Here is a 72,089-nt window from a genome sequence, read left to right as displayed (position 1 = left end):
ATATGGTATTTGCAGTATTTGTTGATCATAATTGTCAGTATTTGCAGTATTTGTCGATCATCGTTTACAGTATTTGTAATATTTGTCCTGTTGCTGGTGGTAATGTTCCTCCTCACAAGTGTTTTCCTTCTCGTCTTTTTTGAGAGGAATTTGGGGCTTCCCACACAATGCTCCATTTCACAAAAGTCTTATTTTCCTCCCAGAATGCTCTATTGTTGGAGGCGTGGCAGGAGGGATCGGCTTTCAGCGGCGGTTGGACCACTTCCCCCCTCCTCTCCTCCTCTCCTCCTTTCCTCTCCCCTTCTGTCTTCCCTCTTTTTCCCCCCTCTCATTTCCTTGCTTCATCTACTTTCTCTCCTCCTCTCTTCCCTTTCTTCCTTTTCCTTTCATCCACTCCATTCCTGTCCTTTCATCTCCCCCCCACCTCAGTCATGTCTTCCCCTACTTACTCCTCCCTTCTCTTGCTTCCTTTCCTCTCCTCTATCCCCCTCCTCCTCTTGTCTCATGTCGTTTCCTCCTTTCCCCTCTCTTACTCCTCTCCCCTTTTCTCTCCTGGTCCTTAATTCTGCTCTAATCCCATCCTTCTCCTCCTCTGTCATCCCGCCCTTCCTCTCCTCTTCTCGTCCTCTCCTCCGTCCCCCTCCTCTTCGCTCTTACCTTCCCCTCCTCTCTCTCTCTCTCTCTCTCTCTCTTTCCCCTCATATCTGGTCAGCCACTAACTCAGTTATGTGCTCCTCTGTCCATTCCAGCTGCACCACAACAAAAGAGCCGCTCCGCTCGCTTTGGTAACAAAGTGCTTTGCGTGACGAGGGCTGGGCGGCGTCTCAGTATCTACAAAAGCACCGCTCTCTCATCCATCTGGTCCAGACACAACTTACATTTTCACATTTTAGCCATCTTTTCCACAGCGACTTATAAGAGCTTTGTTTTCATCCCGCTCTCAAGCTAATTTCGAGTGAACTTTTGAGATAAAAAGCGGTATTATGTGCGTTACCATCGGCTGGGTCGAAGGGAATAACGAGAATTCCTGAATGTTAACAAAAAAGGTTAAAAACAACTACAACTACAAATGAAGAGTATTTCAAGAAATTATAAGTATAGGGCAAGTTGTTGCTGTTCTTCAGTGTCAGCAAATGACGGCCATATTTCATGCTGTCCGGAGATAGAAACACAGAAATGCGCTTGGAAATATTCTAATGTGCCAAACAACAGCCGTACAAATCTGAATTCTGTGATGAAATTGAACCAAACTATTTACCAACGCTATTCACCGCATCATTTCTTTATCACCAAACACCTTTTTCTGCTTCAGGCAAGAGTCAGTACTTATTTTTTGATATTAAAGGACATTTTGTGGAAATTTGTTGTTTCCGTTCAGCCGTTCTAATCCAATCACATCACAGTTGGAACAAAAATACTCAGATGAAAACCCAGCTAATGAGTAGAGGAACAGCAGACTGAGTTTCAATTCCTCAATAGTAGTAAAAAGTAAGGAGGTCAAGAATCAAAGCCAGAGCACCTTAATAAGAGATCCAATAAAATATTCATGTGACCCAAAAATACTCATCAAAAGTCACCAGAATGCAGGAAATAAGGTCTGTGAACCCCCAGACCCCCCACTGTGCTTCTGAAAATCCCCCTATTTATGGATTCTCGCGGTCGGAAAGCATGCTTTTGTGGTATGAATCACTTTGTGAGTAGGTGTTACTGTTTTTATTTAAACTGCGGAGATCTGATTTTGGAGTAAAACTCTCTGCATGGACTCTGCAAAGCTGCAGCTGCTCAGTTTGTTCTGCGAGGCCAAACAACACGGCAAGATGAAGGCGGTTCTTAACAGTAACATTTTCCTGTCAGTGGGGAGAAATTCAGACGCAGTGGGGGGTGCTGCTCCTGCTGAAACACTGCAAGTGTAGACACACACACACACACACACTCAGCTGGTGGTTGACTGTGTTTATAGCGCACACACACACACACACACAGAGCGAGTGTTGCTTTTTGGGTGACTCATGGCAAAGTCAGTCAGGAGTGGGATCAGAGGAGAGGAGAGGAGAGGAGAGGAGAGGAAGAGAGGAGAGGAGAGGAGAGGAGAGGAGAGGAGAGGAGAGGAGAGGAGAGGAAAAGAGAGGAGAGGAGAGGAGGAGAGGAGAGGAGAGGAGAGGAGAGGAGAGGAGAGAGGAGAGGAAAAGAGAGGAGAGGAGAGGAGAGGAGAGGAGAGGAGAGGAGAGGAGAGGAGAGGAGAGGAGAGGAGAGGAAAAGAGAGGAGAGGAAAAGAGAGAAAAGAAAGAAAAGAACAGAGGATGATGAGTAAAACAGTTCACTGATGTGTGATTCTCTGACAGGAAAGAAGCAAAGACTTTGCTCTCTCTCCCTCTCTCTCTCTCTCTCTGCTCATCACAGCGTGCAGGCTCGATCGCCCCGCAGCTCCCTGCAGCCTCTTGTCCTGATGTGTTCGTCCAGCATCATCGCCGCTCTCAGGAATGACTCACACACACTCTCTCTCTCTCTCTCTCTCTCTCTCTCTCTCAGTATTGCCGACAAACTGAGCGAGCCGGGATGTAAAACCTGAGGCTGGAGGAGAGCGAGCCGCCCCAAACATTTACATATTACATTATAGTCATTATGTCGACGCTATTATCCAGAGTGACTTACAATGAGTGCAACAGGAAAAAAAGCTTCAAATCCTAGATCACCAGCATTACAAGCAAGGAGGGAAGTCAAGGGTCAGAGGTCACAGTGGCCTGACTGCTGCAACAGGGAAAATATGTTTTTTTTTACGAATGGATTCATAGCGTTTTGGAATGAAATCCCTGTGGCTTTTTGATTCAACAAGTCCAGATTTAGTACATGGTGCATTTGTAGTGATATATTGTATATTTGTGTGAACATCTGTAGCTAAAGCGTGATTCGTAAAGCTAAATTTCCACGGTAACAGAACGCTTTCTGTGTTTAATTATTTCGATACTGCTCTATAAAGAACAGACGTGATTTGTAGAAAATGATTTCCTGAAGTACTGTGAAGTGTGATGAGGTTTGATCGCGTCTCAACAGCCAAATATGATTTTTTAGAATAAAAAATAGGACCTCAGTTCGTCGCCAAAGTGGCTGATAGAGTAGACAAACTTAGCAGCTACGGCTTGAGATTTACAAGTGCTTGGCGGGAGGCTGGAGGTTATTTCCCAGTCTGGTCTGCAGCCACGGCTAGCCCGGCTTCAAAATCCACTCTGATCCCTCTAAAACCCGCCTTCCGTTCCCCTCCGATTCCCTCTCATTACTACAGACTCCAATAAAACTCACTTAAAGACAGCCAAGCCTCCTTCAGCAGAAAAACGCAGAGAGAAAGAGTGATAGGAAAAGAGAGAGGGATGCATTCAGCGGGATGACAGTAGCCAGTGAGCAGTTTATCTAAATGAGGGGTCAATGAGTCTTCACATCCCTGAAAGAGCTAAAACCACGCGTAATCCTACTGCTGCAGAGCCCACACACACACACACACACACACACACACACTATACAGCTTATACTGTATAGAGTAGATATACACTCGCGCTTTGGATAAAAGCTTCCACTAAACGATAGATGCTACATTTATGCTTATTAAATAATGTTTTCCTGTGCTTTTGAGCAACTTAGCATTAGCTCCAGGATTAGCATTAGGGTTTACATAATTATCATGTTTGCCTTTTGAAGCAGAGTCGTGTGTAAAATAGTATCTGCCAAGTAATTCTTGCTGCTCATTTCTGGCTGTCGGTTCGTACCAGACGGGTGGAGCCGACCGCACCGGGACAATTCAAGTAACCACAAGTTGTCACAGAATCACAGACAAATTATCTTAATTTAGGGTCATTTTAGTTTGCATAGTTTGCTCTGGAGACTACTTCTTATTCTGTTTGCAATTACGCATCAGCAAATTTACACCAAAATTCCCAGTGAAACATGATTCATCAACAAAAGTCATTGGGGAGTAGTCATTTCCTTCACTGGTCAGAAACTTGGTGAGGTCTCTCTTCTGGGGTAATCTCACCCATAACGCATAATTCGCTGTATGTTTGACTCATAATGTACAGTGCTTCCTGTAGCTGGGTGGATCATGTCTGCCCTCCAAACAAAGCACTGTGTTCTAATATGGACAAACAAATCAAACTGAAGGTTTGAAATAACTGCTCTAACCAAATTAGGTGTGAAAACGCCATAAACTGACTTGGAAATACTCTCCAGTGATTGTCCAAAGTTGTCCTTCATGGCAAAACCTAGGCTAACCCTAACTGTAACCTTCTAATACTCCATGCAGATTAAAAGAAATATTTATCTGCAAACACTATCGGCAAACCAGAGCCTCAAGCCATCGGCGGTGACAGAAAAGTTGCAAGACGTGGCTTTCTGTTGCAGGTATCTTATGTTAAAATTATCTAAAGCTTATTTAGACCAAGTTATAGCCAAGATGAAAGGTTTGGTAACAACCAGAGGTGAAATTGACATTTTCGAGTTATTTTTGCATAGTTTGTAACAGAACTACAGGAAGAGTGTGTGTGCATGAAGGTTAACGCCCACCTTTGCAGACTGGTACGTGTGCCAGTTCTGCACTATTGAGTGACTCATCTTGTGAAACACACAGGATCTTTGTGTTTGACCTAGGTCTGACTGGAGCGGAGCGAGGGCTGCGGGAGGCAGATGGTACCAAGCTACTGTATCCAGAGCCAACCCACTTCCACTGGGCTTAATTATCCTGTAGCCTGTCCACGAGCCATGGCAACCATCACACACACGCACACGCACACACACACACACACACACACACACACACACACACACACACACACACCTGAGGCTCAGGCTCTCCCACGAGTGTGTGAGTGAGAGAGATGAAAGAACACACACAAACAGAGACAGACAGGAGTGAGAGAGTGAGAGAGAGGCAGAAAGTGAAGTGTGTGTGTCTATATGTGAGAGAGGATGTCTACATCTGTGTCTGTGTTTCTGTGAGTGGATGTGAAAGGAAGGAAGAACGTGTGTGTGTGCGCGTGTGTGTGTGTGTGTGTGTGTGTGTGTGTGTGTGTGTGTGTGTGTGTGTGTGTGTGTGTGGTCTAAACAGCTTAAAACATGAATAGCATTGCTGTGCCAAGGTCCATGTCCGGCTGCCAAAAACCGGAGCCCTCCAATCCCTCGGGGGTCAGCGCTCCTCTCTAACTACAGCTGAGGCCGATTAATAATCCCTTACTTAATATGACGCGATTTATCTGGCCGGGCACTGGACATGTGTAGCCGCGGCACTGGCCACAGCGGACCAGAATGTGATACTCAACACAAATTTAAAAAAACATCCCAGGCAGATCTTGGCAGCTTCAAACGGGTACTGGAGAGTGCCGCAGTGTGGCTCCAGCAGGCTGCGTGGCTGATGATGTGACACTTCACTGATACAGGTAGGGCGGTGGTTCTCAACATGGGGTTCCGGGGACACCCAGGGGCCCCTCGAGGGGGTTCCAGAAGAGCCCCGACAAAATGAGGAATAGTTTAATTTCTCTATGATTTAAAGGTGCTAAGTGTAGCATTTTAACATCAATATCGCAATTAATTTGACGATATATTGATGTTTAAAAATACGACACATAGCACCTTTAATTCACTGGAAATTATCCTAATAAGACAAGTTTCAATCTCACCACTATTATCCCCTCTATTATAGCGTTGACAGTTCAATACAAAATCGATAAGAACAAAACTCTTCCCATATGGGGTCACCAGGACAAAATCATATCAAGTGGGGGTCCGTGGCTTATTATGTGTCAATTTGGGGGCCCATTACATGAAAACGTTTGAGAACCCCTTTCACAGGGAACACAATTAATCATGTGTAATTGTATAACATGATTTTAGTTTGTGCAATTCATAATGAAACAATACTGGCGCATCCGCAATAATGACGTAATGATGTGATTATTATTGATCCCTGTAGGGACATTTGCTTTTTGCTTGCCCCCTGACACAGGGAGGTCAGAGGTCAGAGGTCAGCTACAGAGTAGGGATTCAGTGTCTTGCTCAAGAACACTTCAGCAGGGTGGATGCTTGCCTTTATGGGGTTTTAACCTCCGGATGAAGGACGGCTGCCACCATGCTATACCATAGTTGTTACAGGACATTCAAATAAGAATAAAGGTGGGCAGGTTTGATCACAGCAACAGCCATGTCACCTGTTGATGTTTCCCTGAGCAAGAACCCCTATACTCAATGTGTCACTCCAGATAACAGCATCATTGAAAAAACATTAGCAGCTTTTATCAAGTCTTTGTACACCAGGAACTACATCCATTCTCCACAAGGCTCAGGAGTTATTCCACGTATTTCCATCCTACTCAGTACTGCTATCACATGCTATGTTGTTCCATTGCACTACTTGACTCTCATACACTGCTGCAATCTACTGCATGATACGCTGCATAGTGACATGCTGCTTTTTTCGTATATACACTACCAGTCAAAAGTTTGGACACACACATTTTCCTTTATTTTTTACTATTTTCCACATTTTAGAATAACAGTAAAGACATCAAACCTATGAAATAACACAAACTGAATTATGCAGTGACCAAAAAAGTGTTAAACAAATCAAAACTATCTTATATTTTAGATTCTTTAAAGTAGCTACCCTTTGCCTTGTTTGGAAAGAAATGCATACATAAAGGATCAACTTCACTATTTATATTTGTCTAAGAAACTCATTTCAAGCATTTAAGCAGAAGCCTTTAGATCAAAATGGCTTTAAGAGAATGAAAAACATAGTACATTCAATCAGGAGTGTCCAAACTTTTGACTGGTAGTGTATATAAGTAATATATTGTTTTGTATGTATTTCTGTATGTTCTGAAGTGTCACCATGCAGTAATGTGAGGCCCTTCCTCTTCACGTACAAAGAGGAACAGCAGATTCCAGTGCTTCTCCCAATCCAATTCAACAGATCACAAAACACCACCCGCGTCAAACTGCATCCAGCCGCGTGCTAATGTTAGTTAATGTTTACCAAAGCAATATGTGGGTCTTCTCCAACCAACCACGGTCAAATTGGGCTTCAGTCAAGCAGCAAAGCGGCGTTGGGTCATCCTCACAGAACAGACCTGGATCAGCAGTGCGAGGTGTAGCTGATGCATTCATTAGAGGGCTAAAAAAAAAAGGAGGACAGAGCTTTTTCCTGCCAGATGGTGACCTAATACACAGAGAAGGTCCCCAGAAGAAATTGAGGGGCGGGATTGATTTTCTCTGCGAAGGCCAGATGGGAAGAGTGCCGCCTATTGACCCTATAAAACCACTTTCTAAAGTAGCTGTCCTCTCTGCGGGGGTTTATGGCCCTCGAAGGCCACCGTGGCTTTAGAAGGGCACCGTCCTAGGGATAATCTTATAAACGGCATTTCCATTTCTGGCTTCTATTTCTGTACTTTTCAACTCAAAATTCTGTTACCAAAATACACAATTTGACCCAATATTTGAGATTATTATCATATGTTGTGTTGAAAAGTAACACAAATGCACCGAATGTTGTCCTACACTAAACACTCAAATGTGCTGAAAATAACAAGGTAGACTGATAGCCGGTTTAAAAATGTCATTTGCTTTGATTTACAGGATCAGTCATTATAGTAAGTGATGAGGAAGGCGTGTACAGCATGGTGAGACTGTGTGTCTTGCCTTGAGACATAAAAACACACCTTGGATTTCTCCGGCCTTCATCTTCTACTTTTGAGGGACGAGGCATTTCTGTAGATGGAGACGTGTTACATGTACCGAGACGGGGGAACTAGTCTAATTAGGCTAGCTGGTGGTGGTTGTGGAGTCAAATTAATTAGCCAATAAATCATTTATCGGTGAACAAGACAAAGCCTTAAGGGGGCTCCCGAGCATCTGTTGTGTGCCTCGAAAACATGCGGCGCAAACGGAGCTCGCTGCTCGAAAACCAGACCGGCACAAAAAGCTAAAATCCTTCACTCAGCCCGGGCTGTCAGGCCCGCATCCTCGCCTCCGCAGCTTCCGGAAGCGTCCGCAGCTCGTCCTCTGGGACCTCCGCGAGTGCTGCGCACTACACGGAGCAATCAATGGGGCAGGAAGTGACATCACCCACCCGAGGGAGCTGAGGAGAGATGCATTGTCGTATCCCCTCACCCACATCTTCCTCCTCCAGTTGCTCTAATCTGCTCCTATCTGGAACAGAATCCCCTCTATGTTTCCTAAGCTTTATTTCTTTACCAAGGACTTTTCTCTCCATACGGCTTATAATGTTGGTGGTCTAGGAATTGAAGCTTATTCGAATGTTGCACTCAGTCCAAGTCACTCTGCTTAAGAATATCAGCTATATAATTAAAATGTTAATGTCCTTAATATTGGCTGCTTGTAATGGTGACAATCTAGGAATTTAAGCTAAACCTCTACCTGCTCAGTCAGTCTTTCTAAGTCGCTCTGGATATGAGTGAGCTACATGCTAACAAAATGTAAAAATGAGAATGCATTGTAAGGACTGGGCAGGAAGCCAGTCAGCTCATGGCCTATTTTTATACCTGCATGAGATCCGTGTTGGACTCGGCTCCGCTATTGTTTTGGTCAGGTCAGTGTCTGCAGCTTCCTTCATAGTAGAGAGGGGTTGGAGGAAAGGGGGAGGAGGAGGGGGGGATATCAAAGGGAAGAGGCCTCTTACTGTTGCAGCTGTACACCACAGCTGGTGAGTCCCAGACCCAGACCCAGACCCCCTCCTTCTCAGCTTCCACATCACTGCCGCATGGAAACCTCCTAACTCCAAATTTCATGTTCAAAACTATTCAGGGGAGTGTTGCGGCTATATGGTTAGTCCTTTAGTGTGATTGGCAGCAGGTGCATAGGCTCCAATTAGCAGAGACTTTATAAGAAAAGGCAAGGAATCCGCACAGTACTTAAATCAAAAAGACTAAGATGGAGGCTGAAAAAGTCTTTTCAAGGCATTTATTATGCTCTGCTCACCAAAATGTGCAAGTTAAGTAGAGTGTAGATTCCATGCCTTCTTTTTTTCCCCCCATTTCTTTACTTGAATTGAAAGTTAACAGGCTCCTTTATGTACCTATGGAACCTGAAACCCATTCAAAGTCATTAGAGAAACTCTTATCCTGAAAAATTTACAGCGAGCGAGCCGGTACAGGTTCAGCGTCTTGCTCAAGGGCATTTCCATAGGACAGGACAAAGTATAGGACTCTATAATTGGTGGTTGCAGGAATTGAACTTGGTACGGTTATGGGACGGTCTCTCTAACCCGAGGTGACTCTAAGAATTGCCATCATGGCCATCAACTAAAATAAGAACTCTTGATTCTTATTTTGTCCCGTTATAAATATCTCTGTCCCGGGAGCTTACTTACCAGGGATACAAGGTTTTTATCCGACAACAGTGATAAGCAACTCGGCCTCTTCTAGTCTTCAGCCTTGAGACTATTGTTTCCACCTCTCTGTCTTCCACAGCAGGCTGTAAATCATACTACACTGACAGTGTGTTAGGTCTGCACGCCTGTTAACAGCTTTTTGAACTTCCCCTCTCACAGCTGGAGCTGCTCTGGTTCCAGCACCCCAGTCCCAGTCGTGGCCCCGTGGCCCTTGGACCCATTCAAAACTACTGTAGAGTTTCATAATAATGACAATATTGACATAAGAATACATTTGTATAACTAGAATTGTTTAGCACGCAATTCCTGGGGAGTTTACTTTGTGTTGATAAAAGACTTTGTCGAACAGTAGCAATATACAACTAGATCCCTTCTCTTCTGCAGAAGTATGTAAATCATTTTATATTGAAAGTATGTGGTTGGGACATGAGCCTATCAGACTTGTTAAGGATATAGAGAATTCACTTCTGGATTGGTAACAGAACTGAAACAGACCCTGAATCAGAAAGAGCCCAAACTCATTAGGCTGAGGAAGTAATATGTGATTTAATTTTAAACAACGTTTTCACAAAAAAATGTCTTTAGCCCTAATTGCATGGGACTAGTGTTAGAAGGGGACCTCGTAAAAAATAATGAATTACACCCAAACCTCTGCATTTCATTAAACTGATTTGCACAGGATAATGAAATTCCCTGAAATCACTGGGGCTACAGATACAACTGTAAAAGGTCAAGATTGTACACTTTCTCACTTCAAGTTTTGCTTTGCTTAAACTCTCCTCTATAGATTCCAGTACTATCTCCTAGACTGTGGATGTGAACTGAAACTGTAACTGAAAAAGACAAAGTGTGCTCAGACTACTTTCCCTGGATGATTAAAAGGTAAACAGACATATTGAGAGGCAGACAGAGAAATAGAGGGGGAGATGGATAGATCAGTTAAGAAAATAAAGACAAAATCACAGACTACATGGAGGTAATGGATGTGTGGCGACTCAGCTTCTGCTTTTTGATCTTCTCTCTCGCTCCCTCAGATGGCCATCGTCAGCCTGACTCGGCCATTTAGTAAAGGAAGATAAAAATGTTGAGTCTTCCAGCCCTTAGGAGGTCGTTGAAGGCTTATTAGAGGATCAAAGAGGTTACACAAACTTCGGACGTCACGGCCCACCCCTGCCCTACACTGTCCCATACACTAAAGTGCAATATAGTGGTATTTTGAGGACCGTTTATGGGTCTGTCAGACTCCAAGGAGCTCCGGGGGTCCCTAGCGAAATGCGAAATAGCTGAATTTGGGTTGAGTTACAACAGTGAGAATGACACAGGAACATTTATCTGTTTCTATTTGGGAGCATGAAGACGTTTAGAAACCACTGTGGTAGAGTATATACTGTGGCAAATCAGACAACTTCCTTTTCTGCGGCTTAAGCGTTACAGGTGAAACAGCTCTCTGGTTTCCCTCATTCAGTGGAGAACTAAACAGTTCCCCTGAGATTAGTTTAGTTATATTATTAGCACATATTAAAATCAACAGTGTAAATACACAGTAAAGCAAGAGTTGTGCAGGAGAGGTTGAAGAAACCCAGATGGGTTTGTGAGAGAAACATCTCCTAAGAAAAAACAATATTAAAAAAAACAAAAACTCATAATACTATACATTTAAATGCAATAACTAAAATACTAATACAACTGGGTACAGTGCTAATCATGCCAAAAGCAAAAGAGAGGCAGGAGATAAGAGCAGAGTCATGGTGCAAGAGGAGGAGAGAAAGAAGGAGGCCGTCAATTACACCTATATTTGGGCTATACAATTAATCATGTATCATCGTTTAGGTTTTCACAATTAATAATTGTAGAATATTGGCAAATGTCTGCTGTAGTTGAAAATAGACAAGATGTTGATATACACTACCAGTCAAAAGTTTGGACACACCTGATTGAATGTACTATGTATTTCATTATGTTAAAGCTATTTTGATCTAAAGGCTTCTGCTTAAATGCTTGAGATGTGTTTGTCAGACAAATATAAATAGTGAAGTTGATCCTATGTATGAATTTCTTTCCAAAGCCTTTGCCTTTCCATCAAGGCAAAGGGCGGCTACTTTGAAGAATCTAACATATAAGATAGTTCGGATTTAACACTTTTTGGTCACTGCATGATTCCATTTGTGTTATTTCATAGTTTCTAAAATGTGAGAAATAGTAAAAAATAAAGAAAAATGTGGTGTGTCCAAACTTTTGAATGGTAGTGTAAGACACCCAAAGTGCAGCAGATTAATTTTGTTCCTCAAATCATCAAGACTAATACTCATGATTAAGTATGGCGATCACAACATAGAGAAATATTCGGGATTACCATTATAGCCCTAATTGGACCATAAAACTTGCTTCTCTGGCTCTCCCTGGGTCTCCAGCCTGCAGCGTTTTCTCTGGTATTTCCCTTGGTCTGTGACCTTGCCTTCTGCAGAGTCACACAAAGAAAGGCATTCCTGTGCGTGCTGCAGTACCAGGCAGGAAACTAACAGTTTCATCAACCTGACACGCTGGCTTCCAGCATTCACCAACGGCATTTTGACTATTTCACCAGACAAATATGATGTGCAGAATGTTAAAAGAACCTCCAAGTGCCAACATGTCTGGTAGAGTAGACTAACTAACCAGCCATAGCCAAAATTTACCAGCATTTGGTGTCTAGTGCTAACTTCCCACACTGAGTCGCATGCACTTCTAGTGAGCAAACACATTTTTGGATCCACCAGCTACAGTGACTGGTGAATCCCAGAATTCATGAGCCATTTTCACTATTCCAGCAGCCACAAACATTAAAATGCTCCAAAAAATGACGGTGGATCACCTGCCAATGTGGCTGGTTCGACGGGTTAAACGTAACAGCGCTACAGTCAGGTTTTTTCCAGTATTTGTCTGGTCGCTGGTGGGAATTTCCAACTCTGTTAGTGAGCAACACCATCAGGCCAGGTGGAAGGTTGAGTGGTACAGCTTGACCTTAGCTGTCAGCTCTCTTTCTCATCAGTCCGTCTCCTCAGGGAGGAAACAAAGCCACCCCCACCCCCCCTCTGGAGCTTCTCCAAAGGAACTGGATGGACAGGTAAAACCTCCACAGATAGAGGTTTCACCTTTCCGTTGAATCGGCAAGGTGGGAAACATCACCAGCCATCAGAAAAATGCTGGTGAATTTTGGCTGAGGGTGGTTAGTCTTTTCTACCAACAGCTTTGGCAGGCAGACAGGTCCTGCTCCAGTCTAAAAACCTAACCAGCTGGTAATATAGAGGATTTTTTTGGGATATGCTAAGGTGTTCGCGCTATTTAGCATCAGCCAATTACAGCTTTCTCTGCCACCTCCGGGAGGTTTCACATGACTTGAGAAGAGCCACACTGGGGTGTGATCTTTCAGGGACGAAACGTATTAAATGTTCAATTGTGCTGTGGCTGCTTCCTTTGAAAACTGAGGAAAAATAAATGTAACATCATGTCAACATGTCACAGACATATTTCTAAACACATTTAGGAGACACCCTGTCATCATTAGAGAGATGTGTGGCGTTCTGTTATGCTGTCAAATTGTCAAAATCTCATGTTATGCAATTCCTTGTGCAGAAATGCAAAGGAAAGTGAGAAAACAACAGCTACAGTAGCATGGTAGAGCTAAACAAACATATTTTTCAATAACCAACAGCTGCAAAATTGCTACCAGAACATTGAGAAAATCCCCAGCTGTGACGAGGGTCTCCAATTTTTTATCCACATTTCACAAAATGACTCACTGCACATTGCAACCTCACAATCTGACGTGTGGGGACTGCATTGCAGAAAACGCTCAAGGTCACAAGTAAGCAAGAGAAGCGGTTCTACACCAAAATAAGATCCACCCGTCCAGATCGGCCAAACTTAAATGGAATGAAGGCACGATGAGAGCAAAGATAGAATATCTGGGCCTACGCTGCTAGATGGAGATAGGCCTATCTGCAGTAAGCTGACAAACCAAATTTAGCAGCAAAAGCTTGCCTGGAGCCCTGCATTATTCAAGCACAATGACCCATTAAAAAAGCAAACTGTTTCTGAGAATGAGGGAGAACGGGGATGGGAAGACTGAGACAGAAATATGGAATGTTTTGAAAACGAGAGCAAGAAGAGGAAGAGGGAGAGGGAGCGAGAAGAGAAGGATGGAGGAAGGGTGACAAGTTGAGGAGGTATGAGGAAGAAGAATCCATCTTTCTTGCCCGATAAATAGATTATGTCTCTAGTGTAAACACACACACACACACAGACACAGTAGTACATGCACACACTCCTACACAGAGAACACAGAGCTCAAACAGAAACATGCTCTCATGAGGAAGCCCTTTCATCAGCTCTTGAGTCTTGACCTTCCCTTCCTTTCATCGCAGCCTCACTATTCAGCGACAGAGAGAGCGCTCTCTATCACCTGAAAAAATAAATAAATAAGGTACCAGAGCTAAGGGATGTGCAAAAAGCCTATTTTTGCAATTCGTTTTTGGAGAATTGACTATTGATCGTCTCTGCTGAAAGACTATTGAAATATTTGTTCTGATGAAAATGTATGAATTAATAAATCATTGGGAAATTGCCTTGCTGGTAAAACAAAACATTGTGCTCAATGTAAACATACAGCTAGCACATCACATGAGCTGAAATCAATTTAGAATTGCAATTATTTTGGCACAAATCATTTTAAACACTCATTCTGCAAAAAACACAATTAGCTGTCCAAATTTGCTCCAGTGTGTCAATACAATAACTGTTAGCACAGACACATAACAGACAAAAGACCATGTGCTGAATTTACAGCAACATTAGTTCCACCCTTTGGTTATGGCTAGCATAAAGGCTGCTGTTAATGTCTTTCTGACAATATTACAATATTGCCTTAGCACTGTGCCCTCTATCAGCATATTCACACAGTTACATACATTCATACTGGGAGCTGCCCAGTACAACCACAGTCTTCTACTGTTGGCTTGGAGGTTGTGTGCTTTGTTCAAGGGCATCTCAACAGCAGTTGCTGAGCAAGCGGAGAGCGTTACTGTGCGTTCACACTGCAAGCAACTTGGTGAATATGTCGCTCTATTCTGCCGATTGTGGGCGGTGTGAGAGGCTCTGACTGAGTCGATGTACTGGTCTGGTGCAGCTACAAACTTTTCAGTCACATGATGTATTTTTCACTGCTTTGGTATTGGCTTCAAATAACGTTACATCATTTTGATGAGTTAACAAAGCTTATGGAGCCTTAATTGAAAATAAACAGAAAAAAATCAGCTATGGCCAATTTTTCTCAGCCCAGAAGCTTGTTGTCCGTCTTCACATCAGCTGCGTTTCCCTGGTCACTCAGCTATAGGAAATGAATGGACTTCCGGTGACTTGTTGACCGTGTTGCTCACAGTGTGGCACAGTAACTGATTCACCCACATTTCCCTGCCAGCTAAGTGATTCAAGCCAGCAGTCCTTCCAGTCCAAGTCCAGTCCTCTAACCTCTAGGCCAGGGCTTTCCAAACTGTTTTAAGGTCAAGGATTCCCAAATCAAGACACACAATTTTGTCCCAGGAACTTGTCCACCTGGGATGAATTTTGTTATTAGAGTGTGCATAACTGTCTCTAGCTTGCAGTGAAGAGAGCGAAACCTATGATCAGAAAAGTCATTTTTATACATGTTCTTATTCCAGTGAAGTTCCAGCTGAAGTGGATTAAAATCTTGATGAAATTTAACATCACGTTTTTAGGAACGTCCCTCAGAACCTCTCAAGGACCCCTGGGGTGCCCAAGACCTCAGTTTGGGTACCATTACTGGAGGCAGTGCCCATATTCTGTTATTCTGTCACATACCAGACAGAGGTCTTGTCTGCAGGCTATAACTAACTGCTCTCCAGCCACGCATGTCCTCTTTTCCTCGCTTGGGGCAGAACTACATTTTTGTCTACTGGCCATTCAAAGTCTATTACATCCCAAAATCCACCAGTAACACTATTTTAATAGCTACAGATTTTTAGCTGCAACCAGCTGCTGGTATTAGTCACTCTGACAGTCGTTCAGTAGGGTTGGTAGAGTCGGTCTGTCTCCAAAGATTTAAAAAAAAAACCCACTGCGCATTTAGAGCCGAAAGAGATGAACTACCTATGAGTTTCTGAGGCAGCCACACCGGTGCTTTAGCTCTCTTGGTAGGGCAGCAGACCTTCATGCGGGGGTCCTGGGTCCTAAGATCCCAACCACCATCAGCATTTTAAGCAAACAATGAAAGACATTCCCACACTGTCATATTTGCACACTGACACATGCAACTTTTACTCTGTCACCTCTAATCTTGTACACGTTTTAAACCCTTATGTCTGTTTATTGTTCTTATGTGGTATGTCTTTTATGAGGAACGTCAAGGACAATGTTCTGTCATGCTTGTGATAGACAATAAAGCTTTCTGGATCTGAATCTGAATCTAATACCAGGATTGGCAAATGATTCAAACAGAGCTTGATTCTTGAACCCAGCAAAGCACAGAATGTTTCACGCCCCACACCAAACCATAACCATAACACTGATTGATGCTGTACACAGTCAAGAGTAGGCCTAAATAACAGATAATTCATGAGCATCCGTAATAGTGACAGTACAATCTAGACAAGTATAGGCCGACTTTAGGCTACCACTTGTCACAACAGTCACAGTAATGTAACCTGCACCAATGCAGTTGCAGTTTATCACAAATGATGTGCTTGTTAGAATAGAATAGCACCTCCAAATGATGGTTGGTTACCTGTCAGAGGCTGGTGCAGGCTCAGCCACAGTTTTAAATGCAGCAGTGTTTATTTGTCTGGTGTTTATTTTCCTTCTAATCTGTATTGTCCCTGACAGCCCACTGAGGCCCCAGTGCTGCCACTGTATCATTTGTTTTTCTCTGTTTGTTAATCCCTCTGCTTAAGTCTAGACAGTAGAGGCTCCTCAGCATATGGAGCCCCCCAATACCCCATATACCCCCCCCCCCCCCCCCCCCCCCCCGCCCCCCTCCCTCTCACTGCCCAGGCCAGATTGACCCACAATGGGCACCACTCCAGGGCCTTCTAATCAAATTTAAAGACATCGAGCCGAAGCTTTTCAATGACAGCTCCAGCGACTGCCAACAGCTCAATTTGGACAAAGCGGATATTGTGTGTGTGTGTGTGTGCGCATGTGTGTGTGTGTATGTTTGTGTGTGTTGGGGTTGTTGTGCTTCCGATCTGTGGCAGGGCAACAGATACCCGCCCCAGCTTGCTAGTCAGCAAAAAGAAAAAAGCCAAAGGGAAATGTGAACAGTGGGGTATGATGGGTAAACAAACAGTGTTAGGGGTTGACAGACAATGTGTCAAGTATCAAGTCAAGTCAATTTTTATTTTACACAGTGAGTAGTTTTGGTAATCTGATTGGTTCCCACCAGGCTGATAATTCTCAAAACATGGTTAACAGGGTCAGAAACACCCATAAAGCTCATAAAAATGCTCGTGAGATTAAAAATGAGGTGGCAAAAAGTGCCCCAATAATTTCACCTTCCTCATATTTTTTCACTGAGCTGCCATATATTCATGTGTGAATCCATCTACTGTCCCTCGCAGGCCACCGTAGGTGATTCATGGGAACCTATGACCGGGCGATTCTTTCCAGTGTATTCTGGGCCAGAAAAGATTTGCAGATTTGATCTGAAAACAACTGTGTACGCAGCCTGAGGCAGCAGAAAATGTCTCTGATTTTTGCAATGGTATATTATGATTTAGAAAGATCTTAGTGGTACAAATTGAGTGTTATAGTTTAATGAAACTGACCCTGAAAAGGAACAAAATGCCCCTTAAAAAAAGGGGAGAACAACAGTTAATTTCTCACTCTGATAGCTAGCTGTGCTTTATTGGATGTTATGCTATCTCTTGTGGGAGCAGGGAGAAATCATTCTTGTTGCATAAAACTGTTGCATAAAAGCCATAAAACCCTAGAGGATGTTCTTTACTGCGATTATGGACACTTCAGGGCTGCCAACGGTACTCAGCTATACCTTGTACCTATTGCCTCACCATCTTACTCACATTCATGACAAGTAAATGTTAATTTGGGTACTACTTCTACGATAAAGCACCTGTATCAAATCAGGTTCGTGGCAAAGTGCTTTACAGGGCAACGAAGGTCAGAAATACAGATAAAAACGGGAAAGAACAAACACGACTAATGTAAACTGCATGTGCATTTGAGTGCAGTCATGTGAATACACAAACACGTACACACACACGGATGGCTGATAACTACATTTCCCTAATGGGACCCTGGAGGCAGGCGGGGCGGGGGGGGGCTGAGGGTTTTTAACCCAGAGACTCCAGCATCATCTGCATGATGCGTGGCGTTGGCGTACGACAGACTCGCCGAGTCGGCCGGGATATATTTAGTGCCATCGCTCATAGGTGACCCTTCCTCAGCTGAGTGCAATTACACCGGGGGGGAGGAGTTTATTTGGATGTTTGTATTTGTCAGGATACTCAAAGATACTTAGCATTTGGCAACATGGATGTTTGAAGGAAGGATGATGTGGTGATCCCACGTAGGAACAATTTGACCCATTATTAATACTGGACAATATTGATTTCAACCTATAGTTTGGGTCAAGGGAGAAAACTGATTGAGATACAGTTAATTTTTTTTTCTCATTTTATTATATCAAGTGCTTTGCTTAAGTTTCTGGCATATTTGTTTCTTCACATTCGATTTTTGTGTTAGGAATATTCGTCTTCTTCTTCTTTTTTATAGATTATTAGATTATTTTGGGTGTTTTTTGCCTTTATTAGATAGTTCAAAGCATAGAGAGACAGGGAAAATTGGGAGAGAGAGTAATAAAGGACACAAATCTCTGTTTTGATATAATCCAGTGAGATTCAACTGGTTGATGGTCCAATTCCTGAGCTGCCAATACGTCTACAAGCAAAACTGTATATATTCTTTTATGTATCAGTATATTACCCCAATTTGATTTTATGCTTTTTCAGGATTCAACCAGCATACAATTCCCACTCATCCGTCACCAGAATGATAATGGTGTATCCCTAAATGAAAGAGGACAGTGTGGCTCCCACTGTAACGCACATCAAACCCTCTGCCATTTCCTCTGCATCAATATTCCCCCGGTTCCTTCCTCCGCAGACGGATCGATGGGCTCGCCGAGCCGACCGCATCATCTGGGCTTAATGAGTATCAGGCCTCGCTCGGGGACACTCTTATCGCTTCAATCGCTTTTATTGGCCAAATACAGCAACGCATGCACAAGGAATTTGATTTGGTGCGGACACATTTCAAGGCAGCCGCACGACACAGGATTGACACGCGAGGTGTGGGACAAAATGTAAAGTCCCACCCCAGCTTGTCTTTGTGTTAGGATTTGGCGAGTCTTACTGCCTCACTGAGATGGTTCTCTGCAGTTTTTCTCTCCATTTCCAGCCTAGACGTGTCACAGTTTTTCAAACACTTCATCCCTCCATCTCTGCCATCAATCCAGGTTTCCTATATGTGTTTTTCCATTTCCAAAATTTCATATTTTTTCCAGATTTTAATTTTTTGACTGGATTTTGGTCATGTTCAGTATGATATACATTAATAGTGACTAAGCAATATGACAACTAGGCCATATCACTCTACAGCTGAAGATGTTTCTTCTCTACAACAAATGACAATGGGGTCTAAAACTATATAAAATTGAGTATCTATGTGTCTATTGGGGTTTAATAACAATATTTTTCCCATAATTTTCTACACTTTTTGTTCATTTCTCTCAGAAGGGGGTTGGGTCGGCTAAAGGGCTCAAGTCAGGGACGCCCCACCAGCATCATCCCCCCCACCCCCCACCCCATAAGTATAGATCCATATAACTGAGTGGAGTCACAGATTAGGGGATGCAGGAAAAGTTGTGATCTGCAGCTTATCCCGTGGAGCCCGGTTCACCTCATATCACTTGTGGATTTCACAGCAACTGGTAACAAACACCCAGCCACCCTGCTGACAGATGGAGAGCGGCAGTGAAATGCACTTGGCAGGAAAGGTTTTTTAAGTGGGCAGCAGGGTGGCATAGAAAGTTGAGAGACCCCTCTTCAACCTCAGGACCTGGATTCAAGCCTGCGTGGTGGAAAGACTCCGCCCTGCTGAAGTGTCCCCGTGCAACAAATTGAATCCCTACCAGCTGCAGCCCCTGACCTCTGACCTGGGCAAGAGAAGAGAGCATTTACCTACAGGGAATAATAATGTGTATGATATTTCATCCACCAGTCACAGTAGCTAGGTTATCCCAAAATTCACCATCCACTTTCACTATTGACCAGAAGACAATACAACAACAAAACTTCCACATTATGGTTGCTTACAGTATCCAAAATTGTCATTTTGGCTCACCTGTCATGAGCTGGTAAAGTAAAAAATGTAGCTTTACATTTTCACATTTTTTAATTTTTAACATACAAAATAATAATGCAAATATTCATAATAATAATTATGAATATTTGCATTTTTCATAACAAATATGTCACCACACATGTTTTCAATGCTATTTCTTGTGTAGAATCTCAGAATCGCAACTCAACTCTGTGAAATATTCAATACCAACCAGGCAGTTTATTATCTCAAAAAATTACCAGCCAGTGTGTTGGGTGACTGTTACTGATTTTGACCAGCATTTTGGTGCTTGGCGGGTGTTAATTTCAGACCCTGGTTGGTTAAATGCCAAAGTATGTATCAGCATCTGGCTGGTGGCTGGTGGCTGCTGGTATTTTCACACCCTGGAGGAGTGGTGGAATCAAGTCTCCGCATTCGTTCATAATTTCCATGTAACAGCACAGATGTTACATGGATATCAGTGGGGGAAGGTCAGACACTGAGTGAGAGGAGGCTTGGCGTGTCACCTCAGCTAAGCTCTCATCCTCAGGTTCATCTCTGCTTTACCCTCGGTGATGGAGGAGCACGACGCCACAGTGGGAAGGACATCTAGGCATGTGACAGAAAGTACGGATGCACGATTATGGCTGAAATGATAATCCTGATTACTATGCTAGATATTGTGATGATGACATTTATTACGATGACTAGAGAAACATTATATCACTGCACTTGTGGTATTTTATATAGCAGTGATTCTCAACCTTTTTCATGTCAAGGACCCCTAATTTAGTCCACATTAGGGCCACAGACGCCCATTTGATGAGATTTCGTGTCTCCGACCCAAATCTGAGAATTTGTCCAGAATCCCATGACTATCTGTATTTTAGGTAGAGAGATAAGAGTGATACTATGACAAAAATAGTCGTTCTTCTACTTTCTCTAATTGTGTTAACTTCTTGTAAATTAAATAATGCTGATGTTTAACAATTCATCAATTTGCTGGGGACCGCTTGGAGCCCTCTCAAGGACCCCTAGTGGTCCCCGGACCCCACGTTGAGAACAACTGTAATATAGCCTACAATAGATATTCTAAGGACTCAATTACCACCTGCCAAGCGGCAAACGCAGGTAAAATTAGTTTTCAGTGGAAATCAATGGCCGGTATGTTTTTTGAGACGATAACATTTGAAAGCCCCAGTTATATACAGTCTTTGGTCTTTGGTCCTGTTCTCAAACTTTCATCCTGCTGACCACTGTGCACCATCTGACCGACTTTGACCTTCAGCCAATTAAATCAAGGCAGAACAATGGCTCTGTATCAAACAGGCTCCTCCTAACGTTAGCTGCAACTTAACGTTATTCCCATGTGTCAAAACACTCCAAGACTATTGTATAAGTGAGCAAGAAAGTTTTAAATTAAAACTTAGGCTCACAAGCCCTTGACAGGTGAGCCAAACAGTTAACTTACACATGTAAATATTGCCAATATTCTATGATTATTAATTGTGCAAAGCAGAAGTGCAACATATGATGATATACACTTAATTGTGCAGCCCTAATGCAGAGGCACATTATCGGTGTGTGGCGATGCCTCCTCTAATCCACTGATCGAGCCGGCTGCACTTCAGATTGATGATGAGTCATGCGTCAGCCAAGTACATTAGGCCTAATGAAGTCCTGCGGTAAAACAGACGACTGTGGAAAAAAACCCAAGTACACAACCACTTCAAAAAGAGAACATAATGTTTGTAGTTGGCCCTAATCTGGTGCGGTCAGCATGGTGGGGTGGGGGTGGGGGTGGAGGGGGTGTTATGGGATGAGTGTGTTGCAGCGCGGAACAAAAGGTGCAGAGAGCTCAGCGTAATATCTCAAGACAGACCGGCTTGACGGCGGCGCACCCGGAGCGCTCTGCCGGGCCGCGGTTATGTAACGGCTAAAACCGGCGTTTAAAAGCATCCCTGTTGACTTATCATTATTATTATCATTGTTGTTATTACTGCTATTACTCCAGTTATTGCTCTCAGGCGGGCAATCTGCATCCAGCTTCAATTTGATTCGGGAGGTTTTACTGGCACGATAAGATCATTCTTATACTGCCGGAGCATTAGTGGAAAGCGCACTGCCAATACATCAACAAACAAGCTAACAGGTGAATACAAACTGACATGATGATTCTGATACTGATGATACTGTACAGGGTCTCTCTGTCGCTCTGTCTCTCTCCACCACTCTTCCTTCCCTCCCTCCCACTCCTTAAATATCAGCCAAACCATCAGCAGGCCCACAGTTGTCCTGGGTTAGAGATCAAGGGGCGTGGCGGTATCACTTTTCACTGGAGATTTGCCATCTGTCAAATACCAAGGTTTGGGAGACGTCATTCAAGGTGGTCGTGGTGGGACAGCAGGCTTAATCCCAACCTCATCTCTAATCCACATACATACATAAATCATGCTGGTGACTCTGGCAGGGAAACCAGGCCTGTATGATATCAGCCTGCATCCCAAATTTGGTGGATCTTAATTTGATGTATGCCTGTCAAAATAATTAATTCACATTTTTCAGAGCAATATGTCATTTTTCATAGAAATAGGGCCCATGCCAAAGTTTGCGGATGTTTAGACACTACCACGAAACAGGCAGCCAATCGGGAGCCTGTTTGATACAGAGACATTGTTTTGCTTTGATTTGATTGGCTTACGGTCAGCGACAGTGTACGGTGGCCAGCAGGGACAAAGTTTGAGAACAGGCAAAGACCAAAGGCTGTATAAAACCAAAGCATTCAAACGTTATCGTCTCAAAAAGTTACCAGCCAGTGTGGGAGGTGACCCTTATTGATTTATCCACCAAAGACAAATTTTACCAGCATTTGGTGCCTGGTGGGTGTTCATTTCAGACCCTGGTACCACAAGTGCAGAATATTTTTACTTCTAAAGGCTCCAGTGGGAATTGAACCCCTAACCCCGGCAGTGTTAGTGCCTTGCTCTACCCATTCAGCCAGACAGGCCTCACAGAATAAGCCAGAAATTGCATCACAGACGGCACAAGCGACTGAAACATAAGAACTAGCATAATGCGGGTATAATCATGACAAAAGCAAGAGGATACACATCGCCTTGCGGGCGTACACACAGACAGTGTTGAGGCTAACTAGGCCACATGGTGTGTTATTGACAGTAGGCTGGCCATCTGACAGAATAACACAAAAGGAACCAGAGACAAAGGCTTCTACCAGGCTACAGTGGAAAAGAAACGGTTGGGTCCATGCAACTCGAGAGCAGTTGTGATAGAGAGGCTGAATAGATCCATGAGGACCTGCTGTACTCTACTCCACTCTATTCTACTCTATTCCACTCATGCTAGAAAGCCTTTTCCATCAGCATGCCACAGTAGATAGCAGATTCCAAAATGTACTGGTTTAGTCTCACTATTTATTTTTTTTAATTAATAAAATTCCTCTATGTTACTTTTGATTTTGATTGTACTTCTTTTTGTTGTGATTTTGTATTTGATATGCTACTTTTCAGTGTTGATTTTAAACTGTGAAGAGTTTTGTCAAAGCCTTCACATACTCCATAAATCCACTTTGTAAGCAATATATTTTGCTATTTACTTGAAATGGATCAACCGTTTTAAGTTCCTGATAGCACTTTAGCTGTCATTTTGTTTTGAGAAGTGCTTCAAAAATAACAATATTATTAGTAGTAGTAAGAGGAGGAGTAGTAGAAGGATAAGTAACACTAGTAGTAGTAGTAGTAGTAGTAGTAGTAGTAGTACTAGGAGGAGGAGGAGTAATGATAATAGTGGAGCATTAGTAGCAGTAGTAGCAGCAGTAGCAGTAGTATTATGCCAGCCTATGCCAGAATAGAATAGAATAGAATAGAATAGAATAGAATAGAATAGAATAGAAGAGAAGAGATGGTGGTATTTCAGTCCAGTCCAGTCTACTCCAGTCCCAGGTTTTGTCTCATTCTGGTAGTAAGTGTCCAGGTGCAAGTCCCAGCTAGTTCACCCCACTGTTGGTGGCCTGGGTGGGGGGTGGTAGAGATGGGTGGGAGCACTCTGCTATGCTGGTGGTAAATAGGCCTAGGACTGATTCTGGTTGACACACACAGGCTGATCAATCAAACACAGAGAAAGTCACTGATCACTGAGTCACGGAGGTTTTCCTCTGATCAGTGGAGCCTTTGCACTGCCTGTGAGGTCCTGCTGTACCATGAAGCAGCATTTAGACCATGATGGGACACTAAAACTCTCCACTGAAAACCAGACTGATAAAATCCTTTTCGTGTCAGCAGCTCTTTAAGGCAGAGAGACCCACCACACCTATTCAATGGAAGGGGAAACTACCGCCTTACAAAAGACACAACTGAACAATTCAGCGAATACATAAAATGTGCAAAGAAAACAAAATGTTATGTCAGGTTTTGCCTGGTTTTTCTGTAGCTGTGCTCAGGAGGAACCTCCATCATATCAGAGGAGGATGACACTGTCCAATAACTGATATTTATACGCATTTTAAAGATCATTTTGGGGGCATTTTTGCCTGTATTAGATAGTTGAAAGTAGAAAGAGACAGGGAATATGGGGGCATGACGTGAGACAAAGGTCCCGGGTCGGATTTGAACCCAGAACATCAGTTACATGGCATGACACTTAGCCAGCTGAGTCACCAAGACTCCCCTGATATCTGATATTTAGCCTAAAGACAAATATTGGCCCAAGATATCAATCAAACCCTAATATCCACACACATACTTTCCTGTTGATGCACACACACAAACACAATCTGTGGCCCTGTTTCTTGTACTTTCTGACGTGCTTGTTTTATCCCTTGTGTTAATTATCCCTGCTTTTATCTGGATTTGTGTCTCTAAAGCACTCCGTGACAAACCTGTTTGTTAAAAGCGCTCTACAAATAAACCTGACTGCCTTTATTGTAGTGGGAAAATAAAGTGAGTGATCTTCACATCACACACAGAGGGAGCACTGTGGTCCAATTTCAGTTGTAAAGGTAGTAAAGCTAGGCCGGTTTCATTTAACACTGCCAAAGCTCCAAGGCCATACAGGGAAAGTGGGTCAGTGTCACCTGGCTGGCAAGCCATCCATCCACACACACTCACAGAACAGAGAGAGACACACACTCACACACACCTTAAATGCAAATGAACCCCTCGCTGCCAGTGAATATGTGGCACATTGTGATTCACAGTGTGGTAACTAGGCTGAGTCTCGCCATAACCTGCATAATGAGAATCAGAACCACTTCAGTCGCCAGGCGCAGATAACTGAAACAGGAATTTGTCTCGGAGGCTTCGGCTCACACGCGTTATCGACAACTTACATAACAAACACACACTGTCCCACGCGGTGAGGGGGGGGGGACGACGGGACCCCACGCGCACAGCGGAGAGGGACGCGGCGCTGCCTTGCGTAACACAACGTGCATTTTAGTGACGCGTCCAGATGTGTGTTGTGGGGAAAGAACGATGATGACATTATGCTGCCGCCGCTGCTGCTGTTTTGGGCTATTTCCAGCTGTAAAGTAGGCTGAGTGAGTCACCGTATGCCACTCAATTCAGGGAAAATGGAAACGCGAGGGGAGTGGGTTGGGGGGGGGGCAAATGAGGAACGGAGTGTCACTGCAATGACTATTGTGTTACGTAGTTCAGACATCTGTGCAGCTGTGTGATCGCATTATAAGCTCATTTAAGTGCTTCTGTTTGTAACTCAGCCTAAGCTGTTCCAAGGTTTATTTTGATTTGATTTGAGTCACAAAGTCACGCTCTCAGTGACATTTTTTTTGTGTCCAAAAATATAAAAGAAACGCATGTAATATATTGAATTATTCTACAGTGCTATGCTGCATGACAACCCACTTTTCATTTTATTATAATGCAGTTCATTTTTAGAGTTTTGGTGTTCCACAGTCAGGTTGTGCAACTGTTTGAACATTTGAAAATAAGAACAAAACTGCATTGAAAAGATTCATTTTCTCAATACAATTCTTAATCAAATAGTTGCGCGCATAAATACAGTGACAGTGCATTATTTCAATTTTTTATACAGCTGCACATCTTGACATTTTGTGGGTGGTGAGATCAAAAATCTTATTAAAAATGTATGAGTGTTGTTCTTAAAAGCTCTAAAACAAATGTGTGTACACACAGAATACATTCTTGTAGACTTCAATTTGCATTTTAAATCCATTTTGGTCAGATTTATCCTCTGGGTTTTTTTTCTCTTTTGTTTTTGTCATGACCCAAGCGCCCAGATCACAAGGCTCGGGCTGACCAGACACATCCATCCATCACAATACAGTTTGTGTATGACATACACATTCCTAAACAAAGTCAGCTATCATACAAACACAGTACCTTGCAGATTGGGGATAACAAGCATACTCCCAAACAGAGTCAGGTATCATACAAACAAAAGTACCATGCTGTTTTCCTCAAGACTTCACAGACAAAATCCACCATTTCTGTGGCAGATCTCAAGCCTCTCATCATCATCTGACCCAAAGACATGAGCAGAAATAGAAGTCATTTCGCTATAAAGCCCACTTCTCAGCTAATCAAATAAAAGGATTAAATGAATTTCATTTTCAATCTGTCCCAGATGACACAGCAGGCAGATCCTGTCCTCTGGTGTGCCGCTGAAGCCTCCTGTTTCTGGAGCTAATGGCAACCGTGTGACATTTTCTACACATTCTCAATAAAAATCAGGCTATGCTTCCATTTTCTGTATTTATCTGATAACAGACAGGCTGTGTAGTCGATTCAACAGGTCAGGAGGGTCAAGTGGTTGGGACACGACCGCAGGTGATCAGATCCTTCACCATGTGACAAGTTATATAGCCTCATTATAAAATACAGGATTTCTCACCTCTGCTGCAGAGTTATAAAAAGACTATTACCACAACATATGTCATTTGGTGGAGGCTTTTATCCAAAGCACCTTACAAAACCATGATGAAAGATGTATGCACCATACATCTTTAGCATGGGTGGACCCAGTGGGAATCAAACCCCAAACATAACCCCAAAGATAACCTTAACCAAGATATGTTAAATAATCAAATTGATGTTCATGGTATTGATCTGCATGGTAATATAAAGTATAATCAAATTGTTTCAGATCTCATTGATATCATTATTTCCCCCCCATATGATTGTACTGAATGACAGTAAACCATTATGGGATTATTGCAGTGTTGGTGCCTTGCTCTGCCCACTGACCTACACAGGGAATTGAACCCACAACCCTGGCAGTGTTAGCACCTTGCTCCACTCACTGAGCTGCTTAACCACAGCTGGATACCAGGACCACCTATCAGCCAGAATCCAGTACATTCCCACCATCCTACCTTCAATTGCGATGACATGCTCCCGGATCTGGTTCTGCAGCAGCGGCTCCTCCACCCGCTCCAGCAGCTCGTAGATGGAGTAGATGTTGGGGTGGACGGACTCAAACCTCTGGATCTCGGCCCGGATCGCGGCCGAATTGGCAAGGTGCTGCTGGTAGTTCATATTGCAATGCCTGCTGAATCCCAATTACAGACTGCTGCAAGCTGGCTGCTGGGATCAAGACTTTTCAGCTGGACTGGCAGCTTATTAAACGACTGTGTGTAGTGGTAAATAAACAGGAGGGTGAACTATGACCTCCAGTCAGGGATCGGCATGAGGGAAACAACCATCGGTATAAGATAAAACAATCTCAAAGCATTAATTCATGCTTTTCTCCCATTGATAGACCCAATCCTTATGAACTTGAACCAGTTTGACGCCACTTACTACCATGTGCACTGTGGCTTTAGATCACAAAGACTTATACCAGCCCTACAAAGGTGTGTAAACTCTATTCCGCCAACGACAAAAGAGAGTTTGCCCTCCACTACATCTCTCAGTATGGTGAGATATGTAAGGAACAGCGTTGGTTTTGGCGGACGCGTCCAGGCTGCTGCTACTGGCCGGTGAAGGCAGCTGTTCCCCGGAGTCTCCCGGTTCCCAATCCCGGAGCGGTGACAGATGTGCGGCAGGCTGGGCACAGCTTCCCCATATCCTTAGTCCCGTCCAGATAAAAATACGGAATGATATCGCGACAACGGCTCGTTTTAATTCGTTTTCAATAAAGCCTGGTTGTCACTTACAGTCATAACTGACAAGGTTCAACTGACCAGACGAGAAGGATAAAAACGGCCTTGTTGCTAGGTGGCTAGCCTAGCCAGCTAGCTAATGCTAACTAGCTGTAGCGTCCAAGCCGGGGGAAAGCAAAACTCACAAATCCTCAGCCGTGGAAGTCTTCTTTACCAAACGGCCGAGTGTAAAGTTTGGGCCGCAGACAGGTGAATAAACCGGTCACTGTCAAAAGGACAGTGGGAAGACACCTACAGCCAGTCAGCCAGCTTGCTAAATAGTTACTGAATCGTGGTGGGTTAGGATGCCTGTTCCCGTCCGTTGTTTTGTCTCCAGTCCAGGACCAGGGCGCAAAATACTGTCCTCTGTCCCGATTTGGCCCCAAACCCGGGACCGCAGCGGTACTTCCACCTGCTCAAATTTAATCCGGGGATATAAACAGTAGATATTCTACACACTGATCCCGGATACTGCGCTCAGACACTCAATCATTCCCCATTCCCGTGTAGTGAGATCCATCCCGTGTAGTCAGTAGCCAGTATCCCAGCCGGGAACGTCATTACCTTCAATGTGTTTCCTCCCACCAGTTCAAGCTGGCCACAATAAACAGTACGTCTTCCGGTTAGGATTTTCAAAATAAAACTCTTATCGGGGCACGTGGTGCAACGTTTTTGGAATAATACAAAGCACTACAATGAGGACAAATAATATATTCTAGGGGAAATCTGTGCTAAATTGAGATGTTGTCCTTTCCTTCAATATATTAGGCAGGCACTAGGCATTTCAGAGGATAACCTTTAGAAAAAGTTGTGCTTTTTCCTAAAGGTTAAAACTGACTTTTTTTTTCTAGAGAGTAGACATCCTTTAAGTTTTCTGGTAGCTTTTTTGTGTGTGTGTGTGTGTGTGTGTGTGTGTGTGTGTGTCATCAAATATTAATTTGCTGTGGCAAAACAAGAAATGAGTAAACTATGACCTCCTTCATAAACAGAAATCAAATGTATTTTCAGAAAAGCTTTCATGTTTCTTTCCCTCATTAAAAGACCTTATCCTCATATAACTGCATTGTGATTCTACATACTACAATGTGTACAATGAATTTACATCATAAAAATGTATGTCAGTCTAAAAAGTAAAGGACGAACTAAATTCAGGTGTCTTTATCATCCCTGACCATATTATACTAATTTTAGTCTTTTATTTTAAAGCTGCAGTTTCCCTCTCTATTTAATGTAATGATCTCACTGAGTATTTTGATGTCGTTTTTTGCTGTTCTGTACACCCCAAGACATGTAGTGACAAATTTTACGCTTTTATTTTGGAGATCAAACTACCCCTTTTCCGGTACTTTTCTAGCCAACATTAGCTAGCTTGACGCAGTTGGATTCAAGCAGATACTTATTGCGTGGAGCCTACGCAAAAAGGGCAAGTTGCCCCACCAGTAAATACTACTCATTTCTCTTTATCTATTCCTTTTGAATCTTGACAATAAAAGTTTCTAAATTTGTATGGAAAACAAAGTTGTTAAGTGCTCAAACACCTCTGACATTAAAAAAAAACACCCAATCAAGCATACAATAATAAAAAGATACAACAATGTTAATGCTGCACACTTTAATGTTTATTTGCTATATTTACAAATACATATAGCTGTATTGGCTAGATTTGCATGTAATGAAAATCAGCTAATTTATCAAAAACAGTTCATTTTTAGATTTTAAAAATACATTGATCCCTCATCATAAAGCACAATCAATGGTATTGCTTTCATAGTATTTGTACAATCCACGCAAATAGTTCACATTGTGTTCATATAATCTCTTTGAAACTGAAGTTCAGCATTGCTCAATCAGTCTTGTCCAGTGTTATTGTCGTAATGCTGGTATTTTCTCTCCATCCACCAGTAAATAGTGCACAATGCCGCTCTTTTTCTTCCCACTGCTTATGGCCTTGATGCAGCACTCGTGTTCCCCCAGCATGAAGTGTGTCTCTGTGCCATCGTCTACAAACTCACCCTGTGAACAGCGGACGAGAGGCTCTGAGAAACCGTCACATAACTTTGCGATTTGGTCAAAAAGAATTGGTAAAGTTAGGAAAGGTTTAATCTCAAAATGCTATAGGCCTACAAGCACTTGAAATCCATCTGTCAACAGGTGAACAGTAAAGATGATTCCACCCTCCAGTCAAAAAGACACATGATTCCAAAATTAGTTTCTCTTTCATGTCAGCAATCATTTCGTTACACTATTTTTGTTACACTATTTTTATTTTTTATGTTTTTTTTTAAAGTTGAATATCTCATTTTGGAAGCAGACTCAATTTAGCCATTAAGTGATGAGAACACTGACACCAGAATCATCCATGTGTCCCCGGTACAACATGTTGACGGAGTGTCCATGCTAACACTTTAGCGTACACTATGTTGAGTGATAGTAGGCGACTAGCATTATCTCAAAACACAGAATATTAAACTTTGTTGCAGCTCTAACACTAAATAGTAAGTAATTTTAAATTATATGTGGCTAAATCTGTCAGTTTTCTGTAGGAGATTATTAAAATTTACATCAAACATGATACAAAATAGCATACTGGTTTGAACTATCAGGTATTTTTTCTCTCTGTTTTCATAGGACTATAGGAGACTGTGTGCAGCTAAAAAATCACTGCACAGTGGATGAATATGTGGTTGCACCTGAAATAGTTCCAAAAATAAACTGTGGCTTCATCAGCTTTATTGACTTAATGATATTTCATTTTTAACAAAGTGTTAGTTAGCCTCCTATCACTCAACATAGTGTATGCTAAAGTGTTAGCATGGAGCACTGGGGCCAGTCATCTCCAGAGGACACATGGATGATTTTTATGTCTATGGTCTTATACTGTGTTCATGTCATATCAGATTTATGGTAAATACAATATAGCCTGCAGAATCTAGAGTGTGAGTATTTATGTTTGTGGCCCCAGTGAGAATCAAACCTCTAATCCTGGCAGTCTAGTGCCTTGCTCGACCCACTGAGCTGCACAGGACCATTTAGTATCAGTTGTTACAGCCGCATTATTTCAGATTAATCCCTCAGGATTTACTTCAGTAGTTCAGAGGCACTAGGGCCACTGTGTGTGTGTGTGTGTGTGTGTGTGAACTTTGTGCAGTTTCATGACATTTACATTATATTTTAGGCATTTAGCTGCAGATTGGAGGAATTTACGCCAACATTTCTCAGAGGCTGCACATTTGAGTGAAACCTCAATGGGCGGAGCCAAAGTACCTCGTGTTCTCTGGCCAAATTACATGGCAGTGGATAAGTGCACACTTAACTCCAACAAGCATTGAATGACCCCTCTTTCTAGGGCATCCTACTGGATCTTGTGCAATAATTACATTTATTCTAGTGCAATAATTACATTCATACTAGTGCAATAATTACATTTATTCTAGTGCAACAAGTACACTTATTCTCGTGCAAAATTACATCGTATTTACTTATTTATTTTTACTTATTGTTTTAGAACCTGTGTTGTTGGCTGTGGATGTTTGTTTGCTGAGGTTGTTTTGTTTCGTTGCTGTTTTGTTCCCTGTGTCTTTAATTGCACTGATCAGGAGAAGCGCTCCTAATTTCATTGTATTCTGTACAATGATAATAAAGGCTTTCTATTTCTATTTCTATAAGAGAGGAGGTAGCCTAGCTAAGCACTCTTGCTACTAACTGAAGAAATGCAATCTAGCCATTATATTTATCTGAGTTAGCTAGTTAGTTCATGACAAAAAGAAGTCATTGCTGTTTATGTTTTTTATTTATATTTTGACCAGAGTTCCTTCTTTGCCATTCAAGTTTGCCAGTTAGCTAACTTGTGCTCTGTTTTTTTTTGGCTCCGCCCACTGAGGTTTAACTCAACCAATGAGATTATTTCTGTTGCTGAGAAACGTTTGTATCGTTAAAACTCCAATCTGCCATTCAGCTGACACTTTGGTCCAGTGTGACTTAAAATGAGTGACCAGTGAACAGTGATGAGTTGTTTCAGCTGATATGTACAGTAGATGTTCCATGTAGAAGATTCATGTATAAAACATACCAGAGCAAAGAATAAGGGAATAATGTGACTGATTTGATGAGACTAGATTGCAGTCTCATTGAATCAGTTGGGGCCAAAGCATTTTTGAATACACAAGAGTGAATCTTACCATGGTGTCCATCTTCTGTCCATTGCACCACACGTCCATTGTGTCTTTTTCTGTTGGAAGGAACAATTAAAGAGTTTGTTTCAAGAATGTCATGTATCTGTTTTGGGGAAAAGACATTGTCTGAAACCAAGCACTTAAGTTAATTTTATTCTTTAACCTTTATTCTTTATTCTAACCTTTATTCTTTAATTTTGTGCTATCAATCATCCTGTAGAGTAGGTGTCCTGTTTTTCAGATGATGGATATCTCATTTTGGAATGACCTTTTTCAAATATAAATCACCCTGTTCAGCAAGTTGACACTCTTGCTGCAATACTGGGACTGAACTATGTCTACCTCTAATTATACAGTTATGTAATTACTTATCATTTAGTTACTGCTGTCAAAACTGCAAAACTTTCTTCTTGTATTTACAGCTTATTACCATGCATTGACAAAGTAATTCATTATTTACTGCAAAATGTGTTAATTTAAATGAATTTCAGCCACTCTAGCACATGAGTACATTCCAAAACATATGGAAAAAACTGCTGCCTGCTTGTCATTGCTTCACTTGCTTATCATTCCAGTCCACACTGAAGCCTATTTTAAAGATATTTTGAAATATCTTGCTTGGAGCAAATCTTAACATTTCAAAGCTGAGCTCTCCTCTATTATTTTTGATAAGGTTTCCATTGTAAAGATGTTGATACAGTGTACGGTTTGGTTTCCAGTGTACAGTCAGGTTGCTGACAGTAGTGTGTCCCAAAATAACCCATGAGCACACCGTCTCACCTGAGTAGATTATGATACAGTGGGTCAAGCGCTCGCCTAAATTCCCCCCTGCAAACACTTAGCTATAGTTTGCAGTTACATAACCACACAGAAAGAAATAAAATCTACTGTCAACAGTTGTGAACTCGTCGTGTCTCACTGAGCCTCACCGAGCACGATCCTGCAGTCCTCTCCGTCCACTTTGTGCAGCCAGGTCTTGGTGGACTTGGCCCTGTTGTCGATGAACTTCTCCAGGCTCTTGCCGCCGACCTCCAGAGAGTATTCGTAGGCGAAGCCGGTGATGGCCTCGATGTTTATGGTGGCTCTGGTCTGTGTGCCTCCGACCGTGAAGGTTTCCTTTCCGACCAGCTTGAACATCCAGTCTTTTCTGACGACTTCCTGTTGGAGAAACCAGTGAGGAAACATCTGCTTGATGGACATTCTGCTGGGTTATTAGGTGGGAAATGCAATGAACACCAGCTACCAGACACTGATTCATTCATTCATGTTCTTTACATGCGTATTCCTTTTCAGGGTAACAGAGGCCTGGAGCTTATCCCAGCATGCATTGGGTGTAGGTCAGGGGAAAACACCAACCCTGGATGGGTCCAACTACCAGAAAGACACCGGTACATTTTGGCCATGGCTGTTCAGTTTGTCAGCGTCTTTTCTATTCTTAAAAGCAACTGAAAATAGTGAGAGTGGCTTTTTATTTTGGAAGCCACCAGCTGCTGTGGATAAAAAACTAAATTGAAACCTCCTTCCCTTACGACAGGTTTGAGCCCATAAAACTCCCAGACACAGACCAGGGCCTACCTGTCCATTGACGTAAACAACGCGCTTCCCGGTGGTGGTCCCATGAGCGAACTCAATCCTGTAAACCCCATCGCTCAGCGCCACCTCCCACACCGCCACCAGGTCTCCGCCCAGCATCTTCTGAATCCACTCCGGCTCACAAAATCCCCCTTTCAAAGCAGCATCTCAGCCAGAATCTCATCTTTGGAGCTGAGCGTAGAAGCAGTGTTCCTCACGCTGTCCTGTCCGGCGCTATACTGTCCTGTTCTGTCCCGGGTGTCGGCTCAGCAGCAGGTGCATTACAGTAAGAGGCTTAGTGGTGCAGGCTCACTCTATACTGCCACATGCAATTAGGGCGAGGTACTGTATGTATCTCAGGTTCATTCAAGGCAGCAGAAGCTCTTCCTCTTCACATTAAGTCGGGTTGTAGGGTGGCTCAGTGAGTTGGAAGTTCAACCCCCAAGTGTCATTGAGCAAGGCACTGAAACCCTACCAGCTTCAGGGTTGCTGTTCTGTATCTGACCTCTGGCCTCTCTGTGTGGAGGGGGGGGCAGGAGAAAAGAGAATTTTCAATCAATCGAGTGTCAAGGAAAAAATCAATTAAAGCTGCACTAGGCAACTTTGCACATTGGTGCCACCGAATGGCAGCAGGAGGTAACTGTTTGAATTTTGAGGACTTCATTACCCAGAAAACATGCAAAGTAATGTAAGGGGATCAATGAAGTATCAGAAAAAATGAGTACAACTTCATGACAAAATCAGGAAATCTTCATAGGAATGGTTAGTTTTTTCAGTTCAGTTTAAAAAATACTATATGTTTTTAGCTAACAATGTAAAATTATATCATTTCATTCAGCCTCAGGAAGTATGTTTTTTCAAATGTGAGCTTACAATCCATGTACAGATTGCAAAAAAACTAACTTTACATATGAGCGTCCAAAGTTCCCTTTTACTAAACCAAAACCAAATTTTTCTTCTGCTGTGTAGATTATAAACTTTATTTTAAATATTTCCTGGGCACATGAGGCCCAAATTGATATCAGGTCTACAAATTCCACACTGAAACATCCATGTCATGGTTGTCTCTGCAGTGTTGCTGAATGCAGGATTTTGATATCAACAGTTGGTATCATTTGCAACCAAAATGTTTCAGGGCAAGGAATGGCATTTTTGCATATATTATGTAAAATTTAGAAATGAGTGCGTCATAAACCGGCCTAATCTAGGAGTGAGATTCAGATAATAGAAAATGAAATGCCACCATGATTTTAGTGAGAATTTGTTTAATTCATAAATAATTTATGTTTACATTTGAATTATCTAGCTGTTGCTTCTATCAGATTTTTAAGTAAAAGTAGAAATACCATAATGGAGAAATACTCAAAAGTAAAAGTCCTGCATTCAGAATTTTACTTAAGTAAAAGTATAAAAGTATTAGCCACAAAATGTACTTAAGTATCAAAAGTAAAAGTGCTCATTCTGTCAGATAAATGTAGTGGAGGAAAAAGTACAATATTTCCCTCTGGAATGTAGTGGAGGAAAAGTATAAAGTCTCACAAAATGGAAATACTCCAGTAAAGTGCCAGTACCTCAAAAGTGTACTAAAGTACAGTAGTTGAGTAAATGTACTTAGTTACTTCCCACCTCTGTCTGTATGGAACAACAGCAGCCAGCAGGTGACTCTTCTCTATATAAAAAGTTTCCTCTCCCTTCTCCCTGAAGGCAGACTGCAGCTCTAATGGGTCCACCACTGATTCAGACAAAGCTGCTATTGTGTTTTTGTTTTCAGAAGACACTGGATCCAGAGACAGTATAATGTGGAGGCTGCTTCAATCATATCTGAGCAGCAGCCAAATCACGAAATGCCAGCAGGCTCAGTGAATCAGGAGTCTGACAGAGGAGGATGCTTTTCTCACTTTCTCATAGGGTTTGGTAAAGGCTGTGCTTTACCTATATGGATAACATTATATATATAGACCACTCCTAGCCAACTGCCGTACTTAAAAAGACCTATACTACCAGTGAAAAGTTAGGACGCATGCAGCAGGGTCTGGTAGTGTCTTGCTCATGGACACTTCAGCAGGGCAGATGCCTGCTAAAATGGGGGATCGCATCTAGTGCTGGGCAATATATCGATATTATATCGATATCATGATATGAGACATATCGTCTTGGATTTTGGATATCGTAATATCGTGATATGGCATAAGTGTTGTCTTTTCCTGGTTTTAAAGGCTGCATTACAGTAAAGTGATGTCATTTCCTGAACATACCAGACTGTTCTTGCTGTTCTATTATTTGCCTTTACCCACTTAGTCATTATATCCACATTACTGATGATTATTTATCGAAAATCTCATTGTGTAAATATTTTGTGAAAGCACCAATAGTCATCCCTACAATATTGTTGCAATATCGATATCGAGGTATTAAGTCAAAAATATTGTGATATTTGATTTTGTCCATATCGCCCAGCCCTAATCACATCCAAGCTTTCTGGTTAACTCACTCTGTCACCCTGCTGCCCAACTTCCTCTTATTCGCCCAAATGTAATGCCGGTGTCAGTATGAACACTTCTCCTCCCACAGGAAGTGTTGAATCCAAATTTAAGAGTGAAATCCAAACTGTCTCCTAAACAGCAGCAGAGAAAGCTTCTCTCTCTCCTCTCTCGTCTCTTTGGTTTCTTTGGTATAAAGCATCACAGAGCGGCTGGTTGGTAAACATGAGGGAGCTGTGTGATATTTACTGACCTCACCGCACAGGATTTCTGGGCATTGAAGTTCAAATTTTTCAAACAGTTACCTCTCACTGCCAGCATGCAAAGTTGCCTGCTGCTTTAATCAAAAACACAGCAGTAAAAAAAAGAAGAAAACTCTTGGATAACAACTGACAAAGCTTTAAAAATTAAAAATAAGGCATTTTGGCAACAACAGCCTTTGTCAAGAAATGTTTTACTCTGGTTGCGACAGATTTCAAAAACAGCCAGGACAACAAGGAAAGAAGGGTTGAAAGAAGGAAGAAAGAAAGAAAGAAAGAAAGAAAGAAAGAAAGAAAGGAAGGAGGGAAGGAAGGAAGGAAGGGAAGAAGGAAAGAAGGTAAAGAGGAAGGGAGGGAGGGAGGGAGGAAGGAAGGAAGGAAGGAAGGAAGGAAGGAAGGAAAGTACCTAGCTGTTTCTGGTCCTTCCAGTCCAACCTGTAATAGAAACAGTCGGCTACTAAAAGGCCTGAAGGCTTCCATGATTATTATGCAATCCCTCTAATAAATGATAAGAGTTGGAGTGAGATCAGGTTTCCTCTTATCAGGTGAAGCTGGCGTTTTGTTTAGTCACACAGTCTGGGATCTGGATCTGGATCTGGATCTGGGCAGAGAGGCAGGCCTCAACACACCAGCAGCTTCAGTCCTGTGTGGGTTCATGGATTTATTGGTGGGAGACTCTGCTAATTAAATGATTAATCAGAGTATTGATGAGAAAACTTGCCCCTGCATCCTGACAATGAGTCTTTGAACTCCTACCTTCTTATTTACTGTGACTTCTTCTGGGTAATATTGTCAGATACATACCTAAAATGTTAAGTTTAAGAATAAATATACATTCAGTTCTGTAGAGTATGTTACTGGTGTATTTTTCAGGATCAAGAGAGTCATCATGCTGACTGAAAAGCATTTGTACCCATTCAGACTTTTCCATTTTTACTTTATTTTAATAAATACAATTGTTTGTTTGGTCTCTTTTTATGAGGGTGTTTGGTGTGTTTGATCACACACTGTTTAATGTTTAATGCCAGGATGTAAATGATTGACAGGTCTCACCATTGAAAATGTAAGGTTAGAGTGCCATCTAGTGGTGAAAGAGGATATGACAGCTGGACTCATAAAGTTAAATATTCCATATATTCCATAATGACCTCTGTGTGTTATGGAAGCCATGGCTTAGTGACAAGGTGTGTGTTTTCTCATTTAACTTTGGAATCAAAATTTCCATCTTATCTATATTCATTTTATGTGTTTACTAATTAATACATGAATATATATATGAATGGGAAATATAATTCCAAAAACCTTTAATGTGCGCAGCTCACAAAAAGGTTGATCTTTGACTCCCATATCAACCAGTAACTCCAATTTAAATGTTTCTTTTCCTTTTTTGCTTGAACTGAAAGTTTGTTCATTGATGTGCTTCACTGTGTGCAATTATATACAAAGCCTCTTCATTACCACTGTATAATCATATAATATTATAATATTATACTGTCAATCAATATATCTAAAAAACAGATGATCCAGTCTAAGTGTTACCATTTTTCCAACCTGGGACTTAAATTAACCTCTATCCTTTAATAAGTGCCATCATTTATTTTTATTTAATTATATCAGTCATGTTTTTCCACATGTTCCCCCCTAATGGTGGATATCTCAGCTTGGAAGGAAACTTTAATAACTTTAACATAACATTTGACGTGCATGTAGGATTTCTCCCTTGTGATCATCCTTTTGCATCAGTTGGCCTCTTTTGGATTTATATTCTTTTTGTCATATTATATAACAGTGTCAAAAAATCAGTTATAATCAGTTATACCATTCGGTATCAAGCAGGCACCTCCCATCATAGGAATGACATTGAATTGGACCCCAAATTTCTTGAGAAAGTTAAATAGTAAATTCTGGCATCCCAGAACACTAGACCTACACTTCACTGACACTACATCTACTCTTAGGTTTAATGAGAAATGAGACTGGTTATGTCAACTGTTTCCTTTAAAGTCTACTAACTCCAACAAAGATGTCTGTTATGCAATGTAACCCACATACAGTAAACCCACATCAGGAAAAATAAAGAAGCGGTAATCAATGTCTTTTCTTTTATTATCAAATGTATATGATGTCCTCTGTGAGTCAAGCACAACAGAAACATGCACTGTGACTTGCTTGAATAGTACAACACAAAGAGCCTCTTTAAATCAGACTCCATAAATATGCATACGATGGAATGAATTTGTATAGGATAATTATGTAGGTGAATTAAATAATAGATTCCCTCATGAATTTGATTATAAACATAGTGGCGTTTGTGTGGTAGGTAAAGAACGAAAGCATTCATACAAAAAAAAAAAAAAAGAGTGTCTTGAGATGTAATTACATATCAGGAGGAATGTGTGATCATATTCAAACCTTATGGGTAAAAAAGGTGGGAGGAGAGGGAAGGGAAGGGAAGGGGTTCATGCTGAAAACGGATGTGTTCACGGTACCGCACGGTGCTTTGGATAAAACTGTCCACCAAATGGAAAATGTGGATAAATTCCCAAACTGCATCACCAACCTCCTAGCCGTAGATTTGAAGGGTTTCATTCCTAAACGCTTGGGTTCTTCCTAAAACTGGACAATATTGCACATCGTTAACCAAAGCACAAACTTTTGTCAAACTACAAACTGTGATGCCTCTTTCCCGTCATCCTGGACTGAATTATTTGTCAAGGATTCCTATAAAGTACCGCTCAAATTTTACAACACTTTTATGGAGTTGACTCAAACCATAAAAGTGGCTAAATGGACATGACAGCTCAGGCACAAAATCTCAGGACAGGGGCTCTATAAAATAAAATCAGATCATCAGATCATCAACCTCCAAAAAAATGACGGTGGCTGAAACACCAGAGAAACAAACCAGCTACAGTTACAGTTAATAGTGTTCGGCTAATGAAGTTTCCCACCTTGGTGACATAAAAAGCTCAGATTCACGCTCAGATTCTCTCTTCATGTAGGAGAGAAAATCATGTCAAACTGCCAAAAAAAAAGCCCAAATCTGGCAATTTTGTGTTTCTCCGGGAACACCGGTGTTACACCGGGAACCTTACATCCCTCCTACAACACAACTTCAAACCTTTTCTGAATTGTCTGGGTCAACTCCTCATTTCTGCACACATCCAATCCACCAAGCAGGACTTTAAATTTCAAGTTTCCAAACGAGTTAACCCTTTATTCCTTTATTTTTAACACACAAAAAGATGCCGTGCTCGCTGCGGCCTCTAGTTTAAAAAGATGAAATAAATCCCAACATCGATGGGTTGGATGTATACAGAGATGCAAAGTGGATGCAAATAATTCTGAAAAACTCTGAAGTTATGTAGTATTAAGTATGTTTGTCTGCAAGCGAGCAAAGAAACACTAAATGGACTAATTTTGGGAGCGTTGTCTCTGTATAAAGAAAGAGAGAAGAGCGAATCAGGGGAAACACGAAGGTTACATGACAACTTTCAGATTTACGTTCCATTCCTGTGGATTCCAGCATGTCAGAGCCAACACGCTGCTCTTAATCAGATCCAGTTATGTGATTTGGTTGAAGCAGTGAGGCTCAAGTCAGAAGGCAGTGTACAGCTGCATGGTATTGACAAAACAAAATGATCCTGTGATTCGTAGGGTGAATATTGTATATGAATTCTGATACATTGGGACACCGCATTATTAATTAATTTGGATCTTGTGCATTTGGGGGAAAAAAGCAGTTTCAGGGTGAAAAACTAAATATGAATCTTTGGTTTTAATGGAGTTAAAGATGTTCTCTGACTTCCAATGTGATTTTTAGACGGCACTTTGGGCACAACATCAAAACATTAAGGCTTAGGTGGCTCTCTGAAACACTTTTCCCTTTTTCCCCACTCCAACTCCTGCAGTTTGGAAATCGCAGCAGTTAATATTGCAATTTCGATAGTTTGCAGACGAACTGTGCGGCCTGTGTGTTGTGAAGCCGCGGCCCGGCCGGCTCAGTTCGTCTGTCGGAGGCCTGGTTCTGGTTTTGGCATCTCGTCTCCTCGGCTGTAGCTTCCAGGTTAAAGTATGCAGCAGCGCTGCTTCTTCTTCTTCCCGCTCGGCCCGTTTTTGTCCTTGCTCTCTGACATTTTCTTCTTCCGGACTTCCCGCATGAGGTCGAAGAAAACCTGAGAGAAAGAGGGAGAAGTCAGAGCTCACATTAACTGGTGGACAGACGTTTGGTGAACATTTTGTTGCTCATAAGGCATCATAAGACATCATCAGCAAATTATGGATGCATTATATGGAAATAATACTAAGGACAACTTTCTTAACTGTGATTATGGGAACAGTGGTGATGCAGCTAGGTATGAATGCAAAGTTGCCTAGTGCAGCTTTAAGTAAAAGAAAAAGCCTGTATTATTAAGCTGTATTATTGCTTTTATACAACAATTACCAATGCATTTGTCCAGGTTTTCTCCATACTAGTATACATACACAAGAAAAAGAAACAGTAGAAAACCACAAACATCGCTGACTAGTACCTTATCAATACATTTTTTCACACATCTATTGAACCAGGCCTGGGTATAAATCCTCACTTTTCCGACACTGTTTTGCACAAAATAATAATAATATATATATATTTAATATAGGGTGGCCTTGACTAATATAGGGTGAGCTTAACTTAAAAGCCAAAGGTTTGATTCCCACAACAGCCTGGTGTTGTCGACCTGCTGAAAAATTCTACATCACTCTGGATGAGAGTTTTGGTTAAATGCCTAAAAAAATAAAAATATAAATACAGTCGGTAGTTTGGGTACGGCACCTTGTCGACGTTGGCTCGTGTCTTGGCGGAGGTCTCCACGTACTGCACCCCCCACTCCCCCGCCCGGCCCCCCGCCTCGTCAGCAGAAACCTGCCGCCGCTCCTCCAGGTCCGACTTGTTTCCCACCAGCAGCAGAGGGATCCCGTCCTCCTCCTTCACCCGCAGGATCTGCTCCCTGACACACACACACACACACACACATCAAACATCATGTCAGATACATTTCAAAATAAAACACTGATTATGGTTTCTTCTTTTAAAGGGGCGATAAGTATGATTTTTACTATTCCATGGCACAAAACGACCATAATACATCTGCAGGGGTTGATAGGGTTGTTGATAAATACTAATGACTCAGCAATTACTTGGCCAGCTACTGAGATTTCAAGCCTTTCAAGCCTGAACTCTGTGTTGGAACAAAAACCAGGTTTGTGGGCCAAAATCAATGAAACATCTGAGACGGGAGGTGCCAGTGACACACTCACTCTCACCCACCTCCCTTTCCTCTGACTCCAAGCCAGCTTTCTACTCCATCAGGTTAATTAGCTCAAGTGGTATTTACATTCTGCATAATGGTAAACACACAAAATCAGTTTTAATAGATGGCATTTTATTGAAATAAGTGCTGCTTGGTGGATTGAATATATGCCGAAATGTAGAGTGGACCTTAACACTTCAGAACCAGTGTTGTCATGTTATTTAAGTTATTGAATATTTAAGCTTTCGAATGTTATCCAATAGATCGTTCTCTTATAGTTATGTTTGTTTTCTAGTCAGCTGCAGGTAAGATTTTAGGAGTGTGGAGATATTAAAACATTAAAACACTGAAACATAGTAAACACTGAACTGGCAAATTTCGGCATGCAGTTTGAGGTGACTCAAACTCTCCCATTCAAAGTCAGAATGCGATACCGGGGCTTATGGGTGATGCGGATCAGACCTGAACTCGGAGGTGGCGGTGAAGGACTCATGCTCCGTGATGGAGAAGACCAGCAGGAAGCCCTCTCCGCTGCGGAAGTAGTTGTCTCTGATGGCGGCGTAGTCCTCCTGGCCCGCCGTGTCCAGGATGTCGATCTGCACCTCCTCCCCGTCCAGCACCACCTTCTTCCTGTAGCTGTCCGCCTTGGTGGGCTCGTAGTCCTCCACGAACTGGGAGACAAAAGGTGAGGGTGACGCTCATTACCACGGGATTTTGATTATCTGATTCTAAAGATCTGATTCTGTGAGATCAAAATCGCTTTATATCCACACTTGGCCTGAAAATGGCGGTTATGTGTCTCCTGTAGCTGTATTTATTCAAGTCTGTGTCTGCATTTGTTTTTCCTGCTCTCCCATTCCATCTCTTTACATTGCTTGTATGCACTTTGTGGCTGGATTGCGTCCAGGCTAAGTAGAATTTGATCGCAATGCAAGACTGAACAGTCATTTAACAGTCATCAAAACAGGGAAAAAAAGGACTAACATGAGGAGTTAATTTCCAAAACAATATCCATTTTGCAAATAACATTCATTACCTGACATTCAGCATTCAACATCCCTAAAGTATCCATGAAAAGTGTAGCATTTTACCATTAATACAGCACTACCACATTCATTTTGAGACATTAGTATAATTATTGTAAACAAAATGAGACCATCACTGAGAAGCCTGTCAGCATCTACTCAGCATTTTCCATTGTTTCTCCACCTGGTCGGATTTGGAGGGAAATCTGCTGGATTTCTTTACGGCAGTGGTTCTCAATGAGGGGGTTCCAGGGGGTCCCCAGCAAATTGATGAATTGTTAAACTTCACCATTATTTAATTTACAACAAGTTAACACAATTAGAGAATGTAGATGAATGACTGTTTTCATCATAGTTTCACTGTTATCTCTCTGCCTACAATACAGACAGTCAAGGAATTCTGGACAAAATCGTATCTAACAATAAAAATATTCTCAGATTTGGGTCCACGAGAAAAAAATATAATCAAATGGGGTGCCGTGGCTCTAATGTGAACTAAATTAGGGGTCCTTGATATGAAAAAGGTTGAGAATCACTGATGTAGCCTATAGTATATGTCCCTTATGTTTGTTGCTATGTAGATGCTTAAATAAATGCAGATGATTGAAGTGTTATGGATGCTCTTCTCAGCACTTCCACTTTCTAGTCCTTTGCACAGTTAATTGAAACTATTTATGAATTCTCACACATTAAAAAATAAAATATAAAACACACAGCATCTTTGACAGTCCAGTCAGTCAAGGGGAACTTGGAATGTCACTAACCTCATACAGTATGATGTCACAATGAGGGCAGAGAAAGTGATGCTATAATTCCAAGTGCAGCAGCCCACAGAGACATTTCACTTTTTGACGCAATGGAGGCGACACGCAATAGAAAGAGAGACAAGAGGAATAATTACATGGAGGTCCAGCAGAACACACAGCCTGAGGATGCCCAGGTAAGCTCCGCCCACGGCACAGCAAGGCAGACCTACCTGGAAATCCCTGTGGAGAGGAAGACTGGGCTCCTGAACCCAGTCTGCAGCAGCGAGGAACATCTGCTGCTCATAGAGGCAGAACAACATCTCAAGCTGGTTCTGGGTCTGGACTCTTCTGTCCAGCAGCAGGAACAGACCCAGACCGAGAAGAAATGGAGCAGAAAGGTATATCGGAAGATGAGGGAGGCAGATGAATATCTTAGGAAGATTCTGGACCTGGACTCTTCTGCCCACAACCAGGTCCAGTTCATGTTCCTGGGCCTGGCTGAACAGGTCCACACCCAGAAAAAATGGAGCAGCGAGGAACATCTGATGATGATAGAGGCAGAAGAACATTTTAAGCTGGTTTTGGGCCTGGACTCTTCTGTTGAGAAACAGGAACAGACCCAGACCAAGAGGAAATGGACCACCCAGGAATATCAGATGATGAGGGAGGCAGATGAATATCTTAGTGAGATTCTGGACCTGGACTCTTCTGCCCAGGCCCAGAACCAGGTCCAGTTCATGTTCCTGGGCCTGGCTGAACAGGCTCAGGCCCAGGAAAAGGCCCAGGAAGAGGCCCAGGAAGAGGCCCAGGCCATGTTCCATGCCCATGAACAGGCACAGATCCAGGACCAGGCCCAGGCCCAGGCCCATGAACAGGCCCAGGAAAAGGCCCAGGACCAGGATCAGGCCCAAGCCCAGAAACAGGCCCAGGAAAAGGCACAGGTCCACATCCAGGCCCAGGTCCATGCCCATGAACAGGCCCAGGTCCAGGCCAAGGAACAGGCCCAGGAAAAGGCACAGGTCCATGTCCAGGCCCAAGTCCATGCCCATGAACAGGCCCAAATCCAGGCCCAGGAGAAGGCCCAAGTCCAGGCCCAGGAGAAGACACAGGTCCAGGACCAGGTCCATGCCCATGAACAGGCCCAGGAAAAAACCAAGGACCAGGAACAGGCCCAGGAACAGGCAGAAGCGCAGAAACAGGCCCAGGAAAAGGCCTACGAAAAGGAACAGGTCCAGGTCCACGCCCATGAACAGACCCAGGAAAAGGCACAGGAAGAGGACCAGGTCCAGGCCAAGGAACAGGCCCAGGAAAAGGCCCAGGAAAAGGCCCAGGTCCATGTCCACACCCATGAACACACCCAGGAAAAAGCACAGGAACAGGCCCAGGTCCAGGCCAAGGAACAGGCCCAGGAAAAGGCACAGGTCCACGTCCAGGCCCAGGTCCAGATCCAGGCCCAGGTCCATGCCCATGAACAGGCCAAGGAACAGGCCCAGGAGAAGGCACAGGTCCAGATCCAGGCCCAGGTCCATGCCCAGGTCCATGCCCATGAACAGGTCCAAGTCCAGGCCAAGGAACAGGCCCAGGAAAAGGCCCAGAAACAGGCCCAGGAACTGGCCCAAGTCCAGGCCATGGAAAAGGCATGGATCCAGGTCCAGGCCCAGGTCCATGCCCATGAACAGGCCCAGGAAAATGCCCAGAATCAGGTCCAGGTCCAGGCCCAGGTCCATTCCCATGAAAAGGCCCAGGAAGAGGCCAAAATTGCCAACAAGCAGACGCAGGAGAAAGCGCGAGAGTGGGCAAAGAGAAAAAGCTTCATGCTGGATAGGATTACTGTTCTGGAGAGGGACATCAATGAGGTTTTGGAGGCAAAGAAGCAGAAGAAGCGTAGCTTGCTGCGTAGACTCGTTGATGCCCTGACTCCGAAACGCAAGGAGAAAAAGAAGAAGAACAAGGGGGACAAGACGGAGTCTTCTTCAGTGTGAGCACATTGACACCTGTGCACACATACACACACATCCTTTTCCAACCCACCACAGCACCACCCCCCCACCCCTGTACATCCCCCAAATTGCATTTAATAAACGATATCACAAATGATATCTCAAAAAATGTGCTGCCTGTATGGTTGTATTTCTGTAGAGATTTGTAAGTTCCACTACAGTCAATAGACTATCAATTGTTTGTGTGTTTTCTCTATTTAAATGCTGCTAAAAACAGGACCTGCTCTTCTCTCTCTCCTAAATGATCAAACTCAGAAATGGAAGTGGAGCTTCCATGTTACTCTACATTTATTTCATCCTGGAGTCACATTGTGACCTTGGAATCTGAAGGTTCCAGTTGACATTTTAATCCAAAATAATTTACTCATGTAATGCAGCTCTAAAAGAAGTCTTAATATATTGCTGAAGTTTGATGTAGATGGGTATATTAACTTTACAATAGGGGGGGTGACATTCGAAAATGTGACTCTGACACAGCCCATAATTACAACCAATAGAAAATAATGAGAAAAAACATCACACCACTACAATCTGCCTACAATACAGATTGTCATGGAATTCTGGAGAAACTTGTGTCTAACAATAAAAATATTCTTAGATTTGGGTCAGAGAAACAAAATCTAATCAAATGGGGGTCCGTGGCCCTAATGTGGACTAAATTAGAGGTCCATGATATGAAAAAGGTTGAGAATCACTGCTTTAGGGCACAAAACAGGAAGAGGTTCTGTTCTTCCAGAGCAAACTGAGCTAAAGCTTTCAGAGTTTCTGGCAGCAGATGGTGGAAGGAGAGAAAGGAAGATGGAAAAATCACTTCCAATGTTGATCTTCCTCAGGGAGGGGGAGGGGGGCAGGAAGCAATGGGGCTTGTGGGAAATATAGTCTTAATGTGGAGAAACACTAGAACGAACAATACTAATGGTGTGAGATAGAGGAGACCAGTCGTCTCCAACATGGTCTCATTTGTTTACGATGATTGTACCAAGGCATCACAGTTAATCTGACAATGGTATGTTGATGTTTAAGGGCTGTTGCCCTTTAAGCAGAGTGTCTGGCAGTGTTCCAGCGCGGCTCACCTCGTCGTACATGAACTGCAGGGTGAGGGCGGACTTGCCCACGCCGCCGCTGCCCACCATGATCACCTTGTGCAGAACCAGGGAGGTCTGGTTCTTGTTCTTGCCGGACGCCATGGCTCTGGTCTGCCTCAGTCCACAGGCTCACGGCTTTCACTGACAACTTAAAACCCTTCAGAGAGGAGCGGAGACAGGCACAGGAAGAGCGTCACACACACACACACACACACACAAACATACACAGTGACATGAAGAAAGTAAAGGAAGCACATCATGCATCCATAAACGAACACCATGCACAGGCTCAGTCGTACACACACACAGACACACACGCATACACGCGCACACACACACACACAGACATACACATGCACATAGACACAAGTTAGTGAAACTAGTAACATCCACATTAATAAAACATGTTGGCTAATTTGCCCCCAAAAAAACAAACAATGGAAAAATATATATATATTTCTAAATGACTGTCATAGTTGTGTCAAGTTTATAAGAAATACATTTAGAATAAAAAAATATGTATTAAAATTATTTCTATAGCACTTGAAGTTCTGTGAAATAAAAGGAACAAAAAAAAACATATTACCAAAGGACCATGTATGATATAAGACCATTAACAAGGCAGCATTATGTTCAGTCATGTAGGGAAATCAGCAGCTTTTCAACAGTCAGACCCAACGCCTTCTGATAAAGAGCCACTGTAAATATGCTGCAGGGTGGCAGCTGGAAAATCCACTTGTCAGTGACCTTTAAGGCTTGGCCTCACTGCGGTGCTGCCACTGTGCCTCCAAGGGCAGGACTATGAGGGCGGCACAGTTAGTAAGGCCAACAGGTGAGGTTTATACTGTAAGCTAAATGTATAATGGCAATGCCTGCTATTCCTAGACACGGTGAATTATGCAGGGAGTCTTCAGGGAAACCTCCATTTTAACACAAAATAAGGACTAAGTCAGAAGTAAGCCTACCTTTGCCAAAAGAGGAACCATAAATCATCATGTCAACATGACACTTTCAGCTTCCTCTATATTTTAATCAGCTGACAGGCAGAAACTAGCTACTGCATAAAAACACAAAACATCCACTTCTTCCTGGTTCCGCCTCCACCCAGGAAACTTCTGATTGGATGAAGACAAATGCGGGACACTCGTCGCCGGTCGCGATTGGCTGCGGGAAGTGTCAATCAACTGTCTACGCTGCGAAATGATAACTTCACGGTGAGATAGCTTGAGATAACGTTACAAACGGCTAGTGGGTTGCACTTGATCCCAAGGGAATTCAATAAATACGCTAGAAAATGCGTCACAGCTCCCTTAGTCTGCACGAAGGAAACTTTTAGCTGGTTAACCGTCGCTCGACAACAAACAAAAAGTCTAATATCTCACCTGGTAGCGTATTTTCTGTCTTCAACTGACGAATCCGCCATACAACGATATACATTCAACTTTTACAACTTGACCAGGATTTTCGCCCCACCTTACTCACTCCGACTGGACCAAAGAATGTGTATATTGAGAAGAGGAATCACTCCATATTTGAAAAAGGCACACTTCCTGTCTGCAAAACCGCCGACTTCTCCCACAGGCAGAGACGTTGGCATAGTCGTTACCATAGCGACCGGTCTGTAACTGACGTGAAATAAAAGCGTTTTTCGCAAACTCAGCTCCTTAAAAAACGTAAATTTTACCTAGAGAGCTAACAATACTTTAGGTTTGTGTGTAGTTTCATTCAAATAAATGTGAGATGTTTCTGACGGAAGGTATCAGCAGCAGAAGGCTGCCCCGTGCTAGTTTTCCAGACCAGGAAACAGCGGCGGAGTGATCCCTCTCTCCTTTTTTCTCCTCTCAGGACCGGAGCAGATAACACTGACAGGATATGATGTCACGGAATTCCTTCTGCTTTAAAGTTACACACAGTTTTTGTTTAATTTATTTGTATGGTTTGATGTTTATCGGGTTCTCAATCGTCACAAAATCTCACAGATTTTATTTTATTTTGTTTTGTTTCAGGTGAGGGATTATCACAATGAAAAAATAAATAATAATAATAATAATAATAGATATATATATATATATTTAAATATTGTTTGGAATGTTATCTGATTTTTTCAGTACCTTAATTTGCAGAAAATGGTGAAAGATTCATAGGTTTACTACCAGACATTACAAAACACACACACACACACACACACATACATGTAAATGACTGATGGCTGCATGCATCTCTTTCTATCTCTCGCTGTCTCTCTCACACACACACACACACACACACACACACACACATACACACACGGACACACAGACACACCCTATGTTGATGTTTGTCTCCATGATATATGAGGTGGTCATTTGTTATTTAATTTTAATTTTAAACCCATCTGCAAAGCACACATAATACAGATTTAAACTGAACCAAACTGAAGAAACAAACACCGACACCATTCTTTCAACACTTGCCACCAGCTTTGATGCCTTCACCCCAAATGACTGAGCTGACAGGATTTGACCTTTGACCCCCATGCAGGGTGACCACAGTAAACACTGCAGCATGTGGTTATGGGAGGAAAATATGAACCTCCGAAACATGAATAAAACATGAAGAAGCAACATCTGTTCTTACTGTTGGTTTGTTTCTCCTCAGTTTTCTCCAAAAACCACAAGATGCAACGTCAGATATAAACCAAACTCACAAAGAAACTGATGAATGAAAGAACAAAAATGCATAAATAAAACTACTCCCTAACTAAAACTCACCCTAATTTTAGTTTTGTTTTTTAGAAGTTTGCTGCAAACACAAAACTTCAAGATCACTGCAAACATATAAAAAGTAGGGAGATCTTACAAATAGAGAGGTAATAGACTAAATCTCATATAACATCAATATCTCCAGAATCATCATCAGAGTCATTATCCACAATAGCTGAAGCTGATGATACACAGGCAAACTTATAGGGCAAACTAGAAGAAAAATGTACAGGCAATGGGAAATGAGTTTGAGTGACTGGGCAATGGGCAAAGAGGGCAATGGAAACTGACAAATTTGACAGTTGGAGTGAAAATGGATGAAATAAACTGCTGCGTCACTGTCATCTTGACTTCCTCTTTTCTACTGAAAATATAATAATTTCATCATTTTATCAAGGTTTCATTATGTGTAGTATAGGCTTATGTATGGCTCTGTTTTGTTAACAAAGAAGAACAATTATTCTGGCATCCACCAGCTAGCTAGCTTGCTATAGATTAAATCACTGATTGAATCACTGTCAGTATTATTTGCTCTCTGATCAAGCTTGGCCAGATATACAGAACACAAAACACAACTGATAGACAATTTTTCGCCCCAAATTTTGCCCCAAATAAACCCCTAAAAACCTTCAGACACCACTGGTCCAACAGCCAACAGCAAGCCAGATGTAGCCTAAATGTTATATAAAAAAAGAATCACAGCCAATTTATTTCCTAGTTGAGTTTCCTATATAGTTACGGACCATTTCAAAAATATTTGGGGCTGAGGACAGGTCATATGACTAATTTTCTTGTCTCTGACTGGTTGATGTTGAAACCTTGCTCTCCATCAAGCTTGGCTAGATTTCTTACTAATACATTGTTTTCAGTAAGAAAATACTTCCCAAAATTTTCCTTAAAAATCTGCCTGTATCACCACCATTTTAGTCCAGGCTGCCCTTGAGCAAGGCACTCCAGAGCCACCAGCAGCAGACTGAGGCTGTACTGCTCAGCTCCCGTGTGTGTGGAGATGATGTGTGAATGTCAGTGAAACCTGCCCTGTGTCAATAAAGGTTTTCAAAGCCCAGTTGGCGCCGTGGTGGTACCTGACCTGCAGTTCCAGCAGCTGGAACAAAGATGGCGGTGTTTCATCAGTTTGGAGAAGAATCAGACAGAGTGAAGATCACACACATCACAAACAGGACGGAAGGTGTATTTTACACACAGCCAGACGTAACCCGGTTTACACACCTTTTCATTTAGCAGAATAGAGTTTATCTTCCTTTTCAGACTGATGTTTCATATGATAGTAACTAGATGCCTGTAGAATGAAGACCTACAGGCTGCAGTGGGTTTAGAGAGAGAGAGAGAGAGACTGTGTCGCGGCCACCTGATTTGATTTTTGGTTTTCACTAACAAATCCTGCAGGTGCGGATGTCCTGCCATGTCCATTCAAATAGAAGACACACTCATCACACTGAAGCTGTTGCGGATCAAATTCAATTTGACTAGAAAGGCTTAGGTTCTTTGAAAATATTTGAACATCCTTTTGTGGCTGTGACTAGCTGAATACTGCAGCAGTTATGAGGAATAGTCAATAAACATGAATGAACCTTATAGTGTGTCTGTAATACTCAATAGTGAGTTTGTATTGAGCTTATAATACTTTATGGTGTCTTTATCTCCTATGGTATCACTAGAATATTCCTATAGTGATTTATAGTGTGGCTATAATACTCAATAGTTAGTTTTTAGTGACTTTATCCTGCTTTATGTTATTTTACCTCCTATGGTATCACTGTAATATTCTAATATTCCTATAGAGACTTAAAATATTGCTTGTATATTTGTAGCTATAGTATCCTTTTAAAATCGATTAGAAGATGACCAAGTTCTTTCTCGTAAGTTTATGAGGGAACAGGGAAATCCGCGTGTCTTTAAATAGAGTTTTCTGGCTAAACGGGACTCTACTGGAGAATACCGAGGTGCCCGCAGTTTACTGTCTCACTTCTGGACTCTCGTTTCCTCACTTGCCTCTTCCTCCACAACATGAGAAAATAAATAGAAATGCAAAGCAGACCTCTCTGCTTTGCATTTCTATTTATTTTTCCTGTACTGCTGGTTGACCATATATTCTTTAAACCTCAGACGGGCGAGGCCTTACGGCAACAGAGCTATAGGAGTTCTATAATAAGAGTTAGAGAGGGTATGATACAGATATATAGAAGTCCGTATAGGAATATTTAAGGGATACCATAAGAGATAAAGTATACTAATGTCACTATAAACTCACTATTGAGCATCACAGACACACTATAAGTCACTATAGGAATATTACAGTGAGATAAAATGCTATAAATACTATACATTACCATAAAATCACTATAAATTCAATATTGAGCATAATACACATACTACAAATTCCCTTAAAGGAATATTATAGAGATACCATAGGGGATAAAAAGTGCATAAAATGTAATAAGATCACTATAGACTTGCTTTTGAGCACCACAAATACACTATAAGTCCCTATTGAAAGATTACATGAATATTATAGAGATACCATAGGAGATAAAAGAGTCCATAAAATACAGCAAGGTCACTCTAAACTCACTATTGAGTATCACAGACACTACAACTCCCTGTAGGAATATTATAGTGATTTTTCCCCAGGGAGTATTTTAACCCCCACCCACCCCACCCCACCCTCTCTCTCCCCAGCCGCTCTCTCGTTGGTGGCTCGTCCCACGTGGTTTCTATTCCCATGTATAAAAAGTTTTCGGTGTGTAGCGGAGCCCGACGCCAGAATGGAAACGCTCCGTCCGCTTGGCACACCTCTTTGCGCATCGGCACTCCGGCGCGCTCACACCACACCGGGAGTCCCATCCAAGAGAGAGCACGTCTGAAAAAAAAAAAATAACAAAAAAAATAAATAAGAAAATCAGGGGAGAAAGGAGAAGGATTATTGTGAGAGGAGAAAATGATGGATTGAATTTAAAAAAAAAATGACAAAGTGGGGTTTGGATTTGCTGCAGATTCCTAGAGCTTCCAATCGGTTTGTGGAGTACCTGGACTTCTGCTCACTGATGGGAGATTTCCAGCTGGGCTGATGCGGATCAATGAAACCATGACATGTTTTCGTCTCCCGCTGACTGAGACACTGACAGAGGTGATGCTTTTTGTGTGAGGCTCCTTCCAACTCTGACGCAGAGAGCCAGTTCTGACGAAGCGGCTCTATAGTACTATAGGACTCGTGCGCCTCAAGTCATCCATCCGCCTGACAGGCCACTGGGAGCGACCAAAGACATACATGTAGTGATGAAATAAGACGATTTCCCGCGAGTGAATGGAGCTAAACTGCACCGACTGCATCCACACGCCTCACATCTGAGCGGAGCCGTTACGCATGGAGAGAACTTGGGACTGAGAGGATTTTTTTTTGCATTGGTTCAAACTTTATTGTGCGACTGTAACTCTCCAGCAACCTGATAGCAAGTTATTTTACACTTCCTCAAACAGAAAATGAGTAGCTGTCTTTTCCAAGCGGCATTACTCGTGGCTTGCGTCCTCTCCATCCGCTGCACCGCTGCGCCCGGGAGCGAGACGCACACGGTGTCCCGGGATACCTGCGCGTCCTGCGGCGTCGCTCAGCCGGAGGACCCCGACTCGGGCCGGCTGAACGTGGACTTCCTGGAGGCCGTGAAGAGGCACATCCTGAGCAGGTTGCAGATGCGGGAGAGGCCCAACATCACCCACCCGGTGCCGAAGGCGGCCATGGTGACGGCGCTCCGCAAGCTGCACTCCGGCAAAGTGCGCGAGGACGGGAGGGTTGAAATCCCCAACCTGGACGGACACCCGATGAGCAACGAGGTCCTGGAGGAGACCTCGGAGATCATCAGCTTTGCAGAGACAGGTACAGAGATGCTGTGCGTAACGGGACGAGGCTGTAAAAATGCTGCAAAAATATGTCCAGCTTCCTCATATTCAGGTTTAAAATCTGTTTTGTTTTTTCTGAATAAGAGTGAAAGAGTGCCGGTGGGAATGAGATAATTTAAATGGTTTCCAATGCAGTTTTACTTATTTCAGGAATTTTCTAGAAATAAGTGTGAAACAAGGCAGAATAAGCCACTACAGTATCAAGATAATGTTACTTGATTGAAGAAAACTCTGGAAACAAGCTGATTTGCATTGGGAAACATGAAATTATGACATTCTGTTGGCAGAATTTTTCCATTCTTTTATGGAAAATAACATTTTAAGACTCAATACAAGATTAAACAGATTCAGTTCAGATGTCCAGATGGATATAAGATGGTTATGCTGAAAGCTTCTGCAACAAGCTGGAGCATCCATCCTTCAGTGAGAGAAATGCTCTTTCACTCCCTCAGATATAAAACTCATTTTGTTCTAATACCTCAGTGTCTTCGCTCTTGAAGGATCAGACAGAGAGCAGAGATAGAGCAGATTCACTCTTCAAAAGGATGTGACACTGGTGATACTTTTCAACAAAAACATGTTAATCACACGCTGTGCTGTTATTTGTTCATCAAGTTTCCTCCAAAAAGAAACAATTTCCTTATGTTAATCATGCAGTATCTCTAAAATATCAAGGATCCAGACTGTAAAAATGGCAATTTGTCAGTCAGACACTTCAGTCACCTGCTCTCTGTTAAAAACTGACATAGCTTGTTTTATTTTTGTGCTACTGATCAATTTTTAAGAGTAAGTGTCGCTTTTTCTACATAGCAGATATGTCATTTTGGAGTGAAACTTGTAATTTGCTGAGTTTCTCAGTGGACAATGAGGCAAGAAGCACTGAGGGCTGAACACACTGTGGAGGAATCACTTGAGGTGTGTGTGTGTTAAAACGGGCAGGGCGGCACTTGGCGTGAGAATAAAATGTCATATATAATGACATGTTATGCATTAAGCTGATCAGAGTGGGTACAGAGAGTGAGCAGGTAGGAGTGAACAGGACACACACTGCTGCTGCTGCAGGAATCAAACCTGTGACCTTTCAGTTATGGTGCAGTGTCATTAGCCAACTCTATTGCCCACAAATCTATGTGTGTGTGTTTGTGTGTGTGTGTGTGTGCGTGCATATTTTATGTTTATATACAACAGAATAAGATACACCCAGAAAACATTTTGACATTGAATAGATGTTGACACGATGACCTCCTGCACCAGCTTTATGATATCAGTTCAAAAGTTTCCAAAGCTGTTTTTATATGAATTTTTTACCATTCCATAATACAATATTGTAAACACTATGTGCTTGTTTTGGGTTGACACTGAACATATTGTAAACCTGTAAGGTGTTGATCTTGACCTCCTCCTGCATGTTGCCACCCATCAGATGCATCCTGGGTTGTTGTCATGTTGCCTCCTCCTGTCAGGCAACCTGCTCCAGTATTAATAAGTGTTGATTTTGTCAACTCCAAATAACTGACTCTAGTTACTTATCGACAAGTGTTGATTGGAGAGTTGTTTGCTATTTACAACTATCTGCAAGTGTTAAATTAACTCTGATGAGTGTGGACTGATAGAAACACTGGGATACTGTTGATTTTTACACTTTCAGAACTAAATTAACACCATCAGATGCTTACGGGGAACTTTACATCCAAAGAATGCCTCAGTTCAGTCAGGAAGACCTTCGTTGTTTCCACAAATCTCCTCATTTCCAAGCTGGAAGGAGGTTTTATTTTCACTCCTGTCTGTCTCTCTGTTTGTTTGTTTGCAAGATTTCTCCAAAAGTTACAAACAGATTTGGCTGAAATCTGGTGGACAGATCGCTCTCGGTCCAAGAATCAATTGTTTAGATTTTTGCGGTGATCTGCATCTGGGATTTCAGCCATTTTTTGTAGCCATAACTATTATTATGCTGCGTTCGTGTGGCCGGTGGGAAAGTCCGACATCCGGGGACTTCCAAATCGTCGCATTCAGGTGGTACTTTGCCAGAAAATCAAACCTGGAAGACGAACGATAAACAAAAATGAAGCGTTTCAGAGGCTGCGGCTTTGCTCCGCCGCTGGCCTTCTAGTTTTTTTCGGGGTTTCTAATGTGTTGCCGGCCTTGCACCTCGGGGCGGCCCGGCTGCCAGTTGGCTGCGTTGCGGGGTGAGCGGCTGCCAGCGGGACATGGCATGGCGACAAGCTCAGAGAACAATTTAGTGAAAGGCGGGCTGCAAATGATCGACGATGCCACCTGCCTCGCCCACGTGCGTCCGCCCGCTCGCCCAAACATCTGCTTCTCCACCAACAGAGTGAGACCTCTCTCTCTCTCTCTCTCTCACACACATCGCCCACTTGGAGCTCGTCCCCGTCACTCCCAATGTGTGTGTGTGTGTGTGTGTGTGTGTGTGTGTTTACATCTATCTTATTATGTGTCTGTGTGTGTGTCCATTATCCCTGTTTTCCTGACTGTATGTGTGTTTGTGTGTGTGCGTCATCCTTGTTTTCCTGACTGTGTGTGTGTGTGTGTCTCGGTGTGTTTCTGTATGTGTGTGTGTGTGTGTGTGTGTGTCGTGGTGTTTGTGTGTGGTTGTGTGTATGTGTGTGTGTGTCATGGTGTCTGTGGGTCGTGGGTTTATTTCCATCCTATTGTGTGTGTATATATATGTGTGTTATCCCTATTTTCCTGACTGTGTGTGTGTCTTGGTGTTTCTGTGTGGTTGTGTATGTGTGAGTGTGTGTGTTGTGGTGTTTGTATGTGTGTGTGTGTGTGTGTGTTTATTTCCATGTTATTATGTGTGTATATGTGTGTTATCTGTGTTTTCTTGACTGTGTGTATCTTAGTTTTTCAGTGTGTGTGTGTGTGTATCTACGTGTTTCTGTGCGTGTGTGTGTGTGTGTGTGTGATGGTCCTTCTCTGTGTGTGTGTGTGTGTGTGTGTGTGTGTGTGTGTGTGTGTCCTGGTGTTTCAATGTGCGTGTTTATATCAGAATACCTCCCTGTCATTGTGTGTTCATGCTTCTTCGTTCTTATGTCCATGCATGCGTGCGTGTATGAATAGGTGTGTGTGTGTGTGTGTGTGTGTGTGTGTGTGTGTGTGTGTGTGGCACATGACGGGGTTGTGTTGAATCAGTCCCCTCAGTATAAGGTCAGAGCTTTTGTGTCAGCCTCCATGCGGCCTGAATGCAGATTGAAAGCTCCATTAGGATTCAGAGTGTGTGTGCGATCCGTCTACAGGCTCTATATGGAAACGGGGGCTTGACAGTGTGACTCCACTTGTTGGCTTTTATCAGTTTAGCGCGTGACGCCCAAGATATAAAATGTCAGAGGATTCAGGGAACGAGGTGTCATCTCTTATCATCTCTCTCTTTGTTGATCTGTCGTTTATCTCGTTCTGCCTGTTTCTCCCCAACAAACATTTTGCTGCCTGCACCGACATTGAAAAACCCGCCGAACGTGGTCAATAGTCCTACCTGCATCGTTTTATGAAATCAGCACCTAAATATCTTATATCTCATCTCATATCTCATATATATATATATATATATCAATATCTCATATCAGTTCAAAACAGTGTCCAAAGCTGTTTTAATATGAATTAATGGTGCCAACGCAAGAAAAATGGCTTTTACTGGGACAGAATGGCTGTCAAAAAATGTCAAATCTGCATAAATGTTCTCTTTAAGTGGGAAGACTGCAACTCCCAAGAATGGATTTCAACCACAATCTTCTTTTTTTTTAATGCATGATGCTTACTTTATTAACACATTTTGAAATTTTTAACTGTTTTAACACAGATTTTTACCATGCTGTGATGCCAACCTGTAATGTAATCCTAAGGGGTTTTCGGACTTGGCCACGTCCCGCACGTCACCGTCCGTCAGATGCATGCTGGGATGTCTTCATGTTGCTCGGTCTCCTGTAAATGTCTTTCTGGAAGCAGAGACTTGAAGTTTGTTGATGTTGTGGATCAACCCGACGACACTCATCCTTCAGCACACAGTCGACCGCACATCTTTTCTGCAGCGGAGTTTATCTTGTCCCTGGAGTTCATCTTATAGGAAAAACCGCCCATCTCCTCATTCTCATCTCAGACAATGAGGCTGGCCATCTGTGACAAATGAATTCCCCTTGCAAACAATTCAATTCGTCAATTAACTATCCTCCTCTTCAGATTCATTGTACAGCGGCCACTCCCTCCTCGGCAGCCCCCTACTTCAAAGTCACCACATTCATTTGTATTTACATTTTAAGCATTTTAGCCGCCATTTTTATCCAGAGGGGAATTACCTATATCACAGACATTTACATGCGCATCCAGAGCAGCTCAGACTAAGTGAGCAGGTAGTGGTTCAGCATTTCGACAGGATACAAGGCTGTTGATGGACGCACAACACCGGCAGCGTCTACATTAAAGTCACCCGCAGACAAACGCAACATTCATTTCGATTCTGTAGCCACTTATCGCCGTTCTTGAGTTTTGGCTGCCAACCTGACAGCCGCTCTGTATGTACAAGCCCATTGTGTGGCAGTGTGTGGTCTAACATCTAAGCTGCTGAGTAATAACACAGAGATTACCCGCCTTGTGATGGGTGAGGTAATGCGTGTGGAGGCTCGCTGGAAGGCGCTGGGCGACGGCGGCCAGCCCCGCCCGTGTCGGCTGCCTCTCACATGTGATTTGATTTATTTGACAAACTTTAAGTGGCCGAATAATCTGTGACATTTTCATATAAATAGATTTCTGTTTTGCTACTCTCTATCTCCGATTGCTATAACTCAGCGGTAATCCAACCTTCATGAAATCTTTTCCATTGTCTGTTCTAAAAACAGCCGGTGTCTGGTAGCTCTTTCCTGGGAAAAATGATGGGTTTTACATTTCTGATTTGTTTGGAATAAACAGAAGAAGAACTAGGTAGTTAGCATGAGCAGCGATAGCCACCATGGCTAAACAGACAAACAAAAGAGAAACTTAAACTGCAGCAACAGAAAACCCCAAGCTCCGCCCCCACACTGTTTGACTGACAGGTGATCTCTGGGAAGTACAGAGCAGAAACACCACAGCAATGAGCGCTTAGCAACAAAGATGGAGACAGAAAAAACAAAAAACAAAAACAAGAATCTTGTGGATTACCACTTGTTGAGCATGACTAAAATCATCAAGGGTGCAAAAAGTCTAGCCGCAAAATCTCAAGTTCATCTGCTGGACTGGACCTTACATTATATTCCATGTTCTTTCCAACAAACTCACCTCCTCCACTCCTATTCCCATCCTTTACCAACAGCTGAGTAACTGTCAGCCTCAATTTCTGTGGGCTGGCTTCGCTCGGAGTTCAGGAGGTTCAGACCTGATGTATGGCTCTAATCTGCTCCAGCTGACAGCTGTCAATCAGCTTCTCCATGTGGCTGGCCTGCTCCGCGGCCGGCAGCGATGACACATGTCTGTCATGGCGGTGGTTAACAGCCACAAAAGCAGGAGCGGTGAACTTCACGATCCCTCATGAAGACAAATGACATAATTAAAATGAAATCAGGATGAAGACGCACTACAAAAGGACTCAATCTAGGTTGGACACACCCCCAAAGAAAGTTTATTGGATTTTAAGGGTTATTTGACCCATAAAAGTTGGCTGGACATGTAGGTACTGTGAATAAAAGCGTCATCTAAATACCTAAAATGTAAAATGTAAAATGTAATGCATTAAGAAAAGCACTGCATATAGTTCTAGTCCTCTCAAAATCCAAGTCCTGATTCACTGTGGCCAACACCATCCACAATCCAGGAGTACATTCTCTCTCTCTCTCTCTCTCTCTCTCTCTCTCTCTCTGGATATTTACATGTCGCCGTTCGAGTTCAAAACTTTATCATTCCTAATGGGAAAACTGGCTTGCAGCGAGACGTACAACGCAAAAACACAAACCCAATAAATAACGAGATGAAATGCAGAAACATACAGGACAGACTAGACACAACAACGTTCTCTTTTCGCTTTAGTTCATGCCAACTTTTTGTATTCATTCATTTTTATTTAAGACAGTGGGAAAGTAGCATGGGAACAGGGGGGGAAAACCCTCATTAACTTATCTCTGACACTCAGAACCAAGTCTTTCTTTTTAAACAGGACTTAGGGTTCAATGTTTTTGATAAATGTTTGTATAGAGATTAAGTTCTTGGTTAACTCATTTTGTATGTAAATACATTAAAAATTGTATTCCAAAAGGAGATAAATAATATTAATAATCATAAATAATTTTTATAGGATAGTTTTTTTTTATAGGATAGGTAGTTTTTATAGGATAGTAGGTAACTAAAGTCATCGGTTGACAAATGACTTACTTACAGACTGGATCGTCTTTATTTTAAAGACATTAAATGATATTGAATGAACTTAAGATACTGTTTTTTTTTCAATTCAATCTCCTTCCAACCTTTTGAATGGTGCCACCAATGAGCTGATATTCTGACCATGGCAGAGTGCTATAGGAGCAGGCAAGGTTTATAAGGCTGTGAGTGGGAACGGCTAATGTCATGTAAATGTTTTTCTTGCTTCATCATTCCTCCAGTGTGCTCCTGCTTCGCCCCGCGCCTCCTGGCCCTACGACGCTCTCTCCCTTTTACATCGCAGCGCTCATTGTGTGGACAGTTAGGCTCCGTAAGCTCTCATTTTCAGGCAGCATTCACCACAAAGCCTTTGAACCTTTGTGCGCCGCTCTCCTAAGCCCGTCTTCTCATATCTGGGCCCACTTGGAGGCCAAGTGGCCCTGCGCCCAACGCCTTCCTGTCACAGTCCGCAGGATCCGTGCCACCCTGAACCGAGGGGAGGCCGGGGCCTGTTGTCTCGCTTTAAGCTGTTCCCAAGTTCACACCCCCTTCTCCTCCAGCGCGCAATCTGCTTTGCGACCGTCTGCTCTCAAAATGTCCCACATGAGAAAGAGATGACAGCCATGGCTGACCAGGACCTCCCCACACCATAGTAACTGTCCACCTTGATTTAGAGCCATTCGCTTGAAAAGCCCCCGATTCTCACAGCCGTTCTTAAAAAAACACCCCAGTGCCCACCCATGCACAAAGCTGGTATCTTAATTGGTAATTTCCCTGACTGGAGTGCTGCGAATGTGAATTCATTAGTTTCTGGCATACTGTAGTTCTTGGCAGTTTTTTGTATCATGAATTCATGGCTAATCTTTTTTTTTGCTGTCTCTTTGTTCCTCAGATGACCTGGTGACGTCCAAGTCAAGCCTGTTCTTCCTGATCTCCAACGAGGGGAACCAGAACCTGTACGTGACGCAGGCCATGCTCTGGCTCTACTTCAAGCTGCTGCCCGCTCCTCTGGAGGTGCGTCCGCGGCGGAAGGTGACGGTGAAGGTGTACTACCAGGAGCCCGGCCTGGGCAGCAAGTGGAACCTGGTGGAGAAGCGGGTGGAGCTGAAGCGCAGCGGCTGGCACACCTTCGCGCTGACCGACGCCGTCCGGTTGGTGTTCGAGAAGGGCGACCGGCGCCAGAACCTGGACGTGCGCTGCGAGGGCTGCGAGGCGGAGGGCGTCGTGCCCGTGCTGCTCAACCACAACGACGAGTCCCACCGGCCCTTCCTGGTGGTGCAGGCGCGGCAGGCCGACAACAAGCACCGCATCCGCAAGCGCGGGCTGGAGTGCGACGGCAGCAGCAGCCTGTGCTGCCGCCAGCAGTTCTACATAGACTTCCGGCTCATCGGCTGGAACGACTGGATCATCGCGCCGTCGGGCTACTTTGGGAACTACTGCGAGGGGAACTGCCCGGCCTACATGGCGGGCGTGCCCGGTTCGGCCTCGTCCTTCCACACGGCCGTGGTGAACCAGTACCGCATGAGGGGGATGAGCCCGGGCTCCATGAACTCCTGCTGCATTCCCACCAAGCTCAGCACCATGTCCATGCTCTACTTCGACGACGAGTACAACATCGTCAAGCGGGACGTTCCCAACATGATCGTGGAGGAGTGTGGCTGTGCTTGAGTATGGTTTATTTTTTGGTTTATTTAAAGTGAACTTAAGAACTTCTGTAAACAGATTCACCATATTACAACAAGAAATAATTATAGAAACAAAGTGATATTTATGGACTATCAAGAAAACATACGCACACACAACCTCATCCACACATATCTACACACGCTCATGTATGCCTGCACAAACACTTGTATATATATTTATGTTTGTTGATATCCTATTTTGTTAATATTCTATGGTGGAAGACTTTAGTGTTTCTGCCGATGTACGACTCCCCTTGTGTAAAGACAAGCTGTTGCTCTCACTTTCAAAGGGACATGAAGAGTTCTCTTCCAAAACACTAAATATCCACTTTGGAAAACAATCATTATCTGAGGTTCATTCATCAATATCTATAAAATAGTGAGGGTCTGGTTTGTGAAAGTGTTTTCATTTTGTCAACCAAGGACTTAAGTAACCTACTAGCCTTTACAAAGTACCGTAGTTTGATTGAATTTTGTGCTATCAGTCACTTAGGTATCAGTCACTAGTAGGTGTCACTTTTTAAAAAGTGGATATCTCATTTTGGAGTGAAACTCTTCATGTGTAAAACACGGGCCCAACCTCTAACAAGAAAACAGAGAATCTAGTCCAGAGGAGGAGGAGAGAGCGTGATGTGAATGATGAAAGAGCCTCGCTGGGTGGGAGGTTGGGGTGGGGATGGGGTGATTCCACTATGCCTCTTTCAAGGAACTGTGTCTGCAAACACTTGGGAAAAGCACTGAAACTTTTTTCACACCGATCAAACTTCACCAACGTACAGCACTTCCAGCCAGGAGTCTCCACGGCAACACGTCGCCGCATTTACACCCTGTCTTAGAGAAACTGTGTTCCACGATAAAACTGGCTTCAAGAAAACCAATGTTCGGACGCATTCCGGAAATGGACTTCATGATCGAAACAGCACAACAGATAGAGACATTTCAACAAGTTTTTCACACTGATGCTGTCAGAAAACCAGAAAATAATCCCCCTGATGACTAAAAGGTAGACTTGTCAATGTGAGGTGTCACACCTGAAATTCAAAGAGTCTTTTCTTCCTTGTGTGTCCACGATGAATCTCTCTTTACAGCCATTAGCCATTAGTGACAAATGAATTCCCTTGGAAATGAAGTCAATGAAGTATCTTCTTCTTCAGTAGTATTCCCCAACACATTGTACAACATCTTCTTCCAGAACATTCATTTACATTTCAGGCATTTAGATGATGCTTTTATCCAGTACCAACCCCCAGTCCTGTGGACAGGTTCACGCTTGGGTAACAGGTTTAGGAATGCCTATAAATGCTCCTTAACACCTGTAGACAGTCCTTCAGAAACATATTGATGATCATTTATTTTAATTACAGTTACTACTTACAGTTGTGGCCATTGTGGAAGTGACCATTCATGCATTCATCCTGCATCCATCCTACATTTGACACTGCAGGCAAATCTTTATGTAATGTCGTACAGTAGAGCAGATACTGGACAGGACAGAAATGGGGCATGTGGCTGTTGAGGATCAAACCTGTGACCTTCTGGTTACATAACAGTCTATGTAATCATTACTCCACCCTGCCTCCCATTACCAGATGAAGATTTTACTATGAATTTCAGGAACAGCCTCACATTTATCCGTCTACCTTTACCTGTTCAGATATTCCTCCCTCTCTTGTTGCTTCACAGCATCACCTTAAAGAGGAAGGTTCGATTTCTTCCAATTGTTCAAATAAAAAATATTTAACGTCTCTCATTTCAGTCAGCAAAAGTGAAAAGTTGCCATATTGCTCCATTTAGTGATGGCGCAGCTTAGCACTTCCCAATGCACACTTTGATAGCACTTGCAGATTGAAATGCCTTTAATGAGCCCTATGTGGCGCACCATTGCCCACAGTCCTTTTAAAAGAATAAGTGCCGCATGAGCTATGCAATGTATAGTATTTACCCATATACCAGACAAGCTGAACTTTAGCTCTAGTGACAAACTATCACCAATACTTGAAATGTAATTGTGGCAGGCAGCGGCGGGGTTTGGGTGTCGGTCGGGAGGCGGAGAGAGGCGAGGAGTGTCGTGATGAGGCGACGGGCGGCGTCTTGTCTCTGTTAGCTTTCCCCTGGTTTCTAGTAGGTGCTGACGCCAGATTACTGGAACCAAAACCCATCAAGTACTGTTTAAGTGACTTTGAACCAAAAGGAACGCATAAATATTGATTTTGGACAGACCTCTCTGTGTATATCAGAGTCAAAATTTGTGTTATGATGGTGCCGAATTACTGCCGAGTGGCTTGTTTGGCACAACTTTTGTTGACTTTGAGACATAATTTCAGGCCTCAAGTCACTTCAATACTTCATATTTTTGGGTCAAATGTTTCAGCTGCTTGCTATTTCAGCAGTCCAGCTTATTCTGCTCTCACTCCCAGGCGTTACCGACTAACAGAAACCAGGGTATACATATAAGAAAATTAGGGTTCAGGTATCGCTTATGGTCTCATCTCGTTGCTCCTCCCCTCTTCCTGCCTCCTGTCCGAAGCTTGACTCCGACCCTCCTGCCACTGTAATCTTTCGCTTATTCTTCAAAGCGAATGGTTGTTAGAATATTTGCACTGAAGAGTTGCGTGATTAGTAATAATAATAATAATAAGAAAAAAAAAGAAACTGCCATTGAAAAAAAAAGTTATTTTTATAGAAGCAAAATTGAGCTCTGTTCAAATGTATTATACCTAATCATGGAACCAAAGAGGCCAAGAGGTTTAGCTATTGAAAGATGGCAATGCCATCATGTTTTGTTGTTGTAAAATACTTTGTGACAGTTAAAAGAGGCCTAAACACTGTATCAGGGTACAATATCAGTCCATATTCAGCTTAATCTCTTTTCTATTTTGTACCTAGACATGGAATATTTCATATTTTTTCATCAAATTACTTAAATACTCCTAGGTTTCTTTTTGTTAGCTCTCGTTCCAGAATCATTTAGAGTAAAACACATGCCATCCGATCCCTGTACAGTCGATGTAACATATGAATATGCTTTTGAAATATTTTGTTCTTTGTAATTGTTGAAAAATAAATTTCTTATTACCAATTGTATGCATTTGGAGATGTGTTGTGAGACTTGTGTTGTCGCATTCAATAAGGGATGGATGAGTTCCTAGAGTAGAAGAACAAACAGAACATTTCCTGACCTTTCAGTGTAGCTCAATGGGTAAAAACACTTCCTGGGTTAGCGGTTCAAATCCCCATATAGGTCCATGGGTAGAGCAAGGCACTGATGCCATGTTCAATGTCATATTGGAAGAAGTGGAAGAACTTTAGAATCAACCGATATTATCTTCTTTCAAAAGACTTAGTAGGCAATATCTCCAAGTAGGAGATGTTTGTAATTTCCACTAGGAAGCTGAAGTGAAGGGCTTTTACCGGTCGGCAGCTTGTATTTACAGTAAATCCAACATGAGGTGAATATGGCATAAGCACTGTCAGAGTTAGAGGTTGACCCATGCAAAAAATGTAAGCACTCATGGTACTTTGGATAAAAGTGTCCCCTAAACTGCATAGATCACCCAACAAACATTTGCTCAACCTGCGTCAAAGCCAACTAGGCTAATAGACGTCGAGCCATAACCTGACATTATTTCTACCTTTGCTGATATCACAACATATAATCTGAACTTTTTAACAACCATATAAAGTTGTAAAAGATTATTTAAAAGCAGTGGAAATGTGGGCGCCTAGTAAAGAAAACAGTGATTTGGGGCAAACTTCAAGGTAACATAGCTAGATGTGAAATTTAGCTTAATTTTATTTTCTTTAATAATATCTGGCAGTTGGGGGAGGGTGTTTAAAAATAAATTTCTTATAGGTTCAAAACATCCATCTTCACAAGTCATTTAGTCTCATATTCAGCCTTCAAATCTTATTTTTCTTAAACCAAGAGAAACATTCTGCAGTGAGGAGAGATAAATCCACTTGTTTCCAATGCAGCTTCACTTGTGTCAGAATAAGGCAGATCACTGCACTGCTGTCAAGAAAATTACTCTTGATTCTACTAAATTCTTCAAACAAGTTAATTTGCATTGGAAACAAGTGAAACTATCAAACTCCACTGGCAGATTTTATCACTTATTTTGAGAAAATTACGATTTCAGGACTCATGACTTGCTAAGATTGGGGGTTGAAAGACCGACATAAACTTTCATATCAGCGTCTCCAATATCAACTTCCACAACCCACATGGATTTGACCGCCGATCAACATCGAAATGCTGGGTATGTTCTAAACCAGAAGCCCACTGGCCTTAACACGAAACCTGTTCCAACTCTTATGAGCTGTCTTTGCTCAAAATCACTGAATAGAAACTCCTCAGCCCCAGAGTAAAGCTGTCTCCTCGGGCTGGGAGAAGGAGAAGCCCACTCCATGGTTCTCTGTGTGTCTATTCAGGCGTACAAAGCCCTAAACAGCCCTAATTAGACCTAAGTGAATCTTGGCAGGGCTTCAGGGGTCAAGTGTTCAAGAGTTTGGCCCCTGGGGTCACGCACTCTTTACAACTGGGGGAAGAAATGCAATCATCTACAGCATTAGCCGTTAGCATCACATTGGGAAACCCATGATTGCATCTTTGTTGATGTTGTTGCTGTTGTTGTTGTCTGTGACCGGAGCCTGGAAGCATATTGTGCATGTCAGCAAAACAACAAACAGACAGAAAGACATGAATCCATCAGCGGAGTAATTGCTTTAAATATAATCCACTAAGTGTCAGCCGAGGCAATAAGAAATGTTGTTGTCAAGCGGTGTGAAATGATATGCTTCAGAGATAAAAAACAGTCCCCCCCTTAATCTGACATGTGATGAAGGGATGAGTCAGCTCTGACACTGTCTGCTGCGACTCAGGAATGAGACAGACAGACAGAGAGAGAGGAAAGAGAGAAAACAGCACAGAGAGCCAAGTGTAATGTGTTTTGCACTTACGCTTTGGCAATACAACAATGATCTTATCTTGCTAATAAATCCATTTAAAAAATTAAATTGAGTGCAATTGAGATAGAGAGAGAGATAGTAACTCACATTAAAACTACATCTGGGCTTTCAGGTGACGTAACACGCTCTCTGGCGGCCATATTGGAGGTCCTCAGCTCGATAGCTGTGAACAACTAGCATACAACTATAACTTCTACAACTAAGCCATCTCAAATAGAACTAGACATGCTTAATTTCTGTGCTGTTTTTGGCTGGGAACTGATCATTTTGCCACTAATACATTTGATCTGTGTTCTGTTTAGACAGCACTAGTTCATTAGCTAAGCATAGTATCTGGTTGGCTAACCATCATTGTCTTGTTGTTAACACATCTGATTAGCACACTAGCTAACGTATGTAGTAGAAGCTAGCGTTAGTGGTTAGTAGTTACATGTTAACATTAATATTGCTTCCTTTGGTAAATTAAATAAATGAAATACTGGCTAGTTAGCTAACAAAAAACAGTTTGTTCAGGTTAATTTAGCAAGTGTTTTGGAATAGAGACTTGGGCTAAAGACAAGACAGTTTACTGTCTCACAGCAACCTACATTTGGAAATAAATCTATCTTCTATACTACTATCTTTTTTAAATAGCTCTCTTTTTCTAGTCTGGTTGTTGTATTTAGCCATTATTTGCGTACAGCCATTCATTGGTGCAGGCTGTCGTATCGACATCCTTTCATCGTCAAAATGTTTGCCTGGGTAGAAATGCTGATTTCAACAAAACACCTAAAGACATGTTTACTTGTACCGCACAATCAATCAAATTAAACAATGAAGATACACACTTTATCTGTGGAGTCTGGTTCATCAATGAATGACAAGCAGTCGGGGAAAACAGTCTCCCCAAGGCAATAGATCTTGGCATCAACCTGCTGAACTATTACCAACCCAACCCAGACAACATAGTGCCTGGCCTGGACTACAGCCAATTCTCCAATGGACCTCCATGATGGCATGATGTTACACAACTGCAAAATCTCTACAGTAACTTCCAGAGGTTTTTCAGTGCACATGGAAAAAGAAAAAGACAGTGGGATGTTCCTGTTTTGAGTGGCAGAGCGGTTGGCGTGTGGAGGGGTTTTAAGTTCAGGTACAGTCAATTATAAGGGGGACTTCACAGAGATGTCAGGTTACACGCATGAGCTGTTTTATCATGTCGCTCGGTATTAGCAGGTCCACCGCAAAACACAGGAATGTTAATGAACAGGGCCCCGGGGCACGCTGCGTGACACACACTTATCTCAAGCGAAGATGTTGCTATGAAGCTTGGCAGACTAAAAAAAGCTGTGTTTTGACAGTGTGGTCAGGTTTGAATGACATGGAGTCGAACTGAGTGTGATTTGTTTTGCTGATTTATGGCGAATGGTTAGCAGGCCTAATTTGTTTCGGGACTAGAAGAGTCCCATCAATCACACGCTTAAGTGAGAAGGTACAGTACCTGTGTCGCTTGGGGGGAAGCTGAGGAGTCTTCCCAGACTCTTTTCTGTAATTCACTTCGTTTCAGATCATAATTGTACGTGGTTTGCAGACAGGGTTTAAATTAAAAACACATAATAAATCATCACATCATATATCATACAGACAAGCATCAGGAAAGTTGGTAAAACCAGATGTGCGTTGTCTGATTTCAGTTAATACCTTGCGCCCCAACTCAAAAATTGGTTTTACTATCCAACAGTCCAACAGCCATTTCAACACCAGCCATAACACTCAACTACATTGCATTTCTTTACCATCATCAACCCTAAAATCAATTGCCAAACAGTTGCAAACATTGAAACAACCTATTTTCTGACATTACTGGTAAGCAATGATTGCTAATATTAAAATGAAGGGTTTCACTGAAAATACTAAAGATACATTCCATCTTCAAAGATGTTTTTGATGGACAAAGGTTTAAAGTAGGTCATAACTTCAATGATTCTCCAAAAGAGTGTGAGTTTCATGTCTGCAATCATTTTGTAAGAGTAGGTGTCACTTTTTCCAAATGGGAGATATCTTGTTTTTTTTTCCAGTATATTAGTGTGAAAACTCTTTCTCTCTGATGTCATTGAGAGCAAGAGAGACCACGACTAAACAGACAAAAAGAAAAAGTAATGACTCTTAAATGGCCAAAAATGTTCAACATATTCTAAAGATAAGTAGGATGCGTTTGACAGACGGCGATGTATCAATGGACGCGCCTAAAGTCGTGTTTACTTGTACCGCACAATCAAAGCTGTTAAACAATGAAGATACAGACTTTCTATGGAGTCTGGTTCATCAATGAATGGCGAGCAGTCGGGGAAAACAGTTTCCCTGAGGCTGTAGATCTTGGCATCAGCCTCCTGAACTATTACCAACCCAACCCAGACAACATAGTGTCTGTCCTGGACTAGAGCCAGTAGAGTTGCCACATCAGCAAGACTGCACTAAAATGTCAAACGAATGAATTCATCTTGTACATTTTGTATTAACGCTTTTATCTAGAGCAACTTTAAATGAGAGAGGAGGGGATTTTAAACACCTCACTGTTACGGGACGGTTTCTATAGCCTATATTTTCAAGAATGAAGAAAAGAATGCTTGTTTTCTCACTGATGACTGTAATTTTGAAATTATACACGAGGGTTTTAACACGTTTCAAGGATCCAAGGTTCATGAAACTCACTGAACATAAACATAACCATGTCAACTCTGACTTCAAGAAAAGAAAAAAGAGCAACAACATTGCGGTTACCTGTTTTTTTTTGTTTGTGATAGTAGTGAAAAGTATCTTCGGCTGTGTCACAAAAATAGGTAGAAACTACTAAATATGGATCCAATCTATACCGCTTATCTGAGTTAAACATCAGATTTGTTTAACAGACAGATGCATAAATTCATACATAAATTGGGGTCTGTATAATAAGATATATTATAGTAAAAACCAAAATATATTTTGGGATGTAATGGATGGTAAAGTGTTGTGTTTACCCAACTTTTTAGGCTGAAATAAATCTTTATGAAATTGTTTGTTTACATGACAGTAAATAGTATGAAATTGATTTAAGTAGCATGAGGATAGGGTTTTTTAAGGAAAATACAGCGCAAGTTAATTGATTTTTGGGTAACACTTTACAATAAGGGTCACTAAGTTAAGGGTTAGTTAATGCTTAATTAGCATTAACTAACCCTTAATTAACAGTTAACTAATGTGTAATTTACTAATGGTGTTCATGTTAACTAAGGTATTAATTTATACATTATTTAATAGTTTATAAAGATGACTATTAAATAATGTATGAATTAATACCTTAGTTAACATGAACACCATTAGTAAATGATTACCAGACACATTAGTTAACTGTTAATTATTAAGCATAATTAATGTACCCTTATTGTGAAGTGTTACCGCCAGATTCCTCTTCTCACTGTGAATCGCTTCACAATTTACATTTGTCCAGTTTCTGTTGCTGATGGAGAAACATCTGTCCTCTGTAATGGAAGTGATTTAAAATGTACAATACTTCAGCAAAAAACATATTTAAGTAAAAGTAAAGTAAAACACTCCAAAAAGTACAAGTACACAAACAAGTTGCATATACACATACAAGAAAACGTACAACAGCATAAACCCATTCAAGCCACATATACAAATAAAGCGAGTCTTTATGGCTCTGAAGTGGCCACTCTTGCATGTAAAAGTGGATGAATAAGTTTCAGTCATGAAAAAAATCGATTCGCATGCCTCTACATCTCAAACTATATTTTCAAAAGCAGATTTTTTTGGGGGTTTATGAAACTCCACAGCAGCAGTAATGATGTCGTCTGCTGCTGGGCTCTTTCATCTGCAGCACTGCCTCCTGTGTGTCCATTAAAACCCCCAGAAATCCCTCCATCTCTCCTTCCCCAGCACTTCACCTCTCTGGAAGCATGCCAGACACACACACACACACACACACACACACGAAAACACACACAGGGAAACAGACACACACACACACACACATCCAGAACCAGACAGGAAGCATCCCCCCCCTGCTTACACACCTCCCCGGTTCCTGTTTCTCACAGCATGTGTGTGCGTGAGTGTGTGTGTGTGTGTGTGTGTGTGTGTGTGTGTCCACACAGGACAGCAGATTTAACTGCAGGCAACCAGTGGAAGGTAGATTGAACTGACATGGGGGGGGAAACTACACATAGATAAGAGAGAGAGAAAGATAGAGGGAATTAGTGGGGAAGAAAAACCATGAAAGAGTGATAGAGAGGCAGAAAATCACAGAGAGAGAGAGAGAGAGAGAGAGATAGCGACAGAGCCAGAGAGATGTGATTGCAGAACAATGCTGGCGGTTAAATTGTTTTTCACACCTCTCTCCTCCCTTCTTCCCTCCTCTCTCCTCCCTCCTCCCTTCCTTTCCTTTCCGAGATCCAGAGAGATGGAAAGAGTAGAAAGAGTGGACGTGGGCGGTTTACGGCAGAGAGAAAGAGAAGAGAGAGAGAGAAGAAGAGGAGGTAGCTGTGGAATAAAAGAGCGCACACACACACACACACACACACACACAAGCCCAGAGACCGAGTGTGTGTAGCCAAACCAGTCTGGTAAAGATTAAAGGTCTCTACTGTCCACACACACACACACACACACTACTTTCCATCGCATTTGCATCCTCAGATTTTCATTCATTTGCCTAAGCACACCTGGCCGAGGGAGGGAGAGAGAGAGAGAGAGAGAGAGGGAGAAAGTGAGAGAAGGTGGAGTGACTCTAAGATTTAGGTCAAGAGCCCTGCCATATCAGACCACTTTGTGTTTGTTTCTCACATACACACACACACACACACACACACACACGGTAGAGCCTCCCCAACCCCATAAGTCAACAAGGAAATGACCACTGCAACAAGTGCTACACTGATAAGAAGGCCGCCATTACAGAGAAATCTGCAATTTACACACTCCTCCTGGTTTATCAGCATTTTCGCTCTTAGCTGATGCATGCACACACACTCTCACACACACACACACACTTTGATACATGCACAAACACACATACAGACGATTCATAACCTTTATTTGCTGTCTAAATACAATATTTAATGATCAAGATAAGATGTTCTCGCAGACAGGTATATGTGTGTGTGTGTGTGTGTGTGTGTGTGTGTGTGTGTGTGCTTCCAAGTATATCTGATCATGTACATGTATTTGCCATCAACACAATATCAAGATTTTCGGGATTAATAATAATAGAATTACAGACAACGATAAAAATGAATGGCAGTTATTTTCTGATATAATTAGAGAGTGGAAAATTGTTTCATTTTTCAATTGGTTTCACAAAGGCAAAAATGAAACGGTCCAGAGCTTGTAAACAAAGCCGTTTGATTATTGGTCAGACAGTTGGCAGGTAATTTTATTTTATTTCATTTCTGCCTGTACTGTATCTGACATTATGGAGCAGCATCAGGGTCTGTTCATGTTGGTCTTCATTTGGAGGCAGATCAGCAGGCTTATGAATGTCAAGAATGCGGTTATTAAATCATTTGATAATACAGGCATTTCGAGGAGGACGCTCTGAAATCAGATGATCTTATCAGAGAAGAAGGATGGCTCTTGTTTGCATTTTCCATACCAGGGACCAGTGAGGTAACATGTAAAAATCTGAAGAAGTTTCACCATTCAACAGGATGTGAAGATGTTGTTTTGAACCAACTCCAATGGTGTTCTCACCAGACATGAACTGCCCCAGAGTCCACTTGGAAGCGGCCTGAGACCAGCTCTTCGAGGCGGATCAGAGAGCAGCTCTTTGGTCCGTACCAGGGTTCGATTTGGGTGTTCACACCGCCCAAAACGATCCGAACCAAGGGGGTAAACACTCCCGGGTTTGATTCAA

The 72,089-nt window shown here is 42.4% G+C and overlaps 3 protein-coding genes across 4 annotated transcripts; 1 reads left to right on the top strand and 2 right to left on the bottom strand.

Annotated features, from left to right (window-relative positions):
• Positions 1 to 29,605: 29,605 nt before the first annotated feature.
• LOC139653930 (fas apoptotic inhibitory molecule 1-like) lies at positions 29,606 to 33,837 on the bottom strand. Its single transcript, XM_071530940.1, has 4 exons — positions 33,665 to 33,837; positions 33,019 to 33,247; positions 32,096 to 32,145; positions 29,606 to 29,930 (listed from the first exon to the last, which is right to left on the bottom strand). The coding sequence occupies exons 1-4, from the start codon at positions 33,779 to 33,781 to the stop codon at positions 29,781 to 29,783; spliced, it is 546 nt and encodes a 181-aa protein (XP_071387041.1). The 5' UTR covers positions 33,782 to 33,837; the 3' UTR covers positions 29,606 to 29,780.
• A 4,652-nt stretch (positions 33,838 to 38,489) lies between these two features.
• Positions 38,490 to 48,041, bottom strand: LOC139653927 (ras-related protein ralB-B-like). Of its 2 annotated transcripts, none has more exons than XM_071530936.1 (5): positions 47,934 to 48,041; positions 46,540 to 46,708; positions 42,158 to 42,366; positions 41,218 to 41,392; positions 38,490 to 40,576 (listed from the first exon to the last, which is right to left on the bottom strand). In XM_071530936.1, exons 2-5 carry the CDS (start codon positions 46,651 to 46,653, stop codon positions 40,469 to 40,471), a joined length of 606 nt encoding a protein of 201 aa, XP_071387037.1. In that variant the 5' UTR covers positions 46,654 to 46,708; positions 47,934 to 48,041; the 3' UTR covers positions 38,490 to 40,468. The 2 variants fall into 2 exon arrangements, with proteins under 2 accessions (XP_071387037.1, XP_071387038.1); XM_071530937.1 differs by lacking the exon at positions 47,934 to 48,041 and adding an exon at positions 47,517 to 47,650.
• Positions 48,042 to 52,162: 4,121 nt separating this feature from the next.
• LOC139653928 (inhibin beta B chain-like) lies at positions 52,163 to 61,847 on the top strand. Its single transcript, XM_071530938.1, has 2 exons — positions 52,163 to 53,184; positions 60,439 to 61,847. Exons 1-2 carry the CDS (start codon positions 52,794 to 52,796, stop codon positions 61,212 to 61,214), a joined length of 1,167 nt encoding a protein of 388 aa, XP_071387039.1. The 5' UTR covers positions 52,163 to 52,793; the 3' UTR covers positions 61,215 to 61,847.
• Positions 61,848 to 72,089: the final 10,242 nt, after the last annotated feature.

The sequence above is a fragment of the Centroberyx affinis genome, unplaced genomic scaffold, assembly GCF_046629955.1.
Source record: "Centroberyx affinis isolate AG114_WGS23_722 - 3 ecotype Tasmania unplaced genomic scaffold, CSIRO-AGI_Caff_v1 ptg002001l_1, whole genome shotgun sequence".
Lineage (NCBI taxonomy): Eukaryota > Metazoa > Chordata > Actinopteri > Beryciformes > Berycidae > Centroberyx > Centroberyx affinis.
Note: the sequence above shows the minus strand (reverse complement) of the source record. Positions and strands in the feature narration are given on the sequence as shown.

Bases quoted from the DNA above. Each gene is read 5' to 3' on its own strand.
- LOC139653930 (XM_071530940.1), bottom strand. From the start codon at position 33,781: ATGCTGGGCGGAGACCTGGTGGCGGTGTGGGAGGTGGCGCTGAGCGAT. The intron at 33,248-33,664 runs GTAGGCCCTGGT...TTTCTCCAACAG, and splicing joins TTGTTTACGTCAATGGACAG to GAAGTCGTCAGAAAAGACTG. The intron at 32,146-33,018 runs GTGAGGCTCAGT...TCCTTCCAACAG, and splicing joins GGACTGCAGGATCGTGCTCG to AAAAAGACACAATGGACGTG.
- LOC139653927 (XM_071530936.1), bottom strand. From the start codon at position 46,653: ATGGCGTCCGGCAAGAACAAGAACCAGACCTCCCTGGTTCTGCACAAG. The intron at 42,367-46,539 runs GTGAGCCGCGCT...TTTGTCTCCCAG, and splicing joins TGCAGTTCATGTACGACGAG to TTCGTGGAGGACTACGAGCC. The intron at 40,577-41,217 runs GTGCCGTACCCA...TCTTTCTCTCAG, and splicing joins CACGAGCCAACGTCGACAAG to GTTTTCTTCGACCTCATGCG.
- LOC139653928 (XM_071530938.1), top strand. From the start codon at position 52,794: ATGAGTAGCTGTCTTTTCCAAGCGGCATTACTCGTGGCTTGCGTCCTC. The intron at 53,185-60,438 runs GTACAGAGATGC...TTTGTTCCTCAG, and splicing joins CATCAGCTTTGCAGAGACAG to ATGACCTGGTGACGTCCAAG.